Source organism: Thunnus albacares, chromosome 12 (assembly GCF_914725855.1).
Source record: "Thunnus albacares chromosome 12, fThuAlb1.1, whole genome shotgun sequence".
NCBI classification, from domain to species: domain Eukaryota; kingdom Metazoa; phylum Chordata; class Actinopteri; order Scombriformes; family Scombridae; genus Thunnus; species Thunnus albacares.
The window spans coordinates 25236245-25303576 of record NC_058117.1 but is presented as its reverse complement, the minus strand read 5'-3'; the positions used below and the strand labels follow the sequence as shown (position 1 = coordinate 25303576).

General features: G+C 38.8%; 5 protein-coding genes and 2 long non-coding RNA genes across 20 annotated transcripts in view; 2 read left to right on the top strand and 5 right to left on the bottom strand.

Moving 5' to 3' along the window:
- Positions 1-7282: 7282 nt before the first annotated feature.
- On the bottom strand, positions 7283-13994 carry LOC122994407 (acyl-coenzyme A thioesterase 1-like). Its single transcript, XM_044369096.1, has 4 exons — positions 13894-13994; positions 12852-13354; positions 9187-9374; positions 7283-8103 (listed from the first exon to the last, which is right to left on the bottom strand). The coding sequence occupies exons 1-4, from the start codon at positions 13914-13916 to the stop codon at positions 7495-7497; spliced, it is 1323 nt and encodes a 440-aa protein (XP_044225031.1). The 5' UTR covers positions 13917-13994; the 3' UTR covers positions 7283-7494.
- A 1630-nt stretch (positions 13995-15624) lies between these two features.
- LOC122994412 (acyl-coenzyme A thioesterase 1-like) lies at positions 15625-36090 on the bottom strand. Of its 2 annotated transcripts, XM_044369101.1 has the most exons (5): positions 35496-36090; positions 31467-31963; positions 30076-30278; positions 29372-29905; positions 15625-15976 (listed from the first exon to the last, which is right to left on the bottom strand). In XM_044369101.1, exons 2-5 carry the CDS (start codon positions 31921-31923, stop codon positions 15902-15904), a joined length of 1269 nt encoding a protein of 422 aa, XP_044225036.1. In that variant the 5' UTR covers positions 31924-31963; positions 35496-36090; the 3' UTR covers positions 15625-15901. The 2 variants fall into 2 exon arrangements, with proteins under 2 accessions (XP_044225036.1, XP_044225035.1); XM_044369100.1 differs by lacking the exon at positions 15625-15976 and having other exon boundaries at positions 29042-29905; positions 35496-36087.
- LOC122994411 (acyl-coenzyme A thioesterase 1-like) lies at positions 21466-26478 on the bottom strand. Its single transcript, XM_044369099.1, is given in 5 exon segments — positions 21466-23252; positions 24851-24990; positions 25324-25471; positions 25473-25833; positions 26373-26478. Coding segments are annotated over 5 exon segments (1281 nt in total). The 5' UTR covers positions 26396-26478; the 3' UTR covers positions 21466-22643.
- LOC122994422 lies at positions 26687-29632 on the top strand. The gene is made up of 3 exons (XR_006406595.1): positions 26687-27478; positions 27704-27882; positions 29314-29632. It is a non-coding gene; the product is annotated as an uncharacterized LOC122994422 (long non-coding RNA).
- On the top strand, positions 31975-36476 carry LOC122994424. The gene is made up of 2 exons (XR_006406597.1): positions 31975-32619; positions 36272-36476. It is a non-coding gene; the product is annotated as an uncharacterized LOC122994424 (long non-coding RNA).
- Positions 35138-44600, bottom strand: LOC122994409 (acyl-coenzyme A thioesterase 1-like). Its single transcript, XM_044369097.1, has 4 exons — positions 44540-44600; positions 43498-44000; positions 43108-43295; positions 35138-42311 (listed from the first exon to the last, which is right to left on the bottom strand). The coding sequence occupies exons 1-4, from the start codon at positions 44560-44562 to the stop codon at positions 41703-41705; spliced, it is 1323 nt and encodes a 440-aa protein (XP_044225032.1). The 5' UTR covers positions 44563-44600; the 3' UTR covers positions 35138-41702.
- Positions 44601-50257: 5657 nt separating this feature from the next.
- The window catches only part of LOC122994395 (supervillin-like), a 49800-nt gene continuing 32725 nt past the window's right edge, over positions 50258-67332 (bottom strand). For 8 of the 13 annotated variants that reach the window (XM_044369074.1, XM_044369063.1, XM_044369065.1 and 5 more), the window contains 23 exons: positions 67199-67255; positions 65146-65223; positions 64393-64540; positions 63738-63833; positions 63319-63399; positions 62727-62904; positions 62281-62453; positions 61692-61847; positions 61379-61515; positions 60688-60835; positions 60366-60511; positions 59400-59575; positions 58591-58738; positions 58227-58506; positions 57877-58028; positions 57431-57536; positions 56599-56806; positions 56323-56456; positions 55741-55896; positions 55303-55446; positions 54799-54920; positions 54213-54368; positions 50258-51219 (listed from right to left, as the gene is read on the bottom strand). In XM_044369074.1, the coding sequence (XP_044225009.1) occupies positions 51133-51219; positions 54213-54368; positions 54799-54920; positions 55303-55446; positions 55741-55896; positions 56323-56456; positions 56599-56806; positions 57431-57536; positions 57877-58028; positions 58227-58506; positions 58591-58738; positions 59400-59575; positions 60366-60511; positions 60688-60835; positions 61379-61515; positions 61692-61847; positions 62281-62453; positions 62727-62904; positions 63319-63399; positions 63738-63833; positions 64393-64540; positions 65146-65223; positions 67199-67255 (3267 nt within the window). In that variant the 3' untranslated portion in view covers positions 50258-51132. Of the gene's footprint in view, positions 51220-52326; positions 52386-52607; positions 52907-53051; positions 53074-54212; positions 54406-54798; positions 54921-55302; positions 55447-55740; positions 55897-56322; positions 56457-56598; positions 56807-57430; positions 57537-57876; positions 58029-58226; positions 58507-58590; positions 58739-59399; positions 59576-60365; positions 60512-60687; positions 60836-61378; positions 61516-61691; positions 61848-62280; positions 62454-62726; positions 62905-63318; positions 63400-63737; positions 63834-64392; positions 64541-65145; positions 65224-67198; positions 67256-67332 lie in introns of those variants that run through there. The other 5 variants (XR_006406593.1, XM_044369066.1, XM_044369067.1 and 2 more) reach the window with 5 other exon arrangements.

The following is a 67332-nucleotide window of genomic DNA, read 5'->3' as shown; positions in this document are numbered from 1 at the left end:
TGACATTTTTAGAGCAGAAGACAAGATGCAAACGACTTGAGAGATTAAAATGATGAAAGAACTTTGACTACAAGCCAAGCCATCTTCAAGATAATTGTGAAAACATAAACTTGTTTGTTTCAGCGCCACCTTGAGGTCAATGAATGTCATTATATGTGCCTGAGTAGTGGGTGGAATTTGCAACCCACCTGCCTATTACGGTGACTTTTGGTCTTATGTTTTTTGCTGCACAAACACTTTTAGCGGAGAAAAATAATAAAAAAAAGAAATTTTCACAGGGTCACAGTAGGCAATTTTCAACTTAATGTGACCTCAATTAGCACTTGAAAACATATCACATGCATGACTTACTGGATTATCGGCTCTGCTGGTGAACAGGCTGTCTTTTGTTTTCACAACCTCAAAGTTGAATACAACGGAAGTCTGTGGGTCTTAATGCAGCTGAAGTTCAAATATTCACCAAAATTACAGATTTATAGATACATACTTGAAAGACTAATCACATGATATCAACAGAGAAATGTTTCCTGATAGTTTCATGAAGTTTGCTTGGTGCCGGTCTAGATGCAGACCAGTGACCTTACAGTTATAAGGCTTGTGTTTAGACTACTAGACCATCAGGAGAGCACAGCTGTCTCACCAGCTCTTGAGAAAGGAAACCAAATGGGATAAATAAAGTTGTCTGAATCTGAATCTGAATCTGAAACCAACCTCACAAGCAGAAGTTAGAGGGATGTCATAAAACTTTAAAAAATTCATGACAATTTACCTGTTGGGGATACAACTCTGAAAAAAATCACACATCAACCTGGGTTTCTCAGGTGTATTGTCAAATATTTTGGTGAAATATGTTGAAAAATGGGATGAAATAGAAAATGTTGTGCATACAGTACAAATTACAGTAAGATAATTTATATCACTGCTGACTCATCATTTGAACGATCCGATTCATTTGAAACATGTAATATCTGGTATCCAAAGATATTTTTGGTAGCATATGAATGAAGCCTTGTGGAGATATAGATGTTAATTGATTTTGCATATTTTGAAAAATATAGAGTGACGGACTTCTGAATTGACCAAAGGTGGCACTGAAGTAAACTTCTGTCACAATTCAGTGGATGTGCTAAAAAAAAAAATCTGCTCTGTAGGACACTGAAGGGAGATTGATTTAGATTTTTTAAAGACTGGAATGTGAAATGTCTAGAAATCTAGATTTTTTTTGTAATAAGCCATGCCCACTTTAATCAACCATTACCGAATTTTATGCATTGACTGAGTCAATACTCTGGATCGTGCAAACCAAATTTCGTACAAATCCATGCAGCCAATTACAAGATATAAACCTTTCACATGTGTTGCGCCCCCTAGTGACAGAATATCCCAGGACTGCGTAGCAAAGCTTGGACCTAGCATCCATTTGGTTTGTTAGGTTACAATAGCTTAAGCAAATTGTGATTTATGAGCATTCATGTAAAATTGAAATTAAAGACACAAAATTTAAGAGCAGGAGACTGGAGCAAAGATGCAGATGAAGTGGGAGATTAAAATGATGAAAGAATTTTTACTACAGACTAAACCATTTCTTGATTGTTTCAGTGCCACTTCGAGGTCAATGAGTATCATTTTATGTGCCTGAGTAGTGGGTGGAATTTGCAACCCACCTGCCAATTTAGGTGATGTTTGGAGAAAAATAATAATAAGAAGAAAGAAAGAAATATAGCTGCAAGCAGTAATAACCGGGGTCCAAGCAGATTGCAAAATATCGCAAAATTTGACATTTTTAGTGGACCGGATGCAGACGACTTGAGAGGTAAAATGATGAAAGAATTTTGACTAAACGCCAACACTTTTAGAGGAGAAAAATAAAGAAGAAGAGGAAAGAATATGTATATGAAAAATGATAAATTAAAGTAAATCAATGACTATGGGAGTAAATATTTATATATTTACCATAAGATGGTGCATGGTATCTGTATATATATATATATATATATATATATATATATAAAAGAAACAAAAAAATATCAAAACTGTGTTCCAGATGAGATTTGTGTTTGCATGAGAAGACAGCAAGAGGTTACTTCCAGTCATGAAAGCCCTCTTCACTTATCCGCAGTGTTGGGGAGTAATTAGTTACATTTAATGCCATTACAAAATTAAATTACAAAATAATTGTAATTGTTATCTGTTACAATTACAGTTATAGTTATTAATCAAAGTGTTGGTGATTACATCCAAATATATTCTTTTTGGTAAAAAAAAGCTTATATGTAGAATATAACATTAATTCTGTTGCAGGAATGCCTTCTTTCTATTTCTGAACAAAACAGGTCAGCAAAGCCATTGGGACAAGTTTGACTGCAACACCATCAAGGTTAGGATGGCTTACAAGGAGCTGTCTCTACTACTAGACAGGCTCCATTCATTTGGCACTGTGTGCTCAAATTTTGGGCGTTGTTTTTGACTGGTTCTCTCATTTGAATTTGCACCACCTCTCGTCTGCCGATCAAATCAATGCTCATTGCACCAAGTAACCTGAGTCTACCATGCCTGCGACCAGCCAACCACGTCGAGGCGGGTGGCCATGTCGTCGGACAAGAACGCCTTTCAGTACTGGAAATTCCACAGTGTTTTTTCTTCTGAAATCAGAAAAGGGCTCTAACATTACTGCTCAGTGTAAAGCTTGTTTACCAGCAGTGAAAATGCTGTCAACATTGAAATGCTCAATGTCAAAGCTGAGGAAACATCTGCAGGTAAGTTAATTGCCACAGTTTAAAAAATCTGTTAGAAAAGTAATCAAATGTAATTACTTTGATGAAGAATTTAAAGTAGTTACATTACATATTACATTTTTTAACAGGGTAACTAATATGTATGAGGACAATGCTCCCATCACATGTGGACAGTTATGTGGTCTCCCAAAAACTTGCAGCCTGTTCTTGCAACACTGGCAGCGTCTGCTCTGTGCTGAGAGGATGCTTAAGTGGAGAGGCTTACATCTCCATCTTGTGGCTACAGTGACTACTGACAGACTCCTGGAAGAAGGCTGAGCTGTTCATAATTTGGCTGCAGCAATACAAAGAATATACTCCATAACTGTAGTATTTTTCAACAGACGGGGTTGGGATTGGACGTCAGAGAGTATTAAGACAGTTTTGGTCTTTTTGTTGGATTAGTTGACAGTTAGAGCATCTGGTTTATCTTTTAAAGATGTTTGTGTCCAGTGAGGGAAAAGTTTTTTCATAAAGTTTTGACTTTAATTCTTATTTTTTTCATGGCACGCACTGGTCGGTAATCAATAACTGTACTGTACACTGAGGGGGCACCACAAATGCCAAACACTTGTTGGGCCGTGGCTACAAGTTTGGCTATCAGCAATAATTAATGATTATCAAAGATAATTGTTAATTATTAAAATCAATAAACTTATTAATAAGAATTAATAATAACGGGGCACCACCCTGGACTCAGGGAAAAAGATAGCCAATTCAGTCTCAAAGTGTACTAATCTATGAATTTGGGACTTTGATTAATAATTAATGTAATAACTATAAACAAAATCACCATATCAATAGCTAGTAAAGGTTGAAGGATTTGGAGTTCTTTACAGAGCAGAGGTTGGCAAAACTCATTCTTGTGCAACATTAAAACAGACAACAGGTATATCCAAAAGCATTTATTTAACAAAAGGGTAAAAGCAACACACAATACTAATCTAGCTAAGTGTATCTATATACAAGTGTGAATGTGTGAGTGTGTGTGTGTGTGTGTGTGTGTGTGTGTGTGTGTGTGTGTGTGTAGGGAAGACAATAGCAAGATGGCTGCAGTCACCTGGTGACTGAGCACATGGCATGCCGACACTTTGGCTGATAAAAGGCCAGACCATGTGGTGTCTTGAACCACATGTGCTGCCTGAACCAAAGTTTGCCAAACTAGGTTTTAACCTCTTAACTGTGTGGTTCTCTATTCAAGGCCAATTGGTGTATGCTAAAGGTGCCAGGTTAAAACGAGGTTAGTTGCATGCAAGGCCTAGCTACTGGATGTAACATGTGTTAAGCATGCTAACATTAACCTAGCGGTGTGGCTATGCAGTAATCTGACTATAGGCAACAAGGACATCACAACAACAGTTCAATGTATAACCTTAACCAAATCAATACACGTACAGTACATTGTTTGAGTTAAACATTCTTGCTTAGCCGTACTATGCTTCACTGTGTTGCTAGGCTATGCCCAGTTGTTACCAGTCCATGAAGGAAGAGATGCTTTGTGGTGTCCTGCTTTGTAGCTGGTGAATCCGTGGGTGAGTCAGGCTGAGAAGACTTTGGCTCTGAAGCTGAAAGATGCAGGCGTTGCTGGGGAGAGAGCACTCCAGTCGTGCAGAGGGCCCAGGTCACTCCTTGGTGTAGAGTTAGCGGCAAGCTAACTCCATTCCGCGGCTCCTGTACTTGTTAAACTGGCCAGCAGACTTGTGTGTTAGCTGCTGGCACAAGGAAACTTAGTTTCTGAGTCTTAGGCAGGCTCTCGCGTCTTCTGCCGTAAAGAAGACTGTGTGTGTCTGCTGTGAGCAGGCCACACAAGAGAGCAGAGAGCTGCTCCAGCAGTTGCTGGAGGTGTGAAAGAGAGCAAGGAGCTGCTCCTGCTGCAGCTCGTGGAGAAAAAAGAAAGATAAGAGGGGAATCTCTAGTTTTGATAACCTGGATCCATAGGTGGAGCTTCACACTTTGGGTGCGAACCCCCAGGGCTCAGGTTTCTTGGAGTCTTGAAACATGTGGTAAACTGTGGTCCACATGTAGTCCCAACACACTTTATTAAAGCACTAAAATGATCTTTCTATTTTCACTTTTACATGTAGTAAGCCTTAACCCTCCTGTTATGTTCATTTGTCAGGAACAGCAATCGTGTTCCCGGGTCAATTTGACCCAGTGCATGTTTAATTATCCAAAAGATGTCCGAAACCAAAAAAAATCCTGACAAGCAGTGTGAATATTTCATTACTAATTCCATTACTAACTGTTCTGTCAATATTTAGTGCAATGGTGTTCCTTACCTCAAACAGGTAATGGTTCAATTAGGATAATTCACTCGGTTTTCATTTAAAAAATGAAACTTTTTTTTTTTCAAACTTTTTTTTTACATGTTTCACCACTTTATTGCTTTGACAGACCAACATATGAAACACAATAGTTTTACATAACATTGAAACATAACATTTAAATTTTGTTTTACATACATGCACTGTTTGTGAACCAGAAATAAACAAAATCGCAATACAACAATACAACAAACAAGCAATCGCAATATGAACGTGTGTGTGTGTGTGTGTGTTTGTCTAGGTGTGTTTGTCTAGGTGTGTGTGTGTGTGTGTGTGTGTGTGTGTGTGTGCGTACATCTACACAGTACACGAGTGACATGTCACCACACTGTGCTTTGTGCAAATGAATTTTGCACATTTCACACAGGTCATGCTTGTCTTGACATCGTCAGATGGCCTGCAGACCTGGCACCTCTTCCTCTTTTTTTTCCCCTCAGCAGCAACCTAGAAACAAGAGGACCATGATTACTTTTCTACTGTGGTAGTACTGTGCTTTTCTGTGGTACACACCACACACACACACACACACACACACACACACACACACACACACACACACACACTTACTTACCTCATGCACTGGTGTAGTACTTGGTGCAGTCCTCTCCTGGATGTCCCTCACCGTGGCTGCTGGGGTCCTGGGGTCTGGGACTGGACTGGACCAGGGACTGTCATCCTTTTGCTTCTGCTGCTCATTTTGTAAAGGTTTGCCTGACAGAGTGTAATGTTGGTAGGACTAACATGTAGAGAATCTTTTATATGTTTTGCCCCTCCCCTGTCCACTGAATGTGGGTGGAGTTTTCCCGCGAGAACATAAATGGTTCTCGTCAAATATCATAACACCTGCACCTGTGTGTGTGTGTGCACGTGTGCTCTGTGTGTGCACTGAGTGTGTGTGTGTGTGCTCTGTGTGTGTGTGTGCTCTGTGTGTGTGTGTGTGTGTGTGTGTGTGTGTGTGTGTGTGTGTGTGTGAGTGAGTGATTGGGATGAAATATGTCTCACAGTTGCAAAGAAAAAAATACTCTGACATTTCTGACACCCTTTTACCTCCAGTTTGACTGCTGGGTCAAATTGACCCGAACAGTATCTATGTGATATAAACATGCAGGGGGTGGTTGCAAATATGTGAGATGAACCATTTTCATATTATATGTTGATTACACTAATTAAGGCAAGCAGAAGAAGTTTCATACTGAAAAAATACTTTTAACTATTTTTCCTAGATCTTCAAACTTTAAAACGGGTCAATTTGACCCAGAACATAACAGGAGGGTTAACCAGCTTGTGATAAGCAGGTCATAACCTTTCAATATGTTTCTGTCATCAATCAAACATTAAATAGTTTAATTCATCACAAAACATTCAACATGTATAATTATCTTAGGTTAACTGGCAGCCATGACATTGTGATTTTGTAACGTGTTCCTAATCTTTCCTGTCATCCTAACTGAATCTATCACTTGGCTTTCGTCTGAGTAACGTCACAGGTCTGACAATAATAAGGTCAACTGTTCAGGTAGTCTTAGTTTTTTATGTGAGACAACCTGAGGGAATAATAACACTAGCAGTGAGAGGGAAATTAGTATTAATAAGATATATTTATGCATGAATACAGTAAGAGCTAACAGGCATACAATGGCATGTACTATATGATGTCCCAATTCAGGCAAGATTATAGACATGATGTTAAAAAAATTTCAAATTTATTGATATTTGACAGACAGAAAGAATTTAAAAATAACAGTCCACCTATTTATATTTTAAATATAAGAAAAATGACTTAAAAAAAAAAAAAAGAGTGGATACTCTTCTTTTGAATTCTAGGAATGGCTCCAGCCCTGCATGGACAGGATTAATGTGTGTAATTCCTATTTTAAAGTAGTGTTACTCTGGGTTTTACCAACAATGATTGGCTATTTGCTTCTGTGCCTCCACAGCTTCAAGCCACACTTCCACGTCTACAAAAAGACTATTTTCAGTCAGAGCGGACAAATTCCTACTAACTTGGTGAAAGGCTACTTAAAAATTTTGAAGGTGTCGCCAACTTTTGAAAACGTCTCACATTATGCTGTCTTTTCCATGTCCAGTGTTAATGATTTTTTAAATTAATTTTTAATTAAAGCTGTTTCAGTGTAGTTGTTTTTCTTTTGTCTTTCTTTTTTCAATTAGGGTTTTTTGTGGCCATTTCAGGCTTTTTGATTTCACTTTCCATGCTCAAACTGCCATTTCATGATATCAATTTGTCATTTCAATCTCAAATTCCTATTTTCTATTTTGTTTTTACATTTTAATAATCAAAAACATTCAATCTTTATTCATGATACAGCAGTTAATTGGCAGTCATGATGTCATGATTGTTTTGTGTTCCTCAATCTTTCCTATCATGGTTTTTGCATCTATAACTTAGCTTTAGTCTTCGTAGCTTCACAGCTCAGGTGAGATCTGAGGAACTCCTGGATCTTCTTCCACATGTGGACTTCAGCTGCTGCGTGGGACCTGGGCTCACCGCCCCACATGACTGTTGTGCCTGCGATGTAATGGATGCTGGAGCGGCAGTAGGGTCCATACGGCGGCTCCAGTAAGTGTCCAGCTCTTGGGTAACACACACTTTCAAAGTTCTCCTTCCCATGACGCTTCAGTCTCTCCACCATTTGGTCCATGAAAGCCTTGCTGTCCCAGTTGAGGTCGTCCTCTGAAGCCACAAAGAGAAAATGTCCCTTGGCTTTTTCGATGGGGACCAAGGTGGCCTGGTTCTCCTCTGCCAGAGGATTGTTAGTACAATACTTGCCTATGACGGCCCCTGACTCAGTGGGAATCGCCTTGCTGAGGTCAGTCAGCAGCGGTGAGAGGATTTTGCTCTTCTTATAGTAGAGAGGAATAGCCACATTTGCACTGCAGCTGTTTATCCACACCACTGCCTCAACACCTGGCACAAAAGCAGCAAGTGAAAGTGCAATGTCTCCAGCCTTTGATCTTGATAATATACCAACTCCTTTATTTCCCACCTGTGAAAAAACATGAAAAATTAGAGATGAAGAAAACTTTACACACACAGAGCTTAGAAACTGAGCTATGAGGGTAAATTAGGATAATAATGCAAAAGCTACATAAAATGCAGAGGTCTCCTGAGGCAAGGTGGCTCTTTCAGTTAAAAAACTGCATTACCAATATATTTTGTAAATTGTATGATAAAACTGGATAAAAACACTGTATGTCATTATAACACAATGGCTGAAAATGATTTGTCCCTTCCAAGAGGCAGCTTGAGAAACCACAACACTGCAAAAACTGCCAAAAGCTAACTTTTATGTTTATTATATTAATTATTAGAACATTACCTTACTTGCCAACATGTTGAGCTGTTCACTCAATTTGACTAGACAAAATTGTTTTTTGAAAAACTGTGTAATAACACATTTCTGAAATAACAGAAAGCAGAAATCAAAGTCCCCCTCCACTAAAAAAATGTGTTTTGCTTATTGTTACTTCAGTTGGATTTTTGAGCTTGACTGTGCAGAATGATGTGCAGAGTTTGTTTTCACATTCATCTGCTGAAAATGAAAAGTTTATCTGTGCTCACCTTAAATCTGAGTTTAAGGCATATACTTATGAACAGGATTTGTGACATCACAACTAGTCTGGAGCCAATCATGGCTCCATATGCCATTAACTGTGTGTTCACACATGCAGTAGTAGTATTCAGTATCTGGCCTCTCATGAATCTGTAGTTTTGACAAAGACTTAAACTTGCTGTGTGTACTTCCTAACAGTAAGAGGCAGCATGAGACTGTGGTTTAACCAGAGACTGTGGCTGTATGTCTGTGAGCTCTGTTTTCCTCTCATTATACCATAGGCCACATCTCCCAGCCTCATTTGTTCTTTCCTGAATTTCAGGTTATTCGCTGTTACATTGGTGCTGCCGGGTGATATCTGTAACACTAACAAATTAACTGTTGCTTAACTTAGTTAAAATCCTAAAGTTAAAAACCTCAAGTAATAGTTGCTGACCACCTAATGTGTCATCAAAATCAAAAGCTTGTAACTTTATGCTGCTGTGTTTAAGAGCAACAATTACTCATACAGCTCACCTTAGGTTGTTGTTGTAAGAAATCAACTGCTTCTTTAAAATAGTCCAGATGCATCTCTTTGACGTTTTCGGGCTTGTCATTGTACACTGACACAACCAGAACCACAAACCCTTTGTTGGCCAACAGACAGGCTCTCTTCTCAGACATAAAGGTGCACAGATCCAACACAGCGGGGAACGGACCTTCACCTGGACAGAAACACACACAATAATATCAATAGATCATAGAAAATATGACATCTTAATTCTTATACTTCGATGTGATGACCCCTGTGGGGTCATCTGTTGTGTGCTGTTTTTACTGTGCAATTCACTGGATTGTCTGCTTTGTTTTTGCAGGTGATCATTAGCACATTAGGTGATCGTTGCAGGGATTGTTAGTTCATTTAATTCTGGGCTGCAGCACAGCTCAGTCTCTAGCTGACACTTTGGGCACTTGGCTGCTGTTCCAGCTCTCCCATCTTCCCCACAGACACTTTTTGGTTTTGTTATGTCGCCTTAGTTTTGTTATGCTTTATTTTCATGCACTGTGCAACACCCCCACATACATCTTCCACACATGCACATTATACTACTGATTATACTGATATCCACACTCCCTATTGCAAATATTTAGTTAACTTTTGATTTGATTTTAACTTTTTGTGTCTCCTATTTTGTTGTCGCAAAGAGCTGGGTCATGACAATGTAGTTACACAATAAGTAACACAGGTACCACTACTACTATTACATCAATAATTATATTTAGGCATTTGATTAAGATCATTTAACTTAGTTTATTTCAACAATCGAAAAGAAGCATATATTACAGTCAATACTGAAAAATAATAGGCCTTCTCACATCAGACATTTTGATTGTCATAGTAGAAAAAGCACAGATGTTACTGATAATATTAATGATGACTCTGAAGCAGCTACTTCAGCCATCATTCATTTTGTTATTTACAGCTGTGCTTTTCCTACTATGACTAGTCAAAATGTCTCCTGTGAAAAGGGCTTTCAATCAATGTGACAACCATAGCTATGAATAGTTATTTGATTGTTTAACTAATTTAATTCAGCAATTCAATTTATTCAATTCCATGTTTAGCTTTTTTTAGTTATAGCTGAATATAAGCATTTTTCATTTCATTTGTTAAAAGAAAACCAAAGAATCTCGCACACTGTCCATCACATGAACTCAGACCTCCATCAGGAAAAATTCATACAAACCATCCTGACCTTAATCTGTATACACAGTGGTAGGGATTGTTACAGAAGCCCTGGAAGACAGATGAGAAGAAAATGCTGGTGATTCAATTTCCTAGTCTGATCTAAATTGTTTTTCTCCTGTGTTTAAGAACGGGTGAGGGCTGCGCGATATGGCAAAAAATATGATCACAGTAATTTTTTCCATGTTGATCAATATCAATATTCATGACAATATATGATTTTATAATGCTGCCAGTTTGAAGAGTATCCGGACAATGACTAAGGCCTGAAGAAACCAGAGGGTTCATTAGTTAAACTGTAGAAAAGTTTATTAACATAATAAATAGAACATAATGTAAGCATTTAACTTTGCAAACATGCTTTATCTGCCTAGCAAACAACGCAAGTTAGCTTGCCTTGTTATACTCTAAATAAAACTAGAAGTTGTGACTAGTATCACATCAAATTCCTTTGGCCATCTCTCAGTTTTAGAGGTAGAAATCTGAGTAAAAAGTGCAAAATTCTAAATCAGCCATTATGCTACATCTTTATATACAATAGGGTCCAAAAGTCTGAGACCAAAGGGGTCTCAACTGTGTATATATATAAAAACCTCTTCATTTATCTTACTGACTACATTATTTGCTGTGCTTAGCTCACGTATCACTCGATTCGCCAGTTTTCTTAATGAAACAACACTAGTGTTAATGATTAGTAGCCTTACGTTGCAACTCTGTTTACTTAGCTTTGTGCTTAGCCTAGATTAGCAGTTAGCCTTGTGAATCCATAGTAAAAGCAGCCTCATTAAAACGATGATGTGTGATGACTGAATGTCTCTACTAGAGACAAGTATCCATGAGTTAGAGCAGCTTTTTCGGCTAGGGTTACTTTAGACCAGACAGGCACTCTAGCTGTAGCCCTGCTAATGATGCAGATGAGGCAGAGTTTGTCCCTCTTCGCCAGCCTGGGTTCACCGTTTACCCGGGGACAGACTCTGACATAGAGGCTAATCTGAGGGTGCTCGTATCATCGTATTGCTTTCGTGCCCCTCGGTCCCACATATTTTTTCCCTCTTTTTCAGAGGACATCCACTTTCTTCACCAGGAATGGGCATGTACTTTGACATGCAACCCAAAAAGTGCAGACTGACTGGCTGTTGTCACGTTTATTTCTGCTGCGTGATAGGCTGTTAGATCTATCCATATCAAGTAAAAAATGTCTGAAGTTTATTATCGTAATCAACATAACTTTTATTGCGATCCTGTATCGAAATCGTTTTATCGCCAAGCCCTATGTTTTGCCAGGATAATCTCTCTAAGTTCCTTTTTTTTTCCATCTGTGAATTTCTCCATGCACTCTAAAGGCAAGTTACACATATTGCATGTTAGCGAGTTATGTAACATTATTCTCCGAACCCCACTTAGAGAACCAATGACTTAGATCAGTTACCCTAGAGGCCAGTCAGCTCATTTTTGTTTGTTTAATATTCCAGAGGAAATTGACTGGTGGGTCCAACAATTCATAACATAACTTGCTAACACACAATATATGTACTTTGTGTTTAGAGTGTATGGAGAAATTAAAACTCAACTGGAAGAAAACTTGGATGGATTTTAGTCCTATTTAGAACATGGGGTAGTGGTGCACTTCAGCCTCTTGTGGCCAAAATGAGTATTACAACACCAAATACTTTGAGAAATGATCCTGGCAAAACCAAAACAAAACAAAACAAAAAAATAACCTGCTAAAACTTTTAGCTAGAAACTAGAAAATGATCCTGGCAAAACTTTGTTCACGTGCCAAAACCTTTTCCACATGTTTCACAGATGAAAAAAAACAAATATAGGAACTTGCAAAGATTATCCTGGCAAAACCTTTTTCTCACCCGTTTTTAAGTTATAAACACAGGAGAGAAAACAATTTAAATCAGAATTTTTTTCTCACTTGCATCTCAGGATTTCTGTAGATTGTTGGCATCCTCTGATTTACAGGATTTTCCATCTTTATATGAATGATACTGTTACATGTTGCCATTTGTTTGTATGAAAGTCTGAGGACTGAAACGTTGTGTTATTAAAGTGAGTTCAAGTGATGGACATTATGCAAGTTAAGTTTTTTTGATCTCTAAGACCTTATGGTGTGCCGTTATCACTTTATTTTTTAAAATGTTCTTCACTTGTAAATGTAATCCTTATATAAATACTTCACCTTTAGAAGAAATTTGGTTTCTCACACATTTTTTCCTGTTTGCTTGTCAATATTTCATTTGATTCACATCAGGCTGCTACAGGGACAATACAGTGATACAATGATATATGCAGATGAATAATGTGGTTTGTTCACAATTAGGCAGAGTATAGTGGCAGAAAAAAGAATGTCAATAACTTTGTTGCACATTCATAAGACATTGCAGAAAAACACACTATTAAGCTGTAATTAGACAATGATGAAGACAGAAAGTAGTGAGCCACTAACCTGGAGGAGTAAACAGGACTCCATGAAAGCTCCCCTCTTTGACGGGGACCCGGCTGACCCCGTCTCCAATTAGAAACCTCTCATTAGTCGCCTCTGCTAGCATCCTGCCCTCCCCCTCCAACTCATGCACAGAAAACTTCACCACATGAGGGTTTAGTGATCTGTTTTTTTGAAACCTTTTATGCAAGGTGTCCGCACTCATCGACCACAGCAGACCCATTGGTTCAACCCCAACGTAACTCCCGCTGAGTGAGGGGTCTCTCTCCAGATCGACCTCCCCGTTCCCATCAGCCCTGTAGGTGGCCGAGGAGCTGAACACCACTCCCTTCTCATCAGTCGATCTAGCCCTCATGGTGACCACCTGCCTCGACCTCAGCCCGGCCACCTTCACCTGAACAGGCTCATCGAACAAACATCTGGCACTCGGCAGCAGCCTAAGTCTGATTTGGGAGGTCATCTCTTTTGAAACTACTGTTGTTTTCTTCACAAGATTAGTCTTTGTGCTGAGAATGTAAAAAAAAAAGTTTACAATCCTGTTTATAAAAATAAAGTGTACACTTTATTTTTTAAAAATTGATTCGTTAATCACATCAACACTTGATGAAAAGTGTTTTAAAAATAAAAAAGAAAAGTGAGTGTCCTGGAAACAAAAAGTCTAGATAGCAAAGTCTTATTTACATGGTTTGCATTTTAAGGTATGACTCAGAGTGTGAGGGCTGATTTATTACATACATATAAGACTGTAAAGTCAGAGCACCTGTCTAAAGGGTTAACAAATGATGCAATAGCCAGTAGATTTCAAATCAAAGTAGAGAGATGATAAGGTAATCATGCACATACACACATATATCTGTGTCCTGTTCACAGATGATGGAGCACTGATTAAAACAAGACAACAACAGAAGACCTCAGCTTGTCAAAAGCCACCCAGTCTTCAGTGTCAGTCGACTCAGACACAAAATGAAAAAACAAAGCCCTCCCTGCATCTTTTAATTTCCTTTCAGGGACTGCAGAAGGAAAGAAAAGTCGAAATGTGACCTACCTGCGGTTAAAGCAAGTGTCCATCTAGAATGAAAATGACTATCATGTGGGTTAAAAGTCCCTTATGTCCATCACAGTCTCCTGATGGTGCACAACCCAGTTCAAAGTTTTATTTTAACTGTCGGTACAGAACGTACTGTGTGTTCCTCCAAGGAATGTGTGTGTGCATGTGAAATATTGATTTATTGTGAATGATTTGACCAATGAGCAGCATGCGCGGACCTGGAGCCTAATGGCAGTTTGTCCACAACTGACCTCTCTCGTGTCCTCTCTGTGATGTGACCTTGCTGCTACACAGCTGCCTAATTCAGCATTTAACATTTAACCAGCCTCCTCCTGTATTAGCATTCAGTTGTTTGTGATGTTGAAAGTTTCTTTTTAATGTGTTAATGTTCATCATTGTGTATCTCAGGCTCTGCCGGGGGGGTTGTGAGCTCAGGGACAGAGTGTGTCAACCACACTTGCCAAACTAAAATGCATGTCACTAAAATAAAGGGTTCAAATCATGAAATTGTGTCCTGAATGAAATGTTTGTGTGTCTGCCTCTTCTCTGTACTCATCAGGTGTATTCTCACAATAGCATGCATGTGTTTGTCCCATACCTGACAAGCAGACGCAAAAGGGACTGATTGTTTCAGCTCAGTGGGTTTTTACTATTTTCAGACAAATCCAGTCATAGACTGCATGGGGCCAGTTTAACTGTCCGCTTTCCAGTGTCATAACTGTGCAATGGTTAGTTAAAAGTAATGGTTAGGTAAAGTGGTGGTTTGGTCCCTCTGACTGATATATTATTATATATGACATCATTAGATTATTAATACTGAAGCATCAGTGTGTAAGCAGCATGTTACTGTTGTAGCTGCTGGAGGTGGAGCTAGTTTCAACTACTTTATTTACAGTTAGCTAGTTTAGTCCAGTGGTTCCCAACCTAGGGGTCAGGTTTTACAAAATTTAAAAGTATCAAAAGTACAAGTGCTTATTATGCAAAATGTCCCTACTCAGTTACATATATACATACAGATACACAGTTCCTGTAGAAAGTATTCACCCCTCTTGGAAGTTTTCATGTTTTATATGTTTTATAACATCAAATCAAAGGGATTTATTGTGGCTTTTTATGACACTGATGAACAGAAAAAAATCATAATGTCAGCGTGAATCAAGTCCTCTTTAAAGCGATCTAAATTAATTACAAATATAAAATATAAATATATAAAAATATAAAATCCATTCTGTTTTACATGTCAAGATCTAAAAAGTAACCATATCTGTGAAATAAATGTAGTAAAAAGTACAGTATTACCCTGAAGTATAAAGTAGCGTAAAATGGAAATAAGTAAAGTACAAGTACCTCAAAATTGTACTTAAGTACAGTACTTGAGTAAATGTTCTTTGTTACATTGCAGAGTCATTCTGATGCTTGTAGTGAGTAATATAGACTTAAATCACCTTCTATATCATACTTTTGCTAAAATCAACACAAGTCTAAATTTTGCCCTTATATTCGAAGAAATACTTGAAAGAAATTATGGAAAATATTGTGTCAAGATGTTGAAACATCTTTGTGACAATGGCTGCTGACGTTCTGATGGATGGTTTTGATAAAGAGGCAAAAAATGCTAGAAAATTTTAAGTGCTGTGCTTATTCTCCTGTGTCCCGTGTCAGTTAAAGCTGTCTCTTTTATTTGTGTATTTTCAAATGTTTTTGTTGTGTGCATTTTTACATGTGAGCTTTTCCTTTTTTATATTTAAGGCTTGTCTTTACTTTATATTCTCCAACATTTATATTATGGACTGATAATCTCTATTAGTTCACTAAAAATATCTTGGCATATTCTCTCCTGCATTAGTTTATAATCATAATCTTTCAATAAAGAAATATTCAGACATCAAACATGAAATCGTTCACCTCGTCACAAAACAGTCATATGTAATGATACACATGTAATTAGCAGCCAAGATATCATGACTGATCTGTTGCCACGTCTTTCTTATCCTCCTGTTTGCATCTATAACTTGGCTGTAGGCCGTGAAGCTTCACAGCTCAGGTGAGATCTGAAGAACTCCTGGATCTTCTTCCACATGTGGACTTCAGCTGCTGCGTGGAATCTGGGCCCCCCACATTGCTGGCTTGACTACGACACCATGGAAGCTGGAGCGGCAGTAGGGTCCATACAGTGGCTCTAAGTAATGTCCCGCTCCAGGGTAACACACACTTTCAAAGTTCTCCTTCCCATGATGCTTCAGTCTGTCCACCATCTGGTCCATGTAAGCCTTGCTGTCCCAGTTGAGGTCATCCTCTAGAGCCACAAAGAGAAAATATGTTTTCAAAAGTGGTTTTGGGCAACAATGGAATTCTGTGTCATAAGACATAACCTATATCAATCAATCAATCAATCAATCAGTTTTTATTTATATAGCGCCAAATCACAACAAAAGTCATCTCCGGGCACTTTTCACATAGAGCAGTTCAAGACTGTACTCTTTAATTTACAGAGACCCAACAATTCCCCCATGAGCAAGCACTTAGTGACAGCGGTAAGGAAAAACTCCCCTTTAACAGGTAGAAATCTCAAGCAGAACCTGGCTCTTGGTGGGCGGCCATCTGCTTTGACCAGTTGGGTTGAGAGAGAGTCTAGGCCTATAGCAGCATAACTAAGGGCTGATCCAAGGTGAGCCTGGTCGGCCCTAACTATAAACTTTATCAAAAAGGAAAGTTTTAAGCCTAATCTTAAACATAGAGAGGGTGTCTGCACCCAGGACCGAATCTGGAAGATGGTTCCACAAGAGAGGAGCCTGATAGCTGAAGGCTCTGCCTCCCATTCTACTTTTAAAGACTGTAGGAACCACCAGTAAGCCTGCATTAGGGGAGCGCAGTGTTCTAGTGGGATAATACGGTACTATGAGCTCCTCAGGATATGATGGTGCCTGACCATTAAGGGCTTTGTAAGTTAGGAGAAGGATTTTAAATTCTATTCTAGATTTTACAGGAAGCCAATGTAGCAAAGCTAAAATGGGAGAAATGTGATTTCTTTTTCTAATGCCATTAGATAATGTGTTTCTAAGGTGTTAAGGGCCAAGCACAATAACTTTATCTTTACTTTACTTTATCTGAGTTTAGTAGTAGAAAATTGCAGGTCATCCAGGTCTTTATGTCCTAAAGGCATGCTTGGAGTTTGTTTAATTGATTGGTTTCATCAGGCTTCATTGACAAATATAATTGGATATCATCTGCATAACAATGAAAATTTATGGAGTGTTTCCCAATAATATTACCTAAAGGAAACATACACAAGGTGAATAGAATCGGTCCAAGTACAGACCCTTGTGGAACTCCGTGTCTAACTTTTGCCTTCACAGAGGATTCATCATTAACATGTACAAACTGAAATCGGTCTGATAAATAGGACTGAAACCAGCTTAATGCAGTTTGATTAATGCCAATTAAATGTTCCAGTCTCTGCAAAAGGATTTGATGGTCAATTGTGTCGAATGATCTAAGATCTAACAGGACAAGTATGGAGATCCATGGGTTCAACCCCGACATAGCTCCCTCTGAGCGAGGGGTCTCTCTCCAGATCGACCTCCCCGCTCCCATCAGCCCTGTAGGTGGCCGAGGAGCTGAACTCCACCCCCTTCTCGTCAGTCGATCTGGCCCTCATGGTGACCACCTGCCTCGACCTCAGCCCGGCCACTTTCACCTAAACGGGCTCATCGAACAAGCATTTGGCACTCGGCAGCAGCTTCACTCTGATTTGGGAGGCCATCTCTTCTGAAACTACTTTTCTTCACAAGGTTTGACTTTGTGCTGTGATTGTATAAAAAAATAAATAGGAAACTTACATTATTTCAGGAGAATGACATAGCAGATACATTATACATGTCTGTGTTGAACCTTGTTTGTCTTTAATTTTTCTCCACCAAAAAATACACCAAAGATTCAGGACCATCTTTTTTCATGACGGCGTAGAATCTCAGGGTTTTATGTTCTGTTAATGTTTGATTTTTTTTCCAATTATCTAATTAATTATTTGTGCATCTTTAGATTTGTTCATCTATAAAGGTATATACCATATTATTTATGTAACTATGTGTTTTTTGTGTTCTTTGGTTTGTATTTTGCGCTAGATACAGCACAACAAATTGCACTTTTCCATTCAAATATTTTTTCCTTCCTTCCCTCTTTTAAATTATGATTACAACCCTCTTTATAAAAATGAAGTGTACCATTTCTTTTAAAAAAATTAATTTGTTAATCATATTGAACACTTGATAAAAAAGTGTTTTAAAAGAAGAAAAAAAACCAGAGTGTCTTAGAAACAAAAAGTCCTAGATAGCAAAATCTTGTTTACATGGTTTGCCATTTAAGGTATGACTCAGAGCGTGAGGGCTGATTTATTACATAAATATAAAACTATAAACTCAGAGCTCCTGTCTAAATGGCTAACAAATGATGCAATAGCCAGTAGATTTCAAAACAAAGTAGAGAGGCGATAAGGTAATCATGCACATACACACATATATCTATGTCCTGTTCACAGATGATGGAGCACTGATTAAAACAAGACAACAATAGAAGACCTCAGCTTGTCAAAAACCACCCAGTCTTCAGTGTCAGTCGACTCAGACACAAAATGAAAAAACAAAGCTCTCTCTTCTCTGTTTCTCCCTGCCTCACATAAAGACTTGTGCATGTATTCCCTTATGGAAGCTGACAAGACAAGGGTTGACTGTGAAGGACGGTGCAAATTAATACATAAGGATTAGGAAGGAGAGTGACTGTAATGGCTTTTATTTTAGTCCACCAAATACTAAGTGAGTCATCAAAATGATTGACTTGAACAAATGTTTAGTAAAGAAAGCAGTTTGTCACAGAAGAGACTCGTTTCTCACAACGTAATGTCATCATGAAATGTTAAGTTTCTCTGAAGAAGAGATTTTTTAACTAAGTATCATGGTCATGTGCCTCTTTTAATTTTCTTTCAGGGACTGCAGAAGGCTAGAAATGTCGAAATGTGACCTAACCGCGGTTAAAGCAAGTGTCCATTTAGAATGAAAATGACTGTCATGTGGCTTAAAAGTCCCTTATGTTCATCACGGTCTCCTGATGGTGCACAACCCAGTTAAAAGTTTTATTTTAGAACGTACTGTGTGTTCCTCCAAGGAATGTGTATGTGCATGTGAAATATTGATTTATTGCGAATGATTTGGCTCATGAGCAGCATGCGCCCACCTGGAGCCTAACGGCAGTTTGTCCACAACTGACAGAAACGTTGAATATCTACGTTTCAACACGTGAAATACGTAGCATATCAACATTTCTACAAAACGTATCGTATGAAAATGTCAACAAAACGTTTTATGTCAACATTTCTACAAAAACTTTATATCAACATTTCCAAAATACGTATCATCTCGACATTTCTAAAGTGACCGGCTTTTTTAGTGATATATCGGCCGTTTTTATTTATTTATTTATTTATTTTATTTTAACCCAAACAATGATCTTTCCCCTAACCCAAACCAAGTGGTCTTTGTGCCTAGACCTAACTAGACCTTAACCACAGCGTTGTCACACCATAAAACGTCATTATTCAACGGTTAGAAATGTTAATATGCTACGTTTGTAGAAATGTTGATATGATACGTGTTTCACGTGTTGAAACGTAGGGGAGAACGGGGTAACATGAGCCACTTTTTACATTTGATGATTTTACTGCAAAATGAAAGTGTATTTGTTTCAAATAATAGTTACTATATATACCCTAGGTTGTTGTGTACCCATGGAAATTAAAGATTAAACTGTGATCTTTGTGTTTTAGCTACAGAGAGAATGTGTGTGTAAATGTGCTTTTGTGTAAACAGACAAATTAAAACAAAAACTTCAAGGAATTTAACTTAAAGAAAATTAAAGGAAAAACTGGTCCAGGTCTGAATGCTTGACCCCTACAGTGAGGGGGTCTGGGGGCTCTGTTATGCTGTGGGGGGCATTTGGCTGGCAAGGTTTGGGTCCACTTGTCCCCTTAGAGGGAAGGGTCGCTGCTAATCAATATAAAGTTGTTCTAAGTCATCACCTTTATCCTATGATGAAACATCTCTATCCTGATGGGAGTGGTCTCTTCCAGGATGACAATACCCCCATTCACAGGGCACGAGGGGTCACTGAATGGTTTGATGAGTATAAAAATTATGTGAAGCATATGCTATGACCTTCACAGTCACCAGCTCTCAACCCAATTGAACACCTATGAGAGATTTAAACCTATCTTTTTTAATTAAGATACAAGACTGATAACTTTAGTAACATGATGAATCCACTTGGCATGAGAAAAATCTTTTTTTTTTTTGCTCTGTTTTGCTGACCACTCTCCCCATGTGCTTGAGTCCAAGGTGGATTGAGTAATGTGAACTATACTTTCTTAATTTGTGGTCATATCATTACTTTTGTTTATGGTTACCTAGATAAAGGGGGTGGCTCATTTTACCTACTGGCTCCGTTTACCCTGTTCTCCCCTTTATATTCAACGTTTCTGTGGTTTGCAGAAATGTACAATGCCAATGTTTTCTCCTGGCGACTGGATTGCAGGGACAGTGTGTGTCAACCACACTGCCAAACCAAAATGCATGTCACTAAAATAAAGGGTTCAAATCTTGAATTTGAAAAATTGTGTCCTGAATTAAATGTTTGTGTGTCTGCCTCTTCTCTGTACTCATCAGGCGTATTCTCACAATAGCATACATGTGTTTGTCCCACACCTGACAAGCAGACACAAAGGGGACTGATGTTACTGTTGTAGCTGCTGGAGGTGGAGCTAGTTTCAACTACTTTATATACAGTTAGCTAGTTTAGTCCAGTGGTTCCCAACCTAGCGGTCGGGCTCCTCCAAAGGATCAGCAGATAAATCTGAATGCGGCCAACCTGACAACCTGACAAGTCACGTCCTCCATAGACAACTGGCAGTTGATGTGAATTGCGCAGATATGTGAAATCAATAAATTTGTTTATTTCTGTTGTCATTTTCAGCCCTAATTGTAACGTTTAAAGATATATAACTAAACACAGTGGATTTAATTCATCAAACGAGACATCCTCACTCATTCCAGCATCATTTCGAGGAGACGTCATGACACACAACATCTCAACTATCAAATATGTAGAAGTCAGCTATGAATATATAGAAATTATTCAGTAACACTTTAAACTCTAAAGTTTACACTTAAAATTCATTATTAACATTTTACACTGTTAATAATAGCGGAGACCAGGGACAGTTGTAACATGTTTTGCAATTTTCCCAATAAATCAAAAAACATTTACACTGGAACTGTCCATCTGCTATATTATAAACTTCAATGTGTCAACTAGTGAATCAATGTATTTAAGTGGTTTTATGAAATATGTACAGGTTGCAAAGTTGATTTAAATACAGTCACTCCACTGTTACAACTGGCTCAGAATGAAAAAGATTATTTAACATTCATGTTATTGTGACTATTCACTTCTTTTTTTTAAAAAAAAAATGAATACCTTCACACTACATGACAAAAAAGAGGGGAAGCCATCAAATTATAATGCAAGAAAATTATTTAATGGATAGAACACACATCCTCAAAAAGGTTTAAACATGAAATCAAAATGGATTAGTTTGAGGACAACATTCAGTACAGGGTCACACATGGCAAACGCCGTATGATTTGGCCACTTTCCTGACTGATTTACCCTGTTTTATGTCATCTGAAGCCGTCTCCAGCTAAGGAAGTGGGACTCCCCTGTCTGTCTTTCTCTTTCTGATATTTAGCATGCTGTAAGCAAAGATGTGTTTCTACTGAATATTAGCATCCAACTAATGCAATTATTATTAACTTAGTACGTAATTTCATGACATTTTACATTTAATACATAGTCTTCAGCTCCAACTATGGAGAAACTTCATAAAGATCCCTCTAAAGCCACAAAACGCTTTAACTTTTTTCACATGTGCAGGAATCTTCCTCAGTACCTATAAACAAACTTTGATGTGTAAAATCATGTAGCCTGTCACACTGAGAGAGAGACTTCTGATATTCTGCTGATATATTCTTGAGATATTCACAACAAAACAGAGGAAAAGGTACCATTAAATTCACATACTAACATATGGAAGCAATAATAACCTGTATCATACTTTTGCTAAAATCAACACAAGTGTAAATAATGGAATAATGTCTCGATTAAATAAATTTTGCCTTTATATTCAAAGAAATACTTGAGAGAAATTATGGAAAATATTGTGTCAAGATGTTGAAACTATCTATGTGACAATAGCTGCTGACATTTTGATGGATGGTTTTGATAAAGAGGCAAAAAATGCTAGAAAATTTTAAGTGCTGTGCTTGTTCTCCTGTGTTCCCGTGTCAGTTAAAGCTGTCTCTTTTATTTGTGTATTTTCAAATGTTTTTGTTGTGTATTTTCATTGCCATTTTTACATGTGAGCTTTTCCTTTTTTATATTTAAGGCTTGTCTTTACTTTATATTCTCCAACATTTACATTATGGGCTGATAATCTCTATTAGTTCATTAAAAATATCTTGGCATATTCTCTCCTGCATTAGTTTATAATCATAATCTTTCAATAAAGAAATATTTAGACATCAAACATTAAATCGTTCACCTCGTCACAAAACATTCATATGTAATGATACACATGTAATTAGCAGCCAAGATATCATGACTGATCTGTTGCCACGTCTTTCTTATCCTCCTATTTGCATCTATAACTTGGCTGTAGGCCGTGAAGTTTCACAGCTCAGGTGAGATCTGAAGAACTCCTGGATCTTCTTCCACAAGTGGACTTCAGCTGCTGCGTGGGACCTGGGCTCACCGCCCCACATCGCTAGCTGCCATGCGAACAAATGGAAGCTGGAGTGGCAGTGGGGTCCATACGGCGGCTCCAGTAAGTGTCCAGCTCCAGGGTAACACACACTTTCAAAGTTCTCCTTCCCATGACGCTTCAGTCTCTCCACCATCTGGTCCATGTGAGCCTTGCTGTCCCAGTTGAGGTCGTCCTCTGAAGCCACAAAGAGAAAATGTCCCTTGGCTTTTTCGATGGGGACCAAGGTGGCCTGGTTCTCCTCTGCTAGAGGATTTTTAAGACAATACTTGCCTATGACGGCCCCTGACTCAGTGGGAATCGCCTTGCTGAGGTCAATCAGCAGCGGTGAGAGGATTTTGCTCTTCTTATAGTAGAGAGGAGTGATCGCATTGGCACTGCAGCCGTTTATCCACACCACTGCCTCAACACCTGGCACAAAAGCAGCAAGTGAAAGTGCAATGTCTCCAGCCTTTGATATTGATAATATACCAACTCCTTTATTTCTCACCTGTGAAAGAACATGAAGAATTAGAGGTGAATAAAACTTTACACACACAGAGCTTAGAAACTGAGCGATGAGGGTAAATTAGGATAATGATATATAAAAACTGCATGAAATGTAGAGGTCTCTTGAGGCAAGGTGGCTCTTTTAGTTAAAAAACTGCATTACCAATATATTTAGTAAATCGTCTGATAAAACTGGATAAAAACATGAATTTGTCTCTGTCTCAGCTTTCAACGGTGAACGGCCAAATACACAAGTGTGATGTGGAAACTTGAAACCTCCAGTATACACACACACACTGAGTGAAGCAGGAGACATCTTCTCACCAGCAGTTAAACTTTTGAATATGTACGTATATATTTGCATATTCATAGATTCAATGAAGGAGAAGGTGAAGATGTCATTTTAAGGATTTTAACAAGATAATTGAACTTTTTGGCAGGAAAACCCTATCGGACACAAATTATTATACCAAGCAGAGTATTTTTTTACATATATTAAAAGGGGACATATCACACATTTTGTGATTTTCTGTTATTTATTTACTGTTGAGATGTTAGATATCTATGTTAAACATGGTTCCAAAACTTGAGGTTAATGTATACAGAAATGCTACCTGTAACTCAAACGGCAGTTCTTCAGCCTGCTCTGAACACTCTGTGATGATTTTTCTATCTTGCTGACAAACTGACCGCAACTTGTCAGATTGCAGCTTGAACATGAATGTATGAATGTATATGAGAAGTTGACATTTTGAGTAGAGAAGCAGAAAAAGCAGTGAAATCATACAACTACTGTATGTCCGATGGTTTGTTGAGTCAACAAATTCTCCTGAGGGGCATTTTCCATAAATTAACCAATCAGAATACAGTGCGCTAATTGGGGCCTGTTTCAGACAGAGGCTGAACTGAGGGGTTGCATAAAGGGCCAGTATAAGATAAATAAAGAGTTTTTTAAACTGTAAATCCTGCAAAGATATTCAAGTACAGCCCCAGATTGAAAATATAGACCTATGAATGTGCATTTTATGTCCCCTTTAAACAATGTCTGGAGGGGATCTTTAACAATGTCCTACAAGCCGAAAATCATTGCAGGTTTAATGTTAACAACTTAACAGACTTTTAGACAAAACGTTGTTAAGATGATATTAGAAGACAGTGATGGTGGATTTCAAAGATCAAGAGCTGCAATAATACCTTCATTGACATGCTAAAAAATCATAGGAGCTGGAGTGCTTTGAATGATGACAAAGACTTAAACTTGCTATGTGTACTTCCTAACAGTAAGAGGCAGCATGAGACTGTGGTTTAACCAGAGACTGTGGCTGTATGTCTGTGAGCTCTGTTTTCCTCTCATTATACCATAGGCCACATCTCCCTGCCTCATTTGTTCTTTCCTGAATTTCAGGTTATTCGCTGTTACATTGGTGCTGCCGGGTGATATCTGTAACACTAACAAATTAACTGTTGCTTAACTTAGTTAAAATCCTAAAGTTAAAATCCTAAAGTAATAGTTGCTGACCACCTAATGTGTCATCAAAATTAAAAGCTTGTAACTTTATGCTACTGTGTTTAAAAGCAATAACTACTCATACAGCTCACCTTAGGTTGTTGTTGTAAGAAATCAACTGCTTCTTCTTCCGACACAGCCAGAACCACAAACCCTTTGTTGGCCAACAGACAGGCTCTCTTCTCAGACATAAAGGTGCACATATCTAACACAGCGGGGAACGGACCTTCACCTGGACAGAAACACACACAATAATATCAATAGATCATAGAAAATATGACATCTTAATTCTTATATTTTGATGTTGTGATGACCAACCCAGAAACTAAGAAAGTCAATAACGTTGCACATTCATTAGACATTGCAGGAAAAAACACAGTATTAAGTTGTAATTAGATAATACTGAAGACAGAAAGTAGTGAGCCACTAACCTGGAGGAGTAAACAGGACTCCATGAAAGCTCCTCCTTGGGATTTATTTATAAAATTAAAGATAAAATAATTTCAGCATTTTGCTTTAAATTAATAATTAAACCATTCAGAACACAACAGAGACATAAACTAACCTGGAGGAGTAAACGGGACTCCACGGATATTCCCCTCTTTAATAGGAAGCCGGGTGACGCCGTGTCCAATTAAAAGCCTCTCATTGGTCGCCTCTGCCAGCACGCTGCCCTCCCCCTCTACCTCATGAAAAGAGAACTTCACACTTCACCACATGAGGGTTTAGCACTTTGTTCTTGGAAAACAATTTGTGCAAAGTGTCCGCCCTCATCGACCACAGCAGTCCCATGGGTTCAACCCCAACGTAGCTCCCGCTGAGTGAGGGGTCTCTCTCCAGATCGACTTCCCCACTCCCATCAGCCCTGTAGGTGGCCGAGGAGCTGAACACTACTCCCTTCTCATCGGTCGATCTAGCCCTTATGGTGACTACCTGCCACGGCCTCAGCCCGGTCACCTTCACCTGAACAGGCTCATCGAACAAACATCTGGCACTCGGCAGCAGCCTCAGTCTGATTTGGGAGGTCATCTCTTCTGAAACTACTGCTGTTTTCTTCACAAGGTTAGTCTTTGTGCTGTGAATGTAATATAATGTATAAGGTAATCATGCACATACACACATATATCTGTGTCCTGTTCACAGATGATGGAGCACTGACTAAAACAAGACAACAATAGAAGACCTCAGCTTATCAAAAACCACCCAGTCTTCAGTGTCAGTCGACTCAGACACAAAATGAAAAAACAAAGCCCTCTCTTCTCTGTTTCTCCCTGCCTCACATAAAGACTTGTGCATGTATTCCCTTATGGAAGCTGACAAGACAAGGGGTGACTGTGAAGGACACTTGGAAAAAGTCCAGTGCAAATTAATACATGAGGTGTAAATACATAAGTGAGTCATCAAAATGATTGACTTGAACAAATGTTTAGTAAAGAAAGCAGTTTGTCACAGAGGAGACTCGTTTTTTTACAATGTAATTTCATCATGAACTGTCAAGTTTTTCTTAAGAAGAGGTCATTTTTTAACAGTGTATCATGTTCATGTGCATCTTTTAATTTCCTTTCGGGGACTGCAGAGGGAAAGAAAAGTCAGAAAAGTAGAAATGTGACCTACCTGCGGTTAAAGCAAGTGTCCATCTAGAGTGAAAATGACTGTCATGTGGGTTAAAAGTCCCTTATGTTCATCACGGTCTCCTGATGGTGCACAACCCAGTTAAAAGTTTTATTTTAGAACGTACTGTGTGTTCCTCCAAGGAATGTGTGTGTGCATGTGTAATATAAACTTATTGTGAATGATTTGGCTCATGAGCAGCATGCGTGCACCTGGGGCAAGTTTGTCAACGTCAAAGCTACTATAAGTCTTCAAACCTTATTACCGGAGTAATAATTTCCAAATTGACCACCAGCATACTTATGGGAGGACTTGAATTTAGAGATTGAGACCATAATGACTCGCTGAAATGGGAGTCTTTTGGAGCCAGGGACTTTTTAGAGCCAGCATCTGGCGACCGTCAGTGGTATTGCACTTCAAGGAACCTCCGCATTGGCTTCAATTTCAAGCCAAGGTTGTGGCTGCTTGGTATTAAGATGAGTTATTAGTAGGATAGACTGAGTGTTGACTTTGGCCTCTCCTTGGGATTTATTTATAAAATTAAAGATAAAATAATTTCAGCATTTTGCTTTAAATTAATAATTAAACCATTCAGAACACAACAGAGACATAAACCAACCTGGAGGAGTAAACGGGACTCCACGGATATTCCCCTCTTTAATAGGAAGCCGGGTGACGCCGTGTCCAATTAAAAGCCTCTTATTGGTCGCCTCTGCCAGCACGCTGCCCTCCCCCTCTACCTCATGAAAAGAGAACTTCACACTTCACCACATGAGGGTTTAGTGACCTGTTTTTTTGAAATGCAAAGTGTCCGCCCTCATCGACCACAGCAGGCCCATTGGTTCAACCCCGACGTAACTCCCACTGAGTGAGGGGTCTCTCTCCAGATCGACCTCCCCGCTCCCATCAGCCCTGTAGGTGGCCGAGGAGCTGAACACCACTCCCTTCTCATCGGTCGATCTGGCCTTCATGGTGACCACCTGCCTCGACCTCAGCCCGGTCACCTTCACCTGAACGGGCTCATCGAACAAACATCTGGCACTCGGCAGCAGCCTCAGTCTGATTTGGGAGGTCCTCTCTTCTGAAACTACTGTTGTTTTCTTCACAAGGTTAGTCTTTGTGCTGTGAATATAAAATTAAAAAAAAAAAAAAAGATTACAATCCTCTTTTTTATAAGTGAGTCATCAAAATGATTGACTTGAACACATGTTTAGTAAAGAAAGCAGTTTGTCACAGAGGAGACTCATTTTTTTACAATGTAATGTCATCATGAACTGTCAAGTAATTTTTTAACAGTGTATCATGTTCATGTGCATCTTTTAATTTCCTTTCAGGGACTGCAGAGGGAAAGAAAAGTCAGAAAAGTAGAAATGTGACCTACCTGTGGCTAAAGCAAGTGTCCATCTAGAGTGAAAATGACTGTCATGTGGGTTAAAAGTCCCTTATGTTCATCACGGTCTCCTGATGGTGCACAACCCAGTTCAAAGTTTTATTTTAACTGTCGGTCCAGAAGGTACTGTGTGTTCCTCCAAGGAATGTGTGTGTGCATGTGTAATACTGATTTATTGTGAATGATTTGGCTCATGAGCAGCACGCGCGGACATGGAGCCTAACGGCAGTTTGTCCACAACTGACCTCTCTCGTGTCCTCTCTGTGATGTGACCTTGCTGCTACACAGTTGCCTGATTCAGCATTTAACATTTAACCAGCCTCCTCCTGTATTAGCATTCAGTTGTTTGTGATGTTGAAAGTTTCTTTTTAATGTGTTAATGTTCATCATTGTGTATCTCAGGCTCTGCCGGGGGGGTTGTGAGCTCAGGGACAGAGTGTGTCAACCACACTTGCCAAACTAATATGCATGTCACTAAAATAAAGGGTTCAAATCTTGAAATTGTGTCCTGAATGAAATGTTTGTGTGTCTGCCTCTTCTCTGTACTCATCAGGTGTATTCTCACAATAGCATGCATGTGTTTGTCCCATACCTGACAAGCAGACACAAAAGGGATTGATTGTTTCAGCTCAGTGGGTTTTTACTATCTTCAGACAAATCCAGTCATAGACTGCATGGGGCCAGTTTAACTGTCCGCTTTCCAGTGTCATAACTGTGCAATGGTTAGTTAAAAGTAATGGTTAGGTAAAGTAGTGGTTTGGTCCCTCTGACTGATATATTATTATATCTGACATCATTAGATTATTAATACTGAAGCATCAGTGTTAGAGCAGCATGTTACTGTTGTAGCTGCTGGAGGTGGAGCTAGTTTCAACTACTTTATTTACAGTTAGCTAGTTTAGTCCAGTGGTTCCCAACCTAGGGGTCAGGTTTTACAAAATTTAAAAGTATCAAAAGTACAAGTGCTTATTATGCAAAATGTCCCCACTCAGTTACATATATACATAAAGATACACAGTTCCTGTAGAAAGTATTCACCCCTCTTGGAAATTTTCATGTTTTATAACATCAAATCAAAGGGATTTATTGTGGCTTTTTATGACACTGATGAACAGAAAAAAATCATAATGTCAGCGTGAATCAAGTCCTCTATAAAGTGATCTAAATTAATTACAAATATAAAATATAAATATATAAAATCCATTCTGTTTTAAATGTCAAGATCTAAAAAGTAACCATATCTGTGAAATAAATGTAGTAAAAAGTACAGTATTACCCTGTACTTGTCTTTACTTTATATTCTCCAACATTTATATTATAGGCTGATAATCTCTATTAGTTCACTAAAAATATCTTGGCATATTCTCTCCTGCATTAGTTTATAATCATAATCTTTCGATAAAGAAATATTTAGACATCAAATATTAAATCGTTCACCTCGTCACAAAACATTCATATGTAATGATACACATGTAATTAGCAGCTAAGATATCATGACTGATCTTTTGCCTTGTCTTTCTTATCCTCCTATATGCATCTATAACTTGGCTGTAGGCCGTGAAGCTTCACAGCTCAGGTGAGATCTGAGGAACTCCTGGATCTTCTTCCACATGTGGACTTCAGCTACTGCGTGGGACCTGGGCTCACCGCCCCACATGACTGGCTTGCCTACGACACCATGGAAGCTGGAGCGGCAGTAGGGTCCATAAGGTGGCTCTAAGTAATGTCCTGCTCCACGGTAACACACACTTTCAAAGTTCTCCTTCCCATGACGCTTCAGTCTCTCCACCATCTGGTCCATGAAAGCCTTGCTGTCCCAGTTGAGGTCGTCCTCTGAAGCCACAAAGAGAAGATGTCCCTTGGCCTTATCAATGGGGATCAGGGTGGCCTGGTTCTCCTCCACCAGAGCATTGTTATTACAATACTTGATTATGATGGCCCCTGACTCAGTGGGAATAACCTTGCTGAGGTCAAACATTAAAGCAGGGTGGATCTGGCGTTTCTTATAGTAAAGTGGTAAAACTGTGTTGGCATTGCAGCCGTTGATCCACACTGTGGCATCAACACCTGGCAGGTAAGAGGCCACTGAAAGTGCAAGATCTCCACTTTTTGAAAGTGATGTTACTCCAATTCCTTTATTGGCCACCTGTGGGAAAACAGACAAATTAAAAGCAACAAAATGAAAGCTGCTGTGAACAATTTAAATATGTTTGGACATTGGCTCACCTCAGTAACAAACTACCATCTGTGTCCCCAGAAAATCAAGCTTTTTAGATTAATTACTACAATACATAGCAATTACTTCAAACAACTCACCTTATCTTGTTTTCTTAAAAGTTGTATGGCCTCTTCAAAATAGTCCAGATGGACCTCCTTGATGTTCTTTGCCATGTCATCATGGCCGTAGAGCGCTACAGTCAGAACCACAAATCCTCTACTGGCCAGCAGAGCGGCTCTTTTCTCTGACAAACCTCCCCCAAAAGTGTACAGATCCAAAACAGCAGGGAACGGACCTTCTCCTGAACCAGAAGATACACGGAACACAAAATTATTGTAATATTCATAAAAACAAAGTACAGAAATTAAAGGTAACTAAAGTAAAAGTTAGTTAAGTTACAAAATGTTTCATTTTGCCAAAGTGACAGACAATGATTTGCTGCCTGATAAACATAGTTTAACACTCCATTATCATCCAAAAACAGCATAAAATAGATAAAAGGTCCATGAATTTGGATTTGGATATTAAGAGTTGAACACAACCAATTTATTTATTTCAACATGTGAATCCAGCAAAACAGAGTAAAATATGTTCCATGATTCTGAGAATGCGAAGTGTATGAGGTTATTTATTAGTTTGTTTGTTGTTTTATTAATAATATTTATTAGTATTTGTTTGGAGTGCTTGGTTGCTCTCAATTTATTTGGACTAGAATTCAATAGTATTCTCTCTTATTAGTTATTTGTTTACTTTAATTACTGGGTACTATTATGGGCACCTCAGGTTATAGAGGTAGATAGGCAGGTACCAGACTAGCATGCATCTGTAGGGTCTATGTTTTCTTACCAGAGGAAGAGAAGCAGCAGGATTTCATAAAGACTTGCAATGAACAATGTATAAAGCCCAAAGTTGCAGCTTCTGGTCATCTTTTCTATTTGGAGCCAGAACCTTCCAAATAAGGAGTGCAGGGTGTTGCCTTTCATGCCACCTTGGAATGAAGCTAACACTAGCTTACTAACAGAATAGATATCATTATCAAGTAACATTAAACTTATCGAAATATTGTGACAATAGTCCGACTCAGTGTGAGTCCCGAAGCCGGGGAGAGCAGCAGGTGAGCCAACTGGCAATCACAGCTGCCAATCAATGCCCACACGGCAGACGTCAAAGCTAATATAAGTCTTCAAATCTTATTAACGGAGCAATAATTTCCAAATTGCCCTAGTATTTCTAGAGAGAAGTTTTTTTGAAACTGTCTGTCTGGCGACCGTCAGTGGTATTGCACTTCAAGGGACCTCCACATTGGCTTCAATTTCAAGCCAAGGTTGTGGCTGCTTGGTATTAAGACGCGTTATTAGTAGGATAGACTGAGTGTTGACTTTGGCCTCTCCTTGGGATTTATTTATAAAAATAAAGTTAAAATAATTTCAGCATTTTGCTTTAAATTAATAATTAAACCATTCAGAACACAACAGAGGAATAAACCAACCTGGAGGAGTAAACAGGACTCCACGGATATTCCCCTCTTTAATAGGAAGCCGGGTGACGCCGTCTCCAATTAAAAGCCTCTCATTGGTCGCCTCTGCCAGCACGCTGCCCTCCCCCTCTACCTCATGAACAGAGAACTTCACCACATGAGGGTTTAGTGACCTGTTTTTTTGAAACCTTTTATGCAAGGTGTCTGCCCTCATCGACCACAGCAGACCCATGGGTTCAACCCCAACGTAACTCCCACTGAGTGAGGGGTCTCTCTCCAGATCGACCTCCCCGCTCCCATCAGCCCTGTAGGTGGCCGAGGAGCTGAACTCCACTCCCTTCTCGTCAGTTGCTCTGGCCTTCATGGTGACCACCTGCCTCGACCTCAGCCCGGCCACCTTCACCTGAACGGGCTCATCGAACAAACATCTGGCACTCGGCAGCAGCGTCAGTCTGACTTGGGAAGCCATCTCTTCTGAAACTAAAGATCCTACAAGTTTCGCCTTTGCTCTGTGGGAAATTCGACAAAAAATTGGCATAATCACATTCCTCATCTGTCTGATAAAAAAACCTAAACAGAAAATGTTCATTTCATCCCCTGTAAAGTTCTTGTAAATTCCTTGGCTGTGTCAGCATACTTGACCTATGTGGTTCATTTTGAGTCTGGTTCATTAAATACATGAATAGCGTGTTGTGTGAATAGAAGTCCGCCAACTAGCTTCAGTGCAGAGGGTTCGTTTGTTTTAACTCCTGCATATCACGAGTGGGTGGTGGTTTGATTGTGGCTCCAAAGTTCTCTCAGTGACTCATATGAGGACAATGTTCAACAGGAAAACAAAACAAACACCCCTACAATCGACAACAGAAACTGTGATAAGAACCCATTCTGAGCGCCCTAAAGCTTTATTTATACTCCCAAGCGGACGCCTACAAGGACAGCTGCGGACACCACAGATGGGTAGTTGTTCTGTTTATACTACCTTCTGGGATCGTTCCACACATGTGTAATAGATCGCCGTCTACAGGAAGACATCTTGTGACCATGCGGACACAACAAATTGCAGGTTTGCGGCTGTCTGCACAGAGTCTACACCCTCTGATGGCCACGCAGACCATAGTGGACCCTCGTGGACGCGGAAAGTATAAGTTCAGCTCAAGTGTAAAGTGTAAGTATAAACATTTACTCAGGTACTATTTAAATGAGATATTTTTACTTCACTTGAACATTTCCAATTACAGCTACGTTATACTTCCATTTTTACTTGCGTAGAATTTTAAAAGCAGGACTTTTATTAGAATTCAGTATTTACACATTGTAGTATGTGGGTTAATATAATTAATTACAACTGTCATCCAAGGCCAATGAATACCACGTCAGGTGCAAATGCCAGAATACTCACCTTACACTTAAATTTTGACCGTTTACTAAAAAAACACCAAACTATCACTTAAAAAAACCAACACATCTGCAAAGATCTTAATACATATTCGTCTTATTATTATTATTACATTACTGTGATTTTAGCTGGGACTCTTTTCTCTGTCTGTTCAGACAGACTTTTTTTTTTTTTTTTTTTTACAGGGAGGAGATACTTACACATAAGTGGTTTACAGCAATATATGCACCAACAACCAATCAACATGCACTCAAATTTTAAAACCACAGAGGTATTAGCAGCAAAATATACACAAAGTATCAAAAGTGAAAGTACTCATGGCAGCATGGCTCCTTGCAGAGTATTACATTATCATAATACACTGTACATGATATTATTGGATCATTTTCATTGATTCATCTACATGTAACTACTTTATATACTGTAATACATCATATTTTTTAAGATGATCCTATAATTTGTATGTGAAAGCTTAATCTGGAAAGCAACAGTTGCTGTCAAAGAAAAGTAGTGAAATTTTAAAAATATAAAGACGCATATAATAAAAAATACTCTAATACAAGTACCTCAACTGCACTTAACTGCTGTACTTAAGTAAATGTACGATTACTTTCCACCTCTGATGTTTTTAATTTGATCTCAGCAGTTTAAAAAGACACTGAAACATTTTAAACAATTAAAGACCGGTGAGTGCCCTCTGCTGGCAAAAGTGTTGAGTTGCACAGAGTTTCATTCACAAACACCAACTACTGTTAGCAACAACGTTCATACAGGGACAGTTTAAGGCTCATATCAACTTCATTGGCCAAGTATGTTGACACATACAAAGAATTTGTCTCCAGTTTCTAGTAGCTCTCAATGTACTTACACACAACAATCTGCAGGAAGATACACAAGGACAACAAAGCTGAACAAAGATAATTAAACATAAACAAGACTTGCACTAACCAGGTACAAATTAAAGCCAGACATTGTCCTTGTAAATATTTAGAGCTGAGCATGGTCCAAATTGTTAGTTCAGTAAATCTCGTCACTTTTTTTTTCTCCCGTAACTACCAGTTATGTCCATATAATGGTTGCTGCTGTAGCACTGCAGTTTCCCTTATTGATTCATAAAATGCTCTTATCTGGAACGACATTTCAATCATTAACCCATGAAGGACGAGTTCACATTTATTTATAGTATGTCTTAAAACAACTGTCAGGTGCCCAAATGAACACTGACACATGGTTTTCTTCCCATAATCATTCCTCCTGTTCATACAGACCATTAGAAGATCTTCATAATGCACTTACAATGTACAAAATCCACAGTCCGTCTGTGCAAAAATGTATTTAAAAGTTTATCTGAGTCTAATATGAAGCTTCAGTCGTCCAAAGTGTCAAAGTCCCTCTTTTTGTTACTGTGCTTCAACTGCAGATCAACACAAAGAGGAAATTTGATGCTAAAAAGACTGTAAATGTGGCAGATAGCCACTTGATATGACTAACTCAGACTACTGAAGCCTCATATAAGCTTCAGATCAACTTTTAAATGCGTTTTTGCACAAAATGACTGTGGACACACTGTGGATTTTAGCCTCCATCACTTAGGCTACATTGAAAGCACGTTTGAAGTAGGGCTGCAACTATGGATTATTTACATTATCGATTAATCTATCGATTATTTTCCTGATTAATCGATTAGTAGTTTGGTCCAGAAAATGTCAGAAAAAGGTGAAAAATGTTTCCCAAAGCCCAATATGACATCCTCAAATGTCTTGTTTTGTCAACAACCCACAAAGATATGCTGCTTACTGTCATAGAGGCCTAAAGAAACCAGAAAATATTCACATTTAAGAAGCTGGAATCAATTTGGAATTTTTTTCTGACTCAAAATGATAATTTTGACTACCCAAATAGTTGCCAATGAATTTAATGGTTGATTAACTGACCAATCGTTGCATAGCCAGTATGAACATGAGTGATTACAGTGAATTACAGAACAACTTCTTTCAGTGTTCATATGGACACCTGTTGATTTAGACAGACTCGAAAAATTGTGAAGTGATCCTTTAATTATGAAGCAGTGAAAGAGAACTGCAGTTTTGAGCGGAGCTGCCAAGAACTACTGAGAAAATAGAAGTGGGTTTACCATCAGCCCTGTTTTATTAACAAAGTTTGGATGGGAGAAATGTTTTCCAATGTATCACTAATTTGTTTCTTTTAATTGGCAACCATTTGGACTTTTTGTACGTTGAAATGTAGCAAAAAAATTGGCTTTTGACTACATTTCATGTATGTGTGCACAGGTGGTGCCTGACATACCACATTTATATAACTCCAGGTCATGCATAGATCAAATTCCACAGGCAATAACAGTCTGATTTGGGAGGTCATCTCTTCTGAAACTTTCTTCCTTTGACTGCGACAAAGTAAACCATAAAGGCCCGTTTTTTTTGGAAAATACACCATAACAGACACAAAATCGATCAATGTCTATCAATCTATCAATATCTTTGATATTGGGGTTATTTTAAGAAATTGTTTGAGTTCATCAACCCCACTTTTATCTAACTCATCGATTTAAAGTTGAGAACTCTTTCACCTGGAGTTGCTTTAAGACAAGAATCTGTCATAAACATTAGTATATAATATAAACTCACCGGTGTGTCAAATCTAGTTCAAAGTGTCCAGCGGTTTGTTTCTCCTTTGACTTGTTTTCTCCAGTTAAAAATGAGGTTTCTCGGAACTGTGATTGGCCACCGCAGCCTTCAGCCGCGATGACGTTGATTGTGTTTCTCCAAAACTTGAGTCTGGCTCAACTTTCCGGTAAACGGCCACAGCCGAAACACACTATTGACATGCAGGAACTGGTGTTTTCACCCCACCCCCTGATATGGTCTGAGGTCAGAGGGTCCGACTGTTCCCTGTAGACTAGAAAGTTCATTGGCACAACGTAGGCCTCCCGTTAAACCCTCGGGTGTAATCCCCCCTCCGACGACAGTGTGGGTTGCAATGGCAGAATGGCGCTGTCTGTGTTTCCGCTCGTTGACTCTGCGGGAAGTGAAGACTGCAGAAGAAGCGATTCAAAGTCAAGTTCAATGCGTCCATCCAAAGGGTGTACCCATTGTCCCAAAGGCGGAAACGAGACGTCTTCTCCTCTCGTCATGTGAAGCGATGTCCGTTTCTGATGACGGAGACAGCTGATCACATCTGGATCAGCTGTCAGTCGGCTTTAACAGCTGTAGAAACTTCTGATGGAGTGTGTGTTTGCACACATGTGTATTAATCAATAACTGATATCCAATAAGGGGGCGTAGACCTGATGCTGCTTTTCAAGTAAATATGCACTTGTGTTTATTTCATAGTGCAGTGTTATTTTGTGTATGTTGTTTTTAGTGAAGTAATGTTTATTTTGCTTGATTGTGTTTTTATTTAGCCTGGTAAACGCTCCTGTGTTTCCTTGAACTGGTCTCATCTTCAGTCCTTCAGTACATAAGGTCAACATGGTGAGGAATGAAACTTTTAATGCTATAACTTCTGTCTATCAACATCATCAACATGTGTATAAGTCATATTGGCTGTGTTATGTATGATTGGATCAAATGTATTGAATTATAAACCCAATAAATGTCTTCAATCTATCTATTCCCTTCCTTGATTAGTTGTGTGAATAACATTTAGTGATCTTTACACAGACTATATAATATTTATTAAAAATGACAAAGTTAAGAAAATGTGCGTATGAAAAGAAAAGAACCTAATAATAGTTAATAATGATCATTAGTTAATAGTAATGATCATCGCCACTCTGGGCAAGGACACGACTGAAAAAGATTGTCAGTGTCATCTCAATGAGGCTTTCCAGGTTAAGTAAGAAATTAATTTATAAAAACAATAATAAATATAGTCACAAGTGGCAATAACTGGGGTCCAAGCAGATTGCAAAAAAATCACAAAATCTGACATTTTTAGAGCAGAAAACAAGACGCAAACGACTTGAGAGATTAAAATGATGAAAGAACTTTGACTACAAGCCAAGCCATCTTCGAGATAATTGTGAAAACATAAACTTGTTTGTTTCAGCGCCACCGTGAGGTCAATGAATGTCATTATATGTGCTTGAGTAGTGGGTGGAATTTGCAACCCACCTGCCTATTAGGGTGACTTTTGGTCTTATGTTTTTTTCTGCACAAACACTTTTAGTGGAGAAAAATAATAAAAAAAAAGAAATTTTCACAAGGCCACAGTAGGCAATTTTCAACTTAATGTGACCTCAATTAGCACTTGAAAACATATCACATGCATGACTTACTACACTGTTGTCAAGTAGGACCTGTCCACCCAGGAATTTGAACCCTGTATCATAGTCAACAGTTTAATCCCTGGATTATCGGCTCTGCTGGTGAACAGGCTGTCTTTTGTTTTCACGACCTCAAAGTTGAATACAACGGAAGTCTGTGGGTCTTAATGCAGCTGAAGTTCAAATATTCACCAAAATTACAGATTTATAGATACATACTTGAAAGACTAATCACATGATATCAACAGAGAAATGTTTCCTGATATTTTCATGAAGTTTGCTTGGTGCCGGTCTAGATGCAGACCAGTGACCTTACAGTTATAAGGCTTGTGTTTAGACTACTAGACCATCAGGAGAGCACAGCTGTCTCAGCAGCTCTTGAGAAAGGAAACCAAATGGGATAAATAAAGTTGTCTGACTTTGAATCTGAACCTGAAACCAACCTCACAAGCAGAAGTTAGAGGGATGTCATAAAACTTTAAAAAATTCATGACAATTTACCTGTTGGGGATACAACTCTGAAAAAAATCACACATCAACCTGGGTTTCTCAGGTGTATTGTCAAATATTTTGGTGAAATATGTTGAAAAATGAGATGAAATAGAAAATGTTGTGCATACAGTACAAATTACAGTAAGATAATTTATATCACTGCAGACTCATCATTTGAACGATCTGAACATCATTTGAAACATGTAATATCTGGTATCCAAAGAATGTCTAAGGTAATTTTGGTAACATATGAATGAAGCCTTGTGGAGATATAGATGTTAATTGATTTTGCATATTTTGAAAAATATAGAGTGACGGACTTCTGAATTGACCATACATGGCACTGAGGCAAACTTCTGTCGCAATTCAGTGGATGTGCTAAAAAAAATCTGCTCTGTAGGACACTGAAGGGAGTTGTATTTAGATTTTTTAAAGATTGGAATGTGAAATGTCCAGAAATCTAGATTTTTTTTGTAATAAGCCATGCCCACTTTAATCAATAATTACCAAATTTTATGCATTGACTGAGTCAATACGCTAGATCGTGCAAACCAAATTTCATACAAATCCATGCAGCCAATTACAAGATATAAACCTTTCACATGTGTTGCGCCCCCTAGTGACAGAATATCCCAGGACTGTGTAGCAAAGCTTGGACTAAGCATCCATTTGGTTTGTTAGGTTACAATAGCTTAAGCAAATTGTGATTTATGAGCATTCATGTAAAATTGAAATTAAAGACACAAAATTTAAGAGCAGGAGACCACTGCAGCAAAGATGCAGATGAAGTGAGAGATTAAAATGATGAAAGAATTTTTACTACAGACTAAACCATTTCTTGATTGTTTCAGCGCCACTTTGAGGTCAATGAGTATCATTTTATGTGCCTGAGTAGTGGGTGGAATTTGCAACCCACCTGCCAATTTAGGTGACGTTTGGAGAAAAATAAGAAGAAGAAAGAAAGAAATATAGCTGCAAGCAATAACCAGGGTCCAAGCAGATTGCAAAAAATCGCAAAATTTGACATTTTTAGAGCAGAAGACCAGATGCAGACGACTTGAGAGGTAAAATGATGAAAGAATTTTGACTGAATGCCAACACTTTTAGCGGAGAAAAATAAAGAAGAAGAGGAAAGAAAGAATAATGAGAACAAAAACTATAGGGCTCCAGCACAGTTTTGCTGCCTGGACCCCTAATAATAATGTCTTTAAACGGTAAATGTTATAACTGTTTCATGGTTAGATCACCTTTTCTTCAAGTCAAGAGCAGTCCACTACATTTTGCAGAACATGATTTTGCCATGTGAGAGTTTGAAACATTGGAAATGATCTGAAAAAGAGTCATTTGGACAAACTTTTCATAATTATTTTTCTATTGTTACTTTTCAAAAATGATATTTACACAGAACACAGTGATAATGATAAATTAAAATAAATCAATGACTATGGGAGTAAATATTTACATATTTACCATAAGATGGTGCATGGTATCTGTATATATATAAAAAAGAAACAAAAAAACATCAAAACTGTGTTCCAGATGAGATTTGTGTTTGCATGAGAAGACAGCAAGAGGTTACTTCCAGTCATGAAAGCCCTCTTCACTTATCCGCAGAGTAATTAGTCACATTTAACGCCATTACAAAATTAAATTACAAAATAAATGTAATTGTAATCTGTTACAATTACAGTTATTGAGAAAAAATATGTCATTAAATTATAGTTGCTAATCAAAGTGTTGGTGATTACAAAGGGGTTACATCCAAATATATTCTTTTTGTTAAAAAATAGCTTATATGTAGAATGTAACATTAATTCTGTTGCAGGAATGCCTTCTTTCTATTTCTGAACAAAACAGGTCAGCAAAGCCATTGGGACAAGTTTGACTGCAACACCATCAAGGTTAGGATGGCTTACAAGGAGCTGTCTCTACTTCTAGTCAGGCTCCGTTCATTTGGCAGTGTGTGCTCAAATTTTGAGCGTTGTTTTTGATTGATTCTCTCATTTGAATTTGCACCACCTCTCGTCTGCCAATCAAATCAATGCTCATTGCACCAAGTAACCTGAGTCTACCATGCCTGCGACCAGCCAACCACGTCGAGGCGGGTGGCCGTGTCGTCGGACAAGAACGCCTTTCAGTACTGGAAATTCAACAGTGTTTTTTCTTCTGAAATCAGAAAAGGGCTCTAACATTACTGTTCAGTGTAAAGCTTGTTTACCAGCGGTGAAAATGCTGTCAACATCGAAATGCTCAATGTCAAAGCTGAGGAAACATCTACAGGTAAGTTAATTGCCACAGTTTAAAATATCTGTTAGAAAAGTAATCAAATGTAATAAGTTACATTACTTTGATGAAGAATTTAAATTAGTTACATTACATATTACATTTTTAACAGGGTAACTAGTATGTATGAGGACAATGCTCCCATCACATGTGGACAGTTATGTGGTCTCCCAAAAACTTGCAGCCTGTTCTTGCAACACTGGCAGCGTCTGCTCTGTGCTGAGAGGATGCTGAAGTGGAGAGGCTTACATCTCCATCTTGTGGCTACAGTGACTACTGACAGACTCCTGGAAGAAGGCTGAGCTGTTCAGAATTTGGCTGCAGCAATACGGAGAATACACTCCATAAGTGTAGTGTTTTTAGACAGATGGGGTTGGGATTGGACGTCAGAGAGTATTAAGACAGTTTTGGTCTTTTTGTTGGATTAGTTGACAGTTAGAACATCTGGTTTATCTTTTAAAGCTGTTTGTGTCCAGTGAGGGAAAAGTTGCCCTTTTTTCATAAAGTTTTGACTTTAATTCTAATTTTTTTCATGGCACGCACTGGTTGGTAATCAATGACCGTACTGTACACTGAGCAGGCACCACAGATGCCAAACACTCTATTAAAGCACTAAAATGATCTTTCTATTTTCACTTTTACATGTAGAAAGCCTTAACCAGGTTGTGATAAGCAAGTCATAACCTTTCAATATGTTTCTGTCGTCAATCAAACATTAAATAGATTAATTCATCACAAAACATTCAACGTGTGTAATTATCTTAGGTTAACTGGCAGCCATGACATCGTGATTTTGTAACGTGTTCCTAATCTTTCCTGTCATCCTAACTGAATCTATCACTTGGCTTTCGTCTGAGTAACGTCACAGGTCTGACAATAATAAGATAATAAAATCAACTGTTCAGGTAGTCTTAGTTTTTTATGTGAGACAACCTGAGGGAATAATAACACTAGCAGTGAGAGGGAAATTAGTATTAATAAGATATATTTATGCATGAATACAGTAAGAGCTAACAGGCATACAATGGCATGTACTATATGATGTCCCAATTCAGGCAAGATTATAGACATGATGTTACAAAAATTTCAAATTTATTGATATTTGACAGACAGAAAGAATTTAAAAATAACAGTCCACCTATTTATATTTTAAATATAAGAAAATGACTTAAAAAAAAAAAAAAAAAAGAGTGGATACTCTTCTTTTGAATTCTAGGAATGGCTCCAGCCCTGCATGGCACTGAACAGGATTAATGTGTGTAATTCCTATTTTAAAGTAGTGTTACTCTGGGTTTTACCAACAATGATTGGCTATTTGCTTCTGTGCCTCCACAGCTTCAAGCCACACTTCCACGTCTACAAAAAGACTATTTTCAGTCAGAGCGGACAAATTCCTACTAACTTGGTGAAAGGCTACTTAAAAATTTTGAAGGTGTCGCCAACTTTTGAAAACGTCTCACATTATGCTGTCTTTCCCATGTCCAGTGTTAATGATTTTTTAAATTAATTTTTAATTAAAGCTGTTTCAGTGTAGTTGTTTTTCTTTTGTCTTTTTTTCAATTAGGGTTTTTTTGTAGCCATTTCAGGCTTTTTGATTTCACTTTCCATGCTCAAACTGCCATTTCATGATATCAATTTGTCATTTCAATCTCAAATTCCTATTTTCTATTTTGTTTTTACATTTTAATAATCAAAAACATTCAATCTTTATTCATGATACAGCAGTTAATTGGCAGTCATCATGTCATGATTGTTTTGTGTTGCTCAATCTTTCCTATCATGGTTTTTGCATCTATAACTTAGCTTTAGTCTTCGTAGCTTCACAGCTCAGGTGCGATCTGAGGAACTCCTGGATCTTCTTCCACATGTGGACTTCAGCTGCTGCGTGGGACCTGGGCTCACCGCCCCACATGACTGTTGTGCCTGCGATGTAATGGATGCTGGAGCGGCAGTAGGGTCCATAAGGTGGCTCTAAGTAATGTCCCGCTCCAGGGTAACACACACTTTCAAAGTTCTCCTTCCCATGACGTTTCAGTCTCTCCACCATTTGGTCCATGAAAGCCTTGCTGTCCCAGTTAAGGTCGTCCTCTGAAGCCACAAAGAGAAAATGTCCCTTGGCTTTTTCGATGGGGACCAAGGTGGCCTGGTTCTCCTCTGCCAGAGGATTGTTAGTACAATACTTGCCTATGATGGCCCCTGACTCAGTGGGAATCGCCTTGCTGAGGTCAATCAGCAGCGGTGAGAGGATTTTGCTCTTCTTATAGTAGAGAGGAATAGCCACATTTGCACTGCAGCCGTTTATCCACACCACTGCCTCAACACCTGGCACAAAAGCAGCAAGTGAAAGTGCAATGTCTCCAGCCTTTGATCTTGATAATATACCAACTCCTTTATTTCCCACCTGTGAAAAAACAAAAGCTAACTTTTATGTTTATCATATTAACTACTAGAACATTACCTTACTTGCCAACATGTTGAGCTGTTCACTCAATTTGACTAGACAAAATTGTTTTTTAAAAAACTGTGTAATACCACATTTCTGAAATAACAGAAAGCAGAAATTAAAGTCCCCCTCCACTAAAAAAATGTGTTTTGCTTATTGTTACTTCAGTTGGATGTTTGAGCTTGACTGTGCAGAATGATGTGCAGAGTTTGTTTTCACATTCATCTGCTGAAAATGAAAAGTTTATCTGTGCTCACCTTAAATCTGAGTTTAAGGCGTGTACTTATGAACAGGATTTGTGACATCACAACTAGTCATGGCTCCATATGCCACTAACAGTGTGATCACACATGCAGTAGTAGTATTCAGTATCTGGCCTCTCATGAATCTGCAGTTTTGACAAAGACTTAAACTTGCTATGTGTACTTCCTAACAGTAAGAGGCAGCATGAGACAATGGTTTAACCAGAGACTGTGGCTGTATGTCTGTGAGCTCTGTTTTCCTCTCATTATACCATAGGCCACATCTCCCAGCCTCATTTGTTCTTTCCTGAATTTCTGGTTTTTCGCTGTTACATTGGTGCTGCCGGATGATATCTGTAACACTAACAAATTAACTGTTGCTTAACTTAGTTAAAATCCTAAAGTTAAAATCCTAAAGTAATAGTTGCTGACCACCTAATGTGTCATCAAAATCAAAAGCTTGTAACTTTATGCTGCTGTGTTTAAAAGCAACAATTACTCATACAGCTCACCTTAGGTTGTTGTTGTAAGAAATCAACTGCTTCTTTAAAATAGTCCAGATGCAACTCTTTGACGTTGTTGGGCTTGTCATTGTACACCGACACAACCAGAACCACAAACCCTTTGTTGGCCAACAGACAGGCTCTCTTCTCAGACATGAAGGTGCACAGATCCAACACAGCGGGGAACGGACCTTCACCTGGACAGAAACACACACAATAATATCAATAGATCATAGAAAATATGACATCTTTATTCTTATATTTTGATGTTGTGATGACCAACCCAGAAACTAAGAAAGTCAATAACGTTGTTGCACATTCATTAGACATTGCAGGACAAAACACAGTATTAGGCTGTAATTAGACAATGATGAAGACAGAAAGTAGTGAGCCACTAACCTGGAGGAGTAAACAGGACTCCATGAAAGCTCCCCTCTTTGACGGGGACCCGGCTGACCCCGTCTCCAATTAGAAACCTCTCATTAGTCGCCTCTGCTAGCATCCTGCCCTCCCCCTCCAACTCATGCACAGAAAACTTCACCACATGAGGGTTTAGTGATCTGTTTTTTTGAAACAATTTGTGCAAGGTGTCCGCCCTCATCGACCACAGCAGACCCATGGGTTCAACCCCAATGTAACTCCCGCTGAATGAGGGGTCTCTCTCCAGATCGACCTCCCCGTTCCCATTAGCCTTGTAGGTGGCCGAGGAGCTGAACGCCACTCCCTTCTCATCGGTCGATCTAGCCCTCATGGTGACCACCTGCCTCGACCTCAGCCCAGCCACCTTCACCTGAACGGGCTCATCGAACAAGCATTTGGCGCTCGGCAGCAGCCTCAGTCTGATTTGGGAGGTCATCTCTTCTGAAACTACTGCTGTTTTCTTCACAAGGTTAGTCTTTGTGCTGTGAATGTAATATAATGTATAAGGTAATCATGCACATACACACATATATCTGTGTCCTGTTCACAGATGATGGAGCACTGACTAAAACAAGACAACAACAGAAGACCTCAGCTTGTCAAAAACCAACCAGTCTTCGGTGTCAGTCGACTCAGACACAAAATGAAAAAACAAAGCTCTCTCTTCTCTGTTTCTCCCTGCCTCACATAAAGACTTGTGCATGTATTCCCTTATGGAAGCTGACAAGACAAGGGGTGACTGTGAAGGACACTTGGAAAAAGTCCAGTGCAAATTAATACATAAGGTGTAAATACATAAGTGAGTCATCAAAATGATTGACTTGAACAAATGTTTAGTAAAGAAAGCAGTTTGTCACAGAGGAGACTCATTTTTTTACAATGTAATGTCATCATGAACTGTCAAGTTTTTCTTAAGAAGAGATAATTTTTTAACAGTGTACCATGTTCATGTGCATCTTTTAATTTCCTTTCAGGGACTGCAGAGGGAAAGAAGAGTCAGAAAAGTAGAAATGTGACCTACCTGCGGTTAAAGCAAGTGTCCATCTAGAGTGAAAATGACCGTCATGTGGGTTAAAAGTCCCTTATGTTCATCACGGTCTCCTGATGGTGCACAACCCAGTTCAAAGTTTTATTTTAGAACGTACTGTGTGTTCCTCCAAGGAATGTGTGTGTGCATGTGAAATATAAACTTATTGTGAATGATTTGGCTCATGAGCAGCATGCGTGCACCTGGGGCAAGTTTGTCAACGTCAAAGCTACTATAAGTCTTCAAACCTTATTAACGGAGTAATAATTTCCAAATTGACCACCAGCATAGAGACCATAATGACTCGCTGAAAAAAATCTATTGCCCTAGTGTTTCTAGAGAGAAGTTTTTTGAATGGGAGTCTATTGGAGCCAGGGACTTTTTGGAGCCAGCATCTGGTGACCGTCAGTGGTATTGCACTTCAAGGGACCTCCGCATTGGCTTCAATTTCAAGCCAAGGTTGTGGCTGCTTGGTATTAAGATGAGTTATTATTTCTTCTCAAACTACAAACCTTTCTTCCTTTGACTGTAACAGAGTAAAGAAGGTCACAATTTTTGGAAAATGTCCCACAGCAGACGCAAAATCTATCAATGTCTATCAATCTATCAGTATTTGTAGTATTGTCTCCATTGCTTGGAGAGAAAACAGAAATTCAACTGCTGGTAATATCAGGATGAAATGTTAGGTTTTGAAATTGGATGTTTTATATTGATATTTTTATGATAAATTTTACAATTAGATGATTTATATTACATTTTGATACTTTTATAATTACCTTGTTTTTCTATCTTCTACCTTTGTAGTTAATCATCAAGGAGGGTTACACATTATGCTGATGTGCCAATATCATGGAGTTGTATGTCACGTGGAGGTATGCAGGTCATAAGCATTAACTTACGGTGTGAAGAGTTGACACAATGGAAAGCATTGAATCAACAACGCCGGAACCAGACAGACAACAACAGAAAATGGCACCTAGGACGTGTTACTAACTGTCTGATCATCAATGATCAGAAAACAAAGGGCAAATGGGGGGAAACAAAGAAGACAGTGATGCACTCAGGGAGAAGGGGGTTCACCATTCAGGGAGACCAGGAAAGCAGCGGGGGGCATTTACATTTGGGCAGGATCAAAGAGGACCAAGCATTGTCTGCATAGGACCAGCAGAGCAGGAAGAGAAGGACATTTACATACAGACAGGATCAATCAAGGAGAAATCAGTATGGGGCAGGAGATAGGAAGGATATACATTTGGCATAGAAATTGGGAGCTGTCTATAAATTGTCAGAAATGATGGAAAATGTTGATCACTGTTCCTGAGATGAGACCTCAAATGTCTTATTTTGTCCCCACCAATAGTCCACAACACAAGATATTCAGTTTACTGTCATAGAAGACTAAAGAAACCAGAAAATATTCATATTTTAGAAATAGGAGAAAGAGAATTTTATTATTTTGTCTTAAAAAATGACTCAAAATGATGAATCCATTATCAAAATAGTTGCTAATTAATTTTCTATCGATTGACTAACATATTAATCAATTAATCTTTGCAGCTCTATTTATCACTTTTTGGTTAGTTTACTATGAGCCAAACTGAAGACTGGGAGTTAAGATTGGTCATCTCTGTTTATCTTACGGTATAGTATGTTCACTTCTCCCAGAAGAAAAAACACAAATTACTTAAACAGAGTTTTGAAAGGAGCAGAACTTCTCAGGGTTATCTCAAGACATTGTTGTTAGAGTGCACCAACACCCCCTTGTAACTCACTCATCAATTTAAAGTTTAAAGAACTCTTTCAGCTGGAGTTTTTTTAAGACAAGCAGTTGTCTTTAAAACTTAATATCTGATATAAACTTACCGGTGTGTGTCAGATCCAGTTTTAAAGCTGCCGGAGGAGGTCTTATTTCAAAGTTTGTGTCTCCTTTGAATGACTTTGGTCTTCTGTTAAAATGAGGTTCTTCGTTGTGTCATTTGGGGTCTGGAGTGGCAGGAATAACTGGTTGGGGGCAGGTAAGGTAAGGGGAGGAAGGGAGAGAGGATGAGGCAAGAAGAGGGGAGGGAGACACATATTGACACAGACAGAGTCTACCTGAGGCATAGCTGATAAGAACAAGTTGTTCATAACAGCAATAACTAGGTTAATCATAAGCTTTGTGCAACTTGACACCAATCTATGTTTGTTTAAAATATTTCAGGGTTTTTAGCACTGCTGAGAACAAGTTTATAAAAAATTAGAGGAGGAAAAAACATTGACTCAAGTACTACAGTATGTGTAGAGTATTGTGATACTTTCATAACAGAATAACAGTGAAACTTTTAATAGATACTTGTATGTTTGCATATTCATAGAGTCAATGAGGGAGAGGGTGTAGATGTAATTTTAAGGATTTTAACAAGGTAATTGAACTTTTTTTGGTGGGAAAACCCTATCAGACACAAATTATTATCCCAAAGTATTGTTTTACATATCTTAAAGGGGACATATCACACATTTTGTGATTTTCTGTTATTCATTTACTGTTATAATGTAGGATATCTATGTTAAACATGGTCAAAGTTGAAAATAAATAAATTGAATATTCAAAAAAGTAAATGTTTCCCTATCAACCAACCAGCCTTAGAAATATTGTCGTCATCAATTCTATTTTAGCTCTCCAAATCAGGATTCAAATACTTGGGCATCATCATCACACGATCCATTCATTCATTACATGAACAAGATTTCATGGCCCTAACAACAAAAATTAAATCTAAGTTGCAAAGGTGGAGCCACTTGCCTCTTTCTTTGGAGGGGAGAGTGCAAACTGTTAAACCGAATATACTACCCAGGTATTTATACATTTTTCAATGTATCCCCATCTTCTTACCCAGATCCTTCTTCAAATCTATTAATTCTATCATCTCCTCATTTGTATGGGCTGGTAAGAACCCGAGAATTGGTGAAGTTTCTCTGCAATGGAGTAGATCAACAGACGGACTTGGCTTACCAAACTTCCTGTGCTACTATTGGGCTGCAAACATGCTCAACCTCCTCCTTTGGTTCACGTCCCGGTCCCGGTTCACAGCTGGTGCCAACTTGAGTTCATGTATCTTCTCTTCACCCCAGGCTCTGGTATGTGGTACCTTGCCCCTCTCTCCCTCACAATATACAACTAACCCCATCGTTATTGCCACCCTGAAGATATAGGCACAAATAAGACAAAACCTTAAGTGGTCCAGCCTTCCTCGTTCAACTACTATTTGCAATGACCATCTTTTCTTAGCAGCTAGAATGGATCCAAGGTTTATGTCCTTGGCAAGAAAAGGTCTGCATTGCTTGGAGGACTTGTATGTAGATGGATCATTTGCTAGTTTCTACCAAATGCGCACCACTTTCAAACTAAACAATTCAGACTTTTTAAGATACTTCCAACTATGCGACTCTGCAAGGACCCACTCTTCTGTATTCCCTCAAACCCCACCTGCCACCGGTTGATACTCATGGTTGATACTTTAACTAAGGGTCATGTCTCTTACCTCTATGACCTTTTATTGCAGACAAATGAATCAATTATGGAGAAAATTAGAACAACCTGCTTGTGATCAATTCTGGGACAAAGTTTTGGAAGCTGTTAACTCCTCCTCTCATGCTCGGCTTAGCCTCATCCAGTTTAAAGTGCTTCACAGAGCTCGATATAGTAAAGCTAGGTTCTCCAAAATCTACCCAGATACATTAGAGGATAAATGCAATAGATGCTCACTTTCTCCATGTGATCCAACTCTTATGTTCTGGTTGTGACCCAAATGATTTAGGTTTTGGGAGTCATTCATTACGCAAACTGTCTCCCCACATGGCCATCTTAGATCGTAGATCAACTGAAGATAACATCACAACAAATATTCAAAGAAATGTAAATGTATGCAGAAGAATTCTGTTGTGGAAATCCTCCTTACCCCCGTCATCTAAATCCTGGATATGTCATGTCATATCCTTCTTAAAAATGAAAAAAAAAATAAATCAAATTTTCCATAAGAGTTTCCATTGATAGATTCTATTTGTATTGGCAACCATTAATCAGCTGTTTTGATCAGCTGCCTGCCAGTGAAATTTCACAATAGAGGCATGCTTTGGGCTTGTCTTCGATGTGTGATTGGTGCCACCCTTTAAGGAGATATATGTGCATAGGTATGGGGGTTATGTGCGTGTTCCCAGATGTGCGTACCCTAGATTCTAGCTCCATACTCTAGGCTAGGAACTCTAAACAGTACTGCAAAAGCCTTGGTGCTATTAACGACTGACTTCCTTCTCTTTATGTAATTTATTATTTATATATTTGCTTGTTTTTTAAAATCTTATTTACCTTTTTTTCTCTACTGTATTTTTGTATTTTAAATGATGTGCTTTGTTGATCTGGTGTCCCTATGTTGTCAACTGTCCTGTTTTGTTTTTGTTTTTTTTTCTTTTGGTGCAGCATGCTGACACCAAAGATAATTTTCCATATTGTGGACAATAAAGTACCTTCCTTCCTTTATGTTTCCCACTCAGCAACAGTCACCATCTGAACAGAGAGAAGAGTCCCAACTCTGACCTGAAACTAGACTCATCATGAGTGTAAAATCTCCCATTTAAAAAAAAAAACACATTATGAAAAGGCACATGGAAGATCTAAAGAGATGTGTCGGTTTTTAAATGGTAGATTGTTATTTTTTGTCAGCTCTCCTCTCAGGACCAGTGATACTTACCAGGAGTGGCTTACATCTCCACCTAGTGGCCACCATAAATAACAACAGGCTCCTCAGGGACATACTGCATACTACACTGGCTAAAAGTATGTGGGCATGTCATTCCAAAATACTCTTCTGGCAAGACTTGTTGGATCCTGGCTGCAGGGATTTCCTCCCATTCAAGCAGAGGAGCATTAGCAAGGTCTGAGTCTCAGTCGGAGTTCCAGTTTGTCCTAAAGATTTAAGCTCAGGGCTGGGGAAACCAAACTGGGAAAACCTTTTCTTTATTTTGGAGCTGGCTTTGTGTACAGACACATTGTCATGTTGAAACAAGAAAGGGATGAACACAAACTGCCTCAAATATCTCTATATGTTGTTCCTTCAAGTGGAACTAAAGCCTTGTCCCAAATGATGATGTAATAGCAGCCATACACAGTCTCTAGATACATATATATATAGTATATGTATATTCTATATATTGGTGACTGTAAAATGGTCACAGTTTTGATTGAATGTAAATGCTTGTGCTTGTCTGTGTGTCAGACCTGTGATAGTCTAAACTGTGCACTCCTCATGCAATAAGACTTCAGACCTTTTATGAACTATTAGCTTTTTGTTGTTTTATATATTTTATTTTACACAGCTGAAATAATTAGTCATTTGTCAATAATCAGCAACAATTTTATGATCGATTATTCATTTCAAGTAATTTTTCCACAAAAATTAGTGCAAAACCCACACATTCCACCTCTTCAGATGTGATGATCCGCTGCTTTTCTTTGTCTTTTATGGCAGTAATCTGAACATCTTTGAATTTTTGACTTTATTTTGGTCAAAACAAGCAATCTGAACACATCACTCTGGATTCTTGGAAATTTTTGATAGACATTTTTCACAATTTTCTGACATTTAAGAGACCAAATGATCAATCAATTAATTGAGAAAATGATCCAGAAAAATGTTAGTGCTTTAATATACGAAGCAGGAGACACAGACTGACTCATACTTTTAGTTGGGCATAATTGTGATTTAATTCACTATGTCTTATATCACAAAGAAAGTCTTTAAAAATGCAGACTAGAATTTCTGTATATAAACTGTACACAAAAAGCAAGGCACTATACATTCAGATTCATCAAGCTGCTGTTTCTCTTCCTCATTAAAATCAAACCTTTAAATTACAACTCTTAGCTCTGCTCTCAGGTGCTCAGTAAAGTCAAGAGTCACTTCGGCAGTTTAACACATTCGAGCAACATGAGCTACCACCTACTTGGCCTGACAGCATCCAGACACTGTAGACAAGAAGAAAAAAAAAAACGACACTCACAACGTCTGACGTGACAGCTGAATGAGCCGACCTCATCCTGCTCCTACGGGTTTGTTTTTACATAAATACAAAGTCACAAACGCACCTACACACACATTTACACAAACATTACGTACATACACAAACGTTATATACAGTCGCACGCACATACATACACAACCGTAGCATGGCACTCTGACACCAAGCGTCCTAGTGTGCACATTTTCTTTCACAAGTCCATGGCGTGAGCGGTGACTGTAGTGCTCGGAGGAGACTCCAAATACACACATACACCATGTATGAACCAAAGCATGGTGGTATTTACCCTCCATTAAACCACTTGAATTTAATTTTTGTTATGTAATGACAAAGATGAAAGGTGGAACATGACTATAAGTGAGGCGAGTGCATCTCGAGTCTCAACCTTCATGTAGCTTTTTTTCTCAGATTCGGTTTCTGTGTCAACGTCTTCAGACGTTACCACCAAAATCAGGTTTACAGGACATTTCCTTTATCTCCATCTCAGTCCACTCTTTGTCCTCTTCACGTGCCGTCGTCCATCAAAAACTTCCTCAAAACAGTCCTTTGGCCTTCTTTAAGTTCACTTGCTTCCACCCTGGCAGACGTTCGTATTCCTCTTTCTTCATCTCTAATGCTTTCTGTAATGACAAAGACACACATGCAGTTTATGAATCGGTTAAGAAGACGACACAGAGACTTCAACACTGTGTTTGTTGCGTTTCAAATGATGTTTCAAAGGGAAGTATCGGTGTGTTTTCTGTCACTGATACTGGCCACTGTAGTTACTAAAGAACAGGACCAAAATGACACAAGAAATGCTATTTTGTGATCTGTAATAGTGTTGTTCCTAAACTATTAAATACCTGAATTACAGTCGAATTACAGTACATCATATTTATTGCTCGTGAGGAATTTTATGCCATTTAATACTTCTAGAGTAGATGTATACATATTAAATTACATGTTAATAAAGCAATATATTCTACATATGTATACAAATATGACTCTTAACCCATATTGCTGCGTTCCAAGATAAGATAACATTTTATTGATCCTTGTAGGGAAAATTCAGTGCAGGAGTCTGAATAAGTACAATAAAAAATATACAAAAAAATATAATAAAATGTAGAATAAAGTAAATAATATAATCCAAAGATTATATTCTTTGGATTCAGGATTCAGATGGTTTTTAATGCTGGTTTGATGCCTTTCTTCTCTTTCTCGACTTCATCTTTTATCTGCAGCTTTGTACGTTTTGACATTTGTACATCTGTGAATCGACTGTTTATATCATAAGCTGATTGTTTTAACACTATATGACGTAAAGCTGGCAACACATCTACTGCTCTGTGGGTATTCCTGCTCTATCACACAAGGACAGTTTAGTTGTGGTTTGTTTTCATGCCTCTATTTTGTGCTCCACAGACAGACGGTGAGTCAGACTGCAGTGTGGTTTGTCGGTGAATCATAAGTGCATTTATTTGAACTGAGAGAAGAGAAAGTCTCAGGTGGAAGGTGAGTGTGAAGAGAAGAGTAGCAGCAGCAGAGTGTGGTGTAGTCGAAGGTGTTGAGCAGGGAGATACAACGGGCTGCACAATTAAACGTGTTAATGACCACAATCAACAACAGTATTAATTTAGCAAAAAAAGTGTTTAAACGTCTAATTTACAACTTCAGCTGTTCATATACAGGAGGGAGGTGTGTTAGAAGCTGTTGGAGCGTGAGTTATTTTAATATTTTTCTACCCAGTTAGGTTTTTACAAGTTGTCCTCGTTATCACTGGAGCTTGTATTGAAGCCCATTCCTGCTAAAAAGAAACAGATGATAAATTAAGAGTATGTTTTTCTCAGTAGGTCAAATGTATGAAATGTCAAGACAAAAATTGGGACTTACTAGGTAAAAATGGTGAAATAATACATACTGAGATACTAAGTAAAAAATGTTGATTGTTGATTGAGAAGATATTAGCTGAGTTATCAGTATGACATTCTACATATATATATATATCTGTACTTTTGATTAAATATTACAATTTTGACTTTTTTTCAAATATTTTAATAGTAATAATGTTGACTTCCTATGAGAGCTTCTACTTTATCATTTGTAACTTTTCATCTATGTATTTTCTTGGCAGGAATGAGCTTCATGTTTGGGTTGTGTGTCATTTTATATTTATCTGCTCGGTGAAGATGTGGGAGTCCTTTGTGACTGCAGCTGATTTAAAAGGACTCGACCGTAACGTCTAACCGAGTCATCAGGATGATCTTTTCAGACGTAATCGTGCAGCCGTGCGCAAAACTTTCCTCCTCCTCAACCGGCACCACACTTAAGAGACAGGAGTGAAACAGGAGTGAGTCAGAGTTCAATCCACGTTAAAAAAAAAAAAAAAGGAAACACAAGCTGACGTGCTCGAGAGAAGGACAGGTAGGTCGCCAAAGTGCTGATGAATCACACGAGTGGTTCTTCTTACCTGAATCCACCTACAACTTGGTCTGCAAAGTGAGAGTTAGATGGAGTTAGGATGGATGATATGAATGAGGTGCTCAGTCTCAGCACACTGCAGGACATTTAGAGATGTAATGTACTGGCTTTACATCAGGCTGCATCAGTCTTCGCCTCGTATACGAGGGATTTCTTACAGTGTGACTGTTGAATGTTAGCATAAAACGGCTCCTACAGAATCACAAATTACTGAAGCTGTTTCTAGAAACATTTAGATGTCCACTTTTCATGCAGGTTAGTGTAATTCAAAGTGTTTTACAGATGACGGACAAGCTGATAATAAGACAGTAAAAATGTAAACAGGAAAACAATTTGAGACTAATGAGCAGCGGAAATAAAAATGATGAAAATGTTATTTAAAAGAAAAAACAATAAAATGGATTTGAAAAAGTAAAATAGATAAAAGATAAATGAAATAGATAGGAGGGAATAAAATATTTAAAACATTAATAAAAATTAAATAAAAATAAAATAAAATAATTAATGTCTGCTCTCAGATCAGGCACCAACGGCTCTGAGCATAAAAACTTACAAGTTTTTTTCCTGTACTAACTAATTAAAAGACGCATTAGTCTCTCTGTGTTTTTGAGATGATAAAAAGCAGAACTGGTAACATGTGACACATGAACCCCAAAGTTTAGTTCTGAGTCAAAGACAACATCAAGGTTTCTTGCCTGTTTTTGGTCGATTATATATGTAATCCATCAGTGAAAAACAGAACAGAAATGCACAAAGCCTGACTAACAGATGTTAAAATGTCAGAGAGTAGATTCTTCATTTTAAAGACAATGATGAGAAATAACTGAAAAAAAAAATCTGTTGTCCTTGAATCACAAAAATCTCTCACAGAACAAAAATAAAAACAAAAAGCAGTACTTCTGCTGTGATGAAGAACTTATAATTTATGGCTGCCAAGTTCCAGAAAGTGAGAAAGAAGCATTTGTTGTTTTATGATTTACTTGCCAATATGGAAACGTATCACTTCATAATTTAATTAAAAAATGCTTCTTGAAAAGACAAAAATGCCCTAAAAGTCTGATCAAAAGAGGGAAACGCACTATTTTTAACTCTGCCTCCAACATTGCAAACAAAAAAAAGAAAAAAAACAAACAAAAAAAACTTTACTGACCTCAAAATCCTGGTCAGACAGGTAGATCTCCAGGCGGAGCGGATCGACTCCCTCTGGGAGCGGCCGGGCCTGCAGCTGAGCCAGAGGGAAGGTGTTCTGACAGAGCCGAGCCAACACGTCCTCCACCAGGATGATCTGGTTACACACCTCTGCCTCCTGCAGCCACAACACAGCACACAGCGTCAAGTCCTTCCTAACAAGGGCCGGTATTTAGACAACTAGTTTATGAATGTGTGAGAGTATGAAGAGGCAACACAGACGGCTTGTGTTTATATACTGTATACTGACAATGTCATTTTTCAGTTTTTCTCTGTATGTACAGTACGATATTCAGTAAACAGTAAATATCAGACAGGGGCTCAGTATCAGTAAATACTCAGTATCAAATGAGCCCAGTAGAGGGTGATATGAGGGGATATTTTGATTGCTTTTTTTATTCCACTCATGTTTTTGAATGTTTTTTGAGTGAGTACTTTATATATCAAACTTTAGAGACAATAGGGCATGTAGCTTAATGTTAGGGTAAACAAGATATGAATGTAAGCAAATAAAAATGTGTGTGTATGTGTGTGTGTATGTTGCTGACCCTCTCCGTGATCTCAGCCACGTCCTCTCTGTGCTCCCAGCTGGGAAACATGTTGGTGAAGGTGAGTGGCTCCAGACCAGCGTGGATCAGATAGGACTTCTGAGACTTCTTATCGTTCTTCTCTGGAAGAGGAAGTCAGAAATTACTTGGATATTGAAATGAACTGAAATATGTCATCTAAATACTGTCATATAATGTCAGCGGATTCATTCATTCATTCATTTTATTCACGGTTACAATTACTCTTGTAATTCAACAGTAAATCCATAAATTCTTAATTCATTCATATAAAAATGAATAGTTGGCAGTGTGTGAGTAGAAACTGGTATCTGGTAACCAAATTTCCCTGACACCAGTGATCCCAGTTGCTGGAAATTTAGCAGAAATATGTCATTTTAAGGGGAAAAAAAATACATTGAGGGACTAATTCTTCATATTTATCCAGATAATTCATAAAATGTTTTGCATATACAGTATATACATTCCCACCTGTCATTCACTTACCTTTGCAGTACTGCAGCACAGTCTCCATCGCACACTTCCTGTCTGCATCCCAGCGGATACGAGCCGAGCCGGTGCACTCGCTTTCCTGAGGCCACCACCCCTGCCACAGGTAAACCTCGTGGAAGTTATCCACCAGGAACAACGCTGCGGAGGAGATGATGAAAGATGTCTCACTCTTTCAGTCTAAGTTTCACTCTGCATACAGCCGGTTGTGCATCTAATTAAATTACAAATCTACAGCATATAATGTACAGTAAAGAGAATTTTTAAAGATGTAAGTTCTGTTCTGTACATAAATTTCTGCAAGAGCATCATTACATTTTGTCTTTAATCTAATGCTACATATTAAGTAATGAATCTCCCCAAATGATCTACAAAGGATAAAATAAAAACCCCTAACATGCTGTGTGTGTGTGTGTGCGTGTGTTCAGGTCTCACCAGGTTGTGGTGCGTTATACAGGTCTTCCTGGAGGAAGGGCAGTGAGCTGACCAGGTCTGGGGCTCTGGACGGGTGGAAGGACTCAGACGCCACAAACTCTCCAGATGTGCTGCTCAGCTGGAAGAGCCGCGGGGTGAAGTTGAATTTACCCGGATCTGAAAAAAGAAAATCAGAAACCAACATGTAACAAGATACATCATCCCTCAAGTGACGACTGTAGCACTCAAACTTAGAGATCGGTATAGCATCTCAAATTTTGAGTGAAGAAACTTAAAACCAAACACTTACTGGTCAAGTTCTTAGTCTAGTTTGCTCATTTGCTGATCGCATAGAGTCTGATTTAAATCATTATTGTTAATTTTGTGCTGTATTTACTTTTGGCAACCATCTTGTCCTGTGTACAATATTTATGAGAACATTAAAGGTACCCTTGCGCATGACAGAAAATACCTAAATGTAGAGGACTTTAGGTTTGTATCAGCAAGTGAGGTAATAATACAAGTATATACTGGTAGAAAATCATATAACATAATATCACTTTTCAACCGAAAGAGGTTAAAATTGAGTGATGGTTCTTGTACCTTGCAGCATGCAGTCATAGGCCTTCCTGTCTTTTCTTCCCAGAGCCTCCCAGAAGCCCGGAGGCTCCACTCCCTCATCACATTCATGGATGGTCACCTTGCTGCTGCTGTGGAGACCTGCTTCCAGAGGACACCTGACACAAGCAGGAGGCAGACAGAATTCATTACATGTGTAAGAATATGTGATGTTTTATGTTTGATGGTATATTTTAATCTGTATTGATGTATTAAATAACATCTTTAAATTCATCCTAAAGCAAAAAAGATTGAACTCACTGTTCTTTGATCTTGAGCGCCGCTGTGTTTCCCACACCGCGAGTGTGTAGCTGCGTCTTGCAGCCGTGCCACAGGTAGATGATGGCCTTGTTGATGTTGAGCAGGATCATGGAGGCTCTGGAGCGCAGGCTGCTGCAGTGACACGCCACCTCCAGCAGGTGTCCCTCTACCGGCACCTCGCCCCGCACGCAGTACAGACGCCACTCACCTGAACAGACGGGCAGGTGAACACGATCAGTGGAGAGGAAGTTGAAAGAAAGAGCTTCCTTTTTATGACACAACAAAAATCCAACTGTTTTGTAAGTAAATTACGACAAATGACATATATTTGTGTGTCAATAAAAACAAAATAATTGTCAATAAAACTGATCTACACCCACTATGTTGTTTACTTTCATTCCAGTAAAACCTGCGCAAGAATCAGCAAATTCTTATTCTGATAATGATGACTTCATTTTAAATGTTATTCATTATATATTTTAATATACAACTATTAAGATAATGCAAAATAAGCACTGAATTAAAAATTATACACATGAAATTTGGAGTATAATTTTTGCCATATATATGTATTGCTTTGTTTCATAAACTACCACTCTTCAAATCTTTTGTTAAAAAAGAAAAAAAAGCGGGGGCAGCTCATCATAACTACTTTGAAATGACTTTTAGCTTTTTACTGCAGCCTAAAATTTAGAAAGGAAAAATAAAGAAGACAGATTCAGGCTTTGGTAAGTGAGTTCAGCCCAAACATGCCAGTATCACTGCCTGGAAATCAGAAGTCACAGTAGATCTATAACCTGAGAAAAAAAATGGAAATGTCAAAAATATTTACTCTGGGTGTTCTCCTCCTCCTCCTCCCTCTTGCCAGCGTGGACGATCATCCCTCCGTTAAAGCACTGCAAGAAACATGGAGGCTCCCTCCCCTGCTGCACCTGGACCTGATAAACAAGGGAACACAGTACAGGATGCTGCTAATGTAAACAGTATACAGTATATACAGCAGTATACTGGTAGAGTAGCAGAGTAGGATCTCATTCAGTTCTTATTTGTATAATGATGCAAAGTCCTTAAACTGGTTGAACAAATTGAAAGAATCACTAAAGATAATTTGTAAAAACATTTCTTTGAGCACATTATAGTAAATAATACTGATATGAATGCTTGCTTATTAGTATTATCAACTGATTTTAACACCACAAACGAATTAATCGTTACATTAGTTTGTGTTTTGTTTGTGTGACTGATTATCTCTGCAGTGTGAGGCCTTGTCTCCTCTACCTGTGCTCCTCTCTCCTCGTCCAGCTCCACCGTCATCAGCGCTGACGTTCCTTTCTCGCTGACGGTGGAGTATCGGCCCTGCCAGAAGAAATAGCAGCATTTCTCTTTCCCCGGCCCACTACTCCTCGCCTCTGGGTTCTGCCTACGACCAACTGGGACAAAAACATAAATACACAACAAAGAATTTGAAAAATACTCTGAATTGTCAATATTGTTAAATTAATAATGTTATTATTGCAGCAGAGTCTCCTTGTACAAACTCTTAAAACTTCATTTTGAGGCTTTTAAAAATAGTGCCCACATCGACAACTCACTTCACCATAGAAGAAGGTGAGTCCACGGTGACTAACCTGAGGTGGTGACCGTGTACTTCCACTTGACCACGTATGCGTCTCCTTCGTGGAACTGGCCGATGCTCTGGCGTGGGAGGCGGCTGTAGTCGAACTCCAGGATGTGCCAGACGTCCACTGAGACTGTGCTGATCTCCTGAGTCCTCATATGGTCCTCGGTCTCCACAGGACCATGACCGCGGCCGACATTTACACCATCCAAGATGGTGGAAACGGATGATTGGAGGACAGGCAGCATCAGAGTGGCATCATAAGGCCGGCAGTCTCGCCCCGGAGCCTCCTGGGAAAGAAAAAACATAAAGTGAGTGACCTGTGTAATTAATAAATATATATATTCCACTTTTTCTGCCTGTCTGATGTGCACCTTCTGCTCAGGTACGAGCTCGCATTCTTCCTTTGGTAATGGCGACTTTGCTTCAGTCCAGTCCATAAACTTCTCCTTGAACAAGATGGTCTCGTTGTGCTCCGTCAGTCTGCCGAATATCGCCCAGTCAGGACGGCCCTGGCCCTTCCTGTGATGAGATGAACCCACACACACACGGAAAAGGAGATAAACATGTCAAAAATTTAACTTTATTCCATTCTTCGCTATGCTAAATCAAAAAGCTTTAAAAAAGTAAGACCACGCTTATTAAATTTGTGTGTTTGTGTGTGTGTGCAAATTCATATACATGTGCTTTTTATGTCAGCTATTGTTTTTTAGATACAGTATATAACTGTAGCTAAAATATAAAGATGCAGATGGTGACAATACTGTAATCCTACACAAACTATAGACGAAAGTAAACATCTTTAAACTGTGCGTCTGTGTGATAAGGGTTATATTGGTTTAAAGATTAATGTTAGTTTTAAGTTAAGGTTAGGGTAAGAGTTAGGGTTAGACATGTAGATGTGATGGTTAAGGTTAGGGGCTAGAGAAAGCGTTATGTTAATCAGGGTCAGCTTGTGGGGCCATTTATCAGGTCACATCACCTCCCATTTGATGACAAAAGGCTTTCAAGATAAATTATTTGTTTTAGGGTTAAGATTTGGTTTTATAGTTAAGGTTATGGTGAATCTGAGGTTGGGGTAAGGGCTGTATCTATACTTACTGTTAGGGAAAGCCTCAAGGGACTGAACGTAATTCAAAACAATGTCCTCACAAGTGATAAAAACAAGCGTGTGTGTCCCCACCTGGGTATGAGTGTGTTGCAACCTCCGGGGTCCAGCGGGTTGATGTCACAGCAGGTGTAGTCAAACGTCCCGTTCCAGAGGTGTTTGGCGAGCTGGAAGGCCACCTTCCTCTGGGCCAGAGTCACCTCTTTGCCGTGCCACACGTACACCTCACTGCCGAAGTCAAACACCAACACCTGCAGCATACACAGCACAGCAACAAAAACAATTTAACTTCTTATTTTATACTAATTAATATTCAGGTCATTTTTAGTTTTACGTTTTTAAATTCAAAATGTAAATGATTTAGCTTTTGAAAGAAGGGTTTACAGGACAAACAAGCATTGAAAGTATACTACAAAAACAATCAGCACAAATCACAACATGCAGAATCCAGTAACCCAGTAAATCCAGTAACAAGTAACAGTAACAGAGTAACAAATAAGAGCATTTGATGCTTCGTAATCTATATGCAAATTACATAACGTAACTGCTGTCTTAGCTCCAGTGTCCTGAGCCTGTTTCATTTTTCACCAGCAGCAGTGCACTGATGGATGTAGATGGTGCTCGCCATGGCACCTGTTGTTGCTAGGCAACAAATTAAAACCAGTTTGAAGCACAGAGCTCCTCTGAAAAAGGTGTATAAAATATTTTTAATATTTAGAGCAACCTGTGCTGTAAAGAAAAAGCTCACCATCAGATACTCTTACACGTTAATTTTAAATTAATAATGAGCTACACACTGGGATAAAGCTCATGTCTTGATCTAATGAGGCTACTGGATCAGAAAAACAGGTTCTTCTCTGATCAGAGTGAGTCAAGGTGCAACCAAAAACAAAAGCCACAGCCAGTGAAAAGCATCGCTATGGCTCACAGTATGAATATTAATTTAATCTGTCACTTTAAAAAGACTGACAGGACATATTTACCACCAGAAAGCAAAGGACATAAAAAGGTTTTTGTGCACAGACAGGAAGTTGTACTGACCTCTTTGGACGTTAGCAGAGAGCTGCGAGGGACCTTCCCCCACTCGTCATCATCGGGGACCAGTTTGTCATCCAGCAGACGGAAGATACAGTTGGTTTCCACGATGGCATTCTCAAACTGCTCATCCTCCTCTGGTGGACCCACCGCTATCACACAATTACACAGACATACAATTAGCCATATATCAATATAAATGCCTAAGAACAACCAAAACATCCAGAAAAAACAACAAATGTTAATAGATGTCTGTACATTCACTGTAAGACAATTTAAATGCGGAGCGATGGCTTCAACTGCTAATTTTTAAGAGCTAATTTCTTACATTGGTAGGAGGCCTGTCCTCTTAAAATTGTCCAAAACTGCTGGGTATCTGGACCCTGTGGGTTGACCCCTTCCTCGATGGTCTGCACCTGGTTCGCCCTGCAGCCCATGTCCTTCTTCGTTTGGATGAATGTGGCCAAATCTCTCGCCTAAAGGCAAGAAACAAGGAACTGTTTTTCAGCGAGTTACAGGGATGATGTCTGGGTGACTTTGATGTAAAAACAAAAGGGAAATTTGACTTGATGAACTGAGATCTTCACATTTATACACAAATTCTGAGAACCCAGTGCAGCTAAACAACTCTGTCATGTACTGAAGACAAAATAAGATTTGATGAATCATGTTGGGTTTTTTGTGCATAAAATCATAATAAAATAAGTAAACAGCGCTGAGCGAGGAGGCGAGAGTAGAGAAACAAATGTTTATTAGAAAGTGTCTAGACAGACCTCCTTTGGGGAAATAGAAGAGCTCTAGAATAGCCTGAAAGCATGTGTTTGATGAGGAGCACAGATGGAGATATGTGTCAGAGTGTGTTTGTGAGTGTATGAGAGAGAAAGTCTGTGTGTGAGGGGAAAAAATGAGAGGCACAATCAGCAAATGCCAATATTATGGCAACAGCCTTGATGCTGGATGCCTTAAACAAAGCTCTATATATCTGGTACAGTCTGTTATAATGAAGGTAAAATACTCACCTTAGCTCTCTCAATGACATTTGAGAACTCTCCTATCCAGACGAAGCAGTGCTCTGGAGTGACCAGCAGGAAACAGTCTCCACTGTTAAGCGATGACGCTCTCGGCTCTACTAATCTGGTCTGAACGTGACGACGACCTGCACAGAATGATGTCAAATTTATTCATCTGCATATCAGGCAAATCAGTCTTGTCTGACAAAAACTTTGCACTATCTAACAGTAAAAAATTAAAAGGTAGCTGAGTGAAATATTAGCATGGAGGGCTAATACAGGGCACACAATATAGCTCACTGAGTCAAAAATAAGTTTTTACCTTTGATGTGCATCAGCATGAGGTTCTTGTACGGCACGGCGCTGTTGTTGGACATCTGCTCGGAGATGTTGACGCTGCGCAGATTCACATTGCTGAAGTTTTCTTTACTGGCCAGACCCGCCAGAGCAGCTTCAGAGTACTCTGAGGTTTTATTTACTGGAAAGTAAAGAGTTCACAATTTATTAAAAAAAAAAAACAAAACGCAGCTCCACAGGGGGTAGAAAAACACATAAATGCTTCATTAAACTTTAATGTGACTAAATTTCGGTTGTAAACTCTGCTGCAAAAGTGGGTCATATGAGGCTGCATGCCAGTTGGTGCTGTTTATACGATCATCAAAGAGGTGAAAATGAATGTATTTTTGTAGTGCGTGAAGCACATTTTCTGGTATTGGTGGGAAAAAAAGAAGAAGAGGAGGAAGAAGAGGATAAATTAAAAGAAGACAAAGAAGGAGAAAAAGAAAAACAAGACAAACACTCTATATTTTATAGTTTCCAATTTTCAGCTGAGATTTTTCACCACAAAGCACAAGGCACAGATGCTGATTTGTCACCTTCCCAAAAACACACACTGTCATCCAACCACTCACTCTTCTCAGTCTTTATCCTCTTGCTCTCTAGCTGTGCCACGTTCAGTCTCTGCTCGGTGTACTCGTGTCTGATGTCCTCCCTGGCTGCCAGCATCTTTAGAGGGTTTCTGGACGACTGGACGTTCCTGGACGGACGCACCGACCGCTTGTGCTGCACCATGGCTGAAGTCAGCCTGGTAGAGGAAAAAAACAGGGTTTATGAGAATGAAGAGATTTTTTATGGCAGGTTATTTCATAACTAAAGATCTAAATAACTTGCAAATAGGCTGCTCTTTAAGTTCTTTAAGTTGTTCACTTAAACATGTAAAAGCCATTACATATTTAAGTAAAACTAAGCAAACTAGCAGTACAGTTTTCCTGCCTCACATTCATAAAATGCAGAGTCAAGTTGTTTTATATGCAGTCCGCCACTACAGTCATCATTAAAAGTTGTATTATTTTCTCACTTGGGGCCCTGAGAACCGAATATGGCATCAAAGTCCTCATTGATCTCGATCCTGGTAGGCATGCGTGGGAATTCAGCAACGCGTCTGTAGAATTTGGAGAAGATCTCGTCGTCCAGCTTCATCACTTCCTTCACCGCCTTCTCCGTCACTGTCAGAGTGGTCTCCTGCAGACCTGCCACTGATCAAAACAGAAAAACACAAGAGAGAAAAGATTAGGCACAAAATACACAAAAAGCACAACACTTGCCCTAAAACTAGAAAAAAGGCATATGACTAAAACTTCTAAACTAAACTAAAAATTTAAACCTTTTTAAAATCAAAGACAAATGTAAATGTCTAAATTAGATCTGAAAAAGAGTCACTGCAGGCTCTGCAAACTCCTCATTGGATGAATAAGTTATATTTTAGTGATTTAATACAGGTGAATAGGTCATGTTGTTATACAGCATACTGTGTACGATTTGCAGTCTAAAAAGGAAAAATTAACTAAATGCAGCAAAGGACCAGCAGTGCCAGCAACATTCTCACAGTCACTACGTTACTGTCAAAAATATTGCTAAGCTGACCTTAAAGTAAGAATGGAAGTACTTACCTTTGCTATTCAGACGTCCCAAGAAGCTCTCCAACTTGTCTAATTTCTTATCTGATTCCATTTCTGGTCTGGCCTCAATTTCTAAAAATGAAATAATTAAATTTTTTACCAACAATTAAAATCTCTTTTAAACTCATTTGTCTCCTTATGATAAGTCATTTTAGAATACACATTTAATAATTTGCTGATTTTCAAAAAAAATTGAAGTATAGTGTGTGAGTTACAAGCGTTAAAGTAAAAATAATGTTCACCTCTGGCTCAATCTGAAGGTCAATTTATATGAATGAACAGCAAATGAAAAAAGCCTCTTATATCAATTCAGGTTACATCGAATTACACTGGTTAATAAAATCTTCTCCGACTGGGATTTATCCAGCTGACGTGGCAGTGATGACACAGGATTTGCAAATCTGTCTCACCCTCTTGTGGTTTGTTGACAGCAGGCATGCTGCTCTTGAGTTTGGTGGAGACCGGTGACAGGATGGGACTGATAACTGAGGAAGAGGCTGCCAGACCTGTGCACAGACAGACAGACATTCACACGAGATAAGACAAAATATCAGCCAATGTGGAAAGAATATATTCAGAGTTCACTACTAACTATTTTCAGAAAGAATATTACACAAAAGTGTATAATTATTTTATAAAACTGCGAACAAAAACAAAGCATTTAAATGCTGTGCTCATGTTGAGCTGTCAGATTAGGTGTCATTTTTGATGCTGGGCTCTACAACTTCACACTCTAGCAGCCCCAAATGGCAGTGTGAAGTAATTGTTTGGATTTTTAAATACCCTGAAAACCATGGGAAGTGACATAATCAGCACACTCTGTCTCCCTCAGACCTCCGCCCCTTGTTTCTATGTGGCTGATAGAGGTGGAAAAGACTTCTGTTTGCACATCCAGCTTTCTCTGGGAAGAGCAGCTTCTGTATTTTACTCTTAAATTTTGATTTTGCAGCTTCTGTGCGCAGAGAAAATGTTCCACATGACTATAACTGGTTTCAAAATGTAATACAGGCAAACAGAGCTATACATGAGAGAAGAGCGAATGGCATGTTAGATTTGTGCACTGACCTTTCTTAACCATACGGGCAGCCACAGTGTACTGGGTGGAGTCATTGGCTGCTCCTTTGCCCTTTGTCTTCCAGGCATCCTCACGAGTTGAAATCATCTGTTTCCTTTCCTCAATTGTCATCTGGGCGTCAATCTCCTCTCCACTCTTCTGCATAGACATCAGCAAATTATCAAATTATGAATGATTATCAAGTTTGTCAAGTTGCCAAGTCTTGCATGCAAAACAATCATCTACGCAAGATGGAGCCCAACTGTCGGCTTTAATTTCAGGGTGTTTTCAATCATGTTGGAGTTATTTCTTTAATAGATTAACATCAAAACCTAAAAGAGATCTTGGAGCTGAACCAAAAAGCTGTCATAATGTTCAAATTCTCACAGACTCTATTGTATAAGCTCTACTAACCAACATTAAGAGAACTACATCACCTCTCCTTCAGCTTCGCTATAACTTCATGTGACTCCTCGCTTCCCTCTGGAGCAATTATTCATGTAGTAACAGTATCAAACCAAGCAGATATAAAAAGATTTGATGCATTGGGGCATGCTAAGTGCATGTCCTTTCTAGACTACGTAACTGACATGATTTCACAGTAAGAGTCATGGCTGTACACTGAATTGTACTCACGCTGTCATAACCAAATACAACTCAACACCACCCGAACCGCCCTTCACACGAGTAGCTGCAAACCAAGCGAGAAAGATAAAACTCTAGTACATGCAGCCCATTCGAGCGTTCCAGGTGCATGTCCTTACCTGGCTGTGATGGTCAATATACTGACACTTTTGGCCAAGGGAGATAGGAGGAGAAAAAGTGGAAGAGAAGACAGGTTCCTGAGGATGTAGAGGTGGATGTATAAGTGGAAGAAAAAGGAAGGAGGAAATGGGCAGAAAACTGATGAGCATGCACAGGTGAGATGAGGGAAGGATGCAAAGATAGGCAGTGCAAAGCTAGAAACAAGGAATGCAACATGTACGTTTTTAAATCCATTCGCTATCCTATAATGTCAGAATTAATCCAAAAGCTCTGTAAACACCAATAATCTGTGTGCTAAACAGATACAATTTAACTATAAATCCAATAAGTTTTTGGGGCATACAGTACATAGATGATATAAATATCAATTTGTCTTTCTTGGATTAAGAAGATTAAGATTTGTCCTGTTTGTTTGACCCATCCTACACACTCTAAGGGCAGCTACAGTGCAGCGTCTGGGGACCAACTCTAGTTCTTTTTGCCAGTGCCTTGGTCAGGGGCACCCACGGGACTATTAAACCCTAACAAACATGCCTTTTGATGGTGGTTGGATGGTGGATTGATGGTGATGGTTTTTGTTAGTGGGAGGAAACCGGAGCACCCGGCGGAAACCCATTCAAACACAGAGAGAACATGCAAACTCCACAAAGAAAGGACCTGGGACAGCTGGGGTTTGAACCCAGGACCTTCTTACTGTGAGGAAACAGTGCTAACCACTGAGCCACCCACAAAACACATATTATATTGTTAACTAGTTATTAAGCTTTAAAAAGTAAAATTCCCTGCTCATTAATAAAAAGCCCCAAATCCCCAAATCCGAAATAAAAAGGCTCCTAAAATCATTAATGGCCACTGAATAAGATGTACATGTTTACTGTTAGTAACAAAGCAGCAAGCTGCAAAAGCCTTTTTCTCTCTGCTACTGCTTGTCACATATTACATTACCAGCACAGTGCAAACGCAGAACATGCTGCTGAAATGATGTAATGTAATACTTCTATATAAGATCTGCATATAATCTACTGTATATCAGTGGTTCCCAAACATTTTGGCTTGTGACCTTTTTAAACAATAAAAAGTCAACTCACAGCCCCTCATCAAAGGTCATTTATTTCTACAAGCTGTAGAAACAAGGAAAGAGTGACTGTTTTTTTACTTCTCAGATTATTGATTTTCAATATATTTGAGACTTGAAGAGGTAAAACGACAATATATTTTACAAGAAAAAAGCTACAATAAATGTCCTAAAAAATAAAGGTAATATTACGAAGCCGATTAATGTTTTTAATCTTCTTTCCTAACTTGTTAATCATCTCACGACCCCTCAGATTTAACTATGAGACGTCCCAACCTCCAGTTTAGGAACCACTGATCTGTATGTAGTTTCTAGACTGTATTCTTAGTTTTGGAACTTGCTATTTTTTTTTACTTGAAGACATTTGGTTCTCAAGCAAAAAAGGTAAATGAAAAAGCAGTATGAATGTGTTTGAAAATATTATTCTTATGTACTTGTTTTTATGAAACAACATTTTTCTGTAACTTTTCCTGAAACTGTAAAAATGTCCATCCATTAGAAGACAATGGATTTTTCCCCAGACTCTACTGACTTCATTGGTCCGTAATAAAAGGTGTTAAAAGTCTATTTTGAGTGTCAACATTCATCTCAGTCATCCAGGTGGTGCAATGTCTGAAGATGGTAGAATCCATCAGTGGACTAGAGTTTTAATTGAACACTGAAGTTTGTTCGAAACACAAAAACAAAACTGATTTGGATTCAACTTTCCCAAGAAAAGTTTACTTTGAAGTGAATCGATTACTTAACATCGCTTTAAGACACAATCAGCAAAAGCACAGAAAAGCTTAGGAAAGTTCCAGCGTCGGCCGCTTTCCAACTATCATCCCACCGCTTCAGAGAGTAGCGTTTAAGACTGAAAGATTCAGGAGATGCATTCAGCCTCACACAAAGTGCACACAAAGCTGTGATTGGACAACGCATGTCCCGCATGAAGCTGATTGGCTTGGGGTTGGTGTGTGGCTGTCAAAGGATCTTACCCACAGCTGTTCAGACACAGACACAGCAGAGTATTCCTGAACGACCACCCCTTCCTCCTGAAGGGTTAAACACAGGGGAAGTACTTGGTCAGAGGGAGTGGGGAGGGGGGCACTCATTGTTGCCCTGGGTTTAA

What these genes read in the sequence shown, in the direction of transcription:
- LOC122994407 (XM_044369096.1), bottom strand. Translation starts at nt 13,916, where the DNA reads ATGGACACTTGCTTTAACCGCAG. An exon ending in GACACTTGCTTTAACCGCAG is followed by an intron (nt 13,355 to 13,893) that starts GTAGGTCACATT and finishes TTACATTCTCAG; the next exon opens with CACAAAGACTAATCTTGTGA. An exon ending in TCTTACAACAACAACCTAAG is followed by an intron (nt 8,104 to 9,186) that starts GTGAGCTGTATG and finishes GTTTTTTCACAG; the next exon opens with GTGGGAAATAAAGGAGTTGG.
- LOC122994412 (XM_044369101.1), bottom strand. Translation starts at nt 31,923, where the DNA reads ATGGCTTCCCAAGTCAGACTGACGCTGCTGCCGAGTGCCAGATGTTTG. An exon ending in AGTCCTGTTTACTCCTCCAG is followed by an intron (nt 30,279 to 31,466) that starts GTTGGTTTATTC and finishes CTTCTGGTTCAG; the next exon opens with GAGAAGGTCCGTTCCCTGCT. An exon ending in TTTTAAGAAAACAAGATAAG is followed by an intron (nt 29,906 to 30,075) that starts GTGAGTTGTTTG and finishes GTTTTCCCACAG; the next exon opens with GTGGCCAATAAAGGAATTGG.
- LOC122994409 (XM_044369097.1), bottom strand. Translation starts at nt 44,562, where the DNA reads ATGGACACTTGCTTTAACCGCAG. An exon ending in GACACTTGCTTTAACCGCAG is followed by an intron (nt 44,001 to 44,539) that starts GTAGGTCACATT and finishes TTACATTCACAG; the next exon opens with CACAAAGACTAACCTTGTGA. An exon ending in AGTCCTGTTTACTCCTCCAG is followed by an intron (nt 43,296 to 43,497) that starts GTTAGTGGCTCA and finishes GTTTCTGTCCAG; the next exon opens with GTGAAGGTCCGTTCCCCGCT.